The 66393-nt window shown below is 43.5% G+C and overlaps 3 protein-coding genes and 1 pseudogene across 3 annotated transcripts; 1 reads left to right on the forward strand and 3 right to left on the reverse strand.

Annotated features, from left to right (window-relative positions):
* Window positions 1–1116: 1116 nt before the first annotated feature.
* Window positions 1117–13787, reverse strand: LOC132582990 (vomeronasal type-2 receptor 26-like). The gene is made up of 6 exons (XM_060254655.1): window positions 13597–13787; window positions 10193–10484; window positions 8420–8698; window positions 7392–7619; window positions 3459–3585; window positions 1117–2018 (listed from the first exon to the last, which is right to left on the reverse strand). Exons 1-6 carry the CDS (start codon window positions 13785–13787, stop codon window positions 1117–1119), a joined length of 2019 nt encoding a protein of 672 aa, XP_060110638.1.
* A 3228-nt stretch (window positions 13788–17015) lies between these two features.
* Window positions 17016–31459, reverse strand: LOC132582991 (vomeronasal type-2 receptor 26-like). The gene is made up of 4 exons (XM_060254656.1): window positions 31269–31459; window positions 27980–28271; window positions 19040–19166; window positions 17016–17917 (listed from the first exon to the last, which is right to left on the reverse strand). Exons 1-4 carry the CDS (start codon window positions 31457–31459, stop codon window positions 17016–17018), a joined length of 1512 nt encoding a protein of 503 aa, XP_060110639.1.
* Window positions 31460–52394: 20935 nt separating this feature from the next.
* LOC132582992 (vomeronasal type-2 receptor 26-like) lies at window positions 52395–53225 on the reverse strand. The gene has a single exon (XM_060254657.1). The coding sequence runs from the start codon at window positions 53223–53225 to the stop codon at window positions 52395–52397; it is 831 nt and encodes a 276-aa protein (XP_060110640.1).
* A 1898-nt stretch (window positions 53226–55123) lies between these two features.
* Window positions 55124–55224, forward strand: LOC132584904 (U6 spliceosomal RNA; annotated as a pseudogene).
* The last annotated feature ends 11169 nt before the right edge of the window (window positions 55225–66393 follow it).

The following is a 66393-nucleotide window of genomic DNA, read 5'->3' on the forward strand; positions in this document are numbered from 1 at the left end:
GAGGCTATAAGTAGCCTCGGCCCCGCCTCTCCCCACGCAGTCCCGGGAGTTGTTTGGCCCGCCCACCCACCCTGCAGTAGTACAGGTTTTTTACCGGTCGCCTTATTAGGGGCCAGCTAGGAATTTTTTCGTATCACCTGATTGGCCGTTGGTGGTGTGTTTTTCGCCTACCTTGTACTGCGAATTGTGGTGTGGCTGTTAGGTAGGTAGGCAATTCGGTCACTTTGCGGAAGAAGCAAGGGGTTAAGACCTTGCCGGTGAGCACCCAAGCGTAAGCACCTGCGTTGGGTAGGCAATCCGTAGGAAGGCAGATGGGCTTCATGGCTCAATGTCATGAATATGGATCGGGTTTTCATGCCTCCCCTTAGTCGCCCCCTTCTGGTGATCGGGGTTGGGGTTAAGGGGAGGGCATGTGTGGTCTGCCGGCCCGGTTCTAGGCATTTCTGTATGGCTTGGACCGGGGGTTGGGTGGCTCGCCCTTTCGTGGGACTTGGCGAGGTCAGGCGTTGACCTCAGGGCTCGTTCCACTTTAGTTACCTTGCCATATTATGTTATGTTAATAAAGTGGCCCGTTTTCCCATACTTTGTGTATGCCTTTTTATTCCGTACTGAGGGTGCAATAGTGGCTGTGAGATAGGAGGGGTTTGTGGTAAAGCGATCATAAGTCTTTCCTGCAAAATCATCTTTTTTCATAATCAAATATAGTGGAGCTACTCAGATTCAGACAAGCAGTAAAAAATTAATATCGAAAGATCACAACTTGAAAGGCGGACATTTTAATAACCATACCAAACAGCTGTGATTCATTAATGGTTAATGTTTACCAGTAAATCTCTGGTAAATCTCCAGTAAATCTCTGAGCAAATGAACGAATAATCTCCTCTTTTTCAAGAGAAATACAGGACGGTTTACAAAATTTGACTACTCATGCTTATCACAAATACAAATATTTATCAAAGAATAATTGCTCATAATGAGCCATGCACAGAATTTCTGTCTCCATATTCAGTCATGTGAATTAGTCAAACTTGGTTTGTGTTTCTTTGAGTTCTATTATATAGTTGGGATTGAGCTGTACCCCAAGTTAAACTTCCTGAATTTATTATACTTGGAGGACTAAGTATTTCTCCTAATTAGCTGTTTCCTGTGATTCAGTTGAGGCCTTAGCAGAATAATGTAACATTTTGGGAAAAAGATAAAGCATAGTAAGCCACTGCTAGAGGCCAAGATGGAGAAGATCTCCACAGCTACCATGTATTTTCCTTTGGTGCTCAGGTAGGTTGGAACAAAAGACAACCAAACACTGAAAAATATCAGCATACTGAAGGTGATGAACTTGGCCTCATTGAAACTGTCTGGCAAATTCCTAGCAAGGAACGCCACGGTCAAACTGAGAATGGAAAGAAGTCCCATGTAGCTGAGGATCATGTAGAACATGGTGATAGACCCTGGATTGCATTGTATCACTATCTCTTCAGTCAAGGACTGTGCATCTAAATCTGGGAAAGGGGGGAAAGTTCCCAGCCACATCACGCAAATACCTGCTTGAATAAGTGAGGAGGATAGGACAATAGAATTGCTCAGTCTTCTCCCCACCCACTTTCTCACATCGGTCCCTGGTTTGGTGGCCATGAAAGCTGCAACCACAGTGATGGTTTTGGCCAACACACAAGAAACAGCCACTGAGAAGATGATGCCAAAAGCAGGTTGCTGGAGCCAGCAAGTTAACTTCCTTGGTCTTCCAAGGAAAAGCAAAGAGCAGAGGAAACAGAACAGAAGGGCGACCAGAAGTGTGTAGCTGAGATCTCGGTTGTTGGCTTTGACAATGGGGGTATCTTGGTACTTAATAAAAATTTCTAGAACCAACAGGGTGATTACAGATAAGGTCACAGCAATGGAAGTCAAAGAGATCCCTAAAGGTTCTTCATAAGATAGGAAGTTTGTCTTTTTGGGAATACATTGATCTTGATCCTTGCTTGGATGCTGATTTTCCTGACATAGAACGCAGTCATCCATATCTGAAAGAATAAGAAAGAAAGAGGGGTCATCCCAGTGTCCATTCACATGTAACTTAGAACCAGCTTCTCATAATCGTCTTCCAGGGGAGCACTGAGGGAGATCTTTATGCTTACTCATCAAGAGTGGTTCCTTATAAGGAGATGGCCATCTGAAGATGCAGATTTATATTCACTCACTGTTCCATGTTATTGTTATTATTGTTTGTTGCTGTCAGGGGTGGAATCCTAGCAGGAGCTCCTTTGCATAGGGCGTTTTCCCACTTACCTTTTACTGGCGCGACCATCCTCCTCACGCCGGCGGATCTGCAGGGATTTCGCACCAGAAGCGCCGGCGCAGCCAAAAGAGCTGGCAACTTCCGTCGCGGAGCCAGCTCAAACGTTTTCCTGCTTCTTGGCGGTTTCCGTTTGAGCTGGCTCCGCGACGGAAGTTGCCGGCTCTTTTGGCTGCGCCGGCGCTTCTGGTGCGAAATCACTGCAGATCCGCCGGCGTGAGGAGGATGGTCGCGCCAGTAAAAGGTAAGTGCGAAAATGCCCATATTAAGCCACATACCACAGATGTAGCCAATCCTCCAACAGATTACAACTCTCTTTTTTTTGTAAGCTCATGGAGGATTGGCTACCTTAGGGGTGTGTGGCCTAATATGCAAAGGAACTCCTGTAAGATTTCCACCCCCATTTGTTTTTCTTACAAGCAAATGGCCTGCAAAATTCCATTTCCCTCCTCCCCTGAAGGTTCCTGGACCTACTATGTGTGACACATCTAGGTGACCAGTGCTTGAAAGAAGGATATGAGGGGGGGCAGTCCTGGTAGGTGAGGTCTTCAGTGGCAGAACAGAGCTGAAAGCTGTTCCACATTCTGCCAGTGTTAATCTGCCATTGAAGTCACCATCATCCTGGCCCCATTGCACATTCTTCCCTCCCTGATTGCCTTGATTTAATCCTGCTTCCTCACGCTCCCCATTTCCTTCTCCATTCTACAGACTGCTCAGTTGACTATACACCCATGGTTACTGCAAGACATCATTCATTCATTCATTCACTCACTCACTCATTCATTCATTCATTCATTCATTCATTCATTCATTCATTCATTCATTGAAGTAGCACCAGTAGATTGTTAGGCATAGCAAGACACCAAGTGGAGGTTTTTTTCCATGGCCAAATCAAGACTACATTCTGCCACACATTTAGCAAAAGATATAATTTGAGACAGATAGGGCAGTCTTGAAGTGAATTGCTGAACGGGCAGTAAATAAAAACATTTGGACTCGGAAGACCTCTTTCCACATACTGCTGATCCTGAGCAGAAGTTTCCATTCCTATAAGCAGGATGGAAGAGATGGTGGCCTTTGGTGTTAGCTATATAAAAGGGTAACCATGCATCTAGCTAAATGGCTGGATCCGAATCAACGTAGAATGCTTGTGCTCTCTGTTACCTACCCACATGATTTGAAATCTCCCCTGGTGGACAAGGAACACAATCGTAGCAGCAGAATTTCTTCCCTTCCTTCTTCTTCTTGTGATAGCCAGGCGGGCAGTAATCATTGCACAAGGAAAGGGGCACCCCCTGCTCCACTCAAAAGACAGAAAGTTTGGGTAGAAATAAATAGGTTCTTGCTCATTAATTGATATGGAAATAAACAACTAGACAGCTGCATTAGAAGAATAGAAGATTTATTGCACCTTGCAAGTCCTTCCCTCAGCTGACCATATTTTTGCATGCTTATGTCCGGTTGAACAATAGTGCATGGAAGAAAAGAAACTTACTTCATCCCCCCCTGCTCCAACCTATAGCATAAACTGTATCTGGCTTTGCCATAAAAAAAGATGTTCTTTTTTTAAAAATGTATCCAAAGTAGGTGACTTGCAAAGAGGGCATCTGATCTCCCCTCCACCATAACTTCTTCCTTTGAAAGCATCCTCAGCCTTTCTCGTTTTCCTGCCTCCTACTTCCCTTTTCAATCTACCTTTATCTTCCTCCATCATGGTTTGTAGTTTTCCCTCCTTCCCTGTTTCCTTTGCAGCTGTCCAAGTTGTTACAGTGCCAACCACTGGACCCAATCCAGTAGTATGGCGAGGATATCCAAAGGACTTTCAGACAGCACGTATAATCCCTGGTATCACCGTTCCCACCCTATTTGCTTTTTTACCTCCTTCTGGCAAGCCCTATTCCCTCACCTTCTCCTGCTTCCTTTTCTCTTTCTGACCCACAAACTATTTCTATCTGCTCTCCTTCAGCTATATGTATTATTTATTTACTTCATATATGCTTCACTCCCCCCCACACACACACACACACAAACCCTGACTGGGAATCCAAAGCATCTAGCATCATTCTTCTCTTTGTCATTTAATCCTCACAAGAATCTGCTGTAGTAGGTTAGGCTCAATGTGTATGACTTGCCCAAGATCACAGAATGAATTTCCATGGCAGATTGGGGATTTCTTAGAACCTGGGTATCCCAGATTTAATCTGATACTCTGCTACACTACGCCGACATTCATGGGGTTGTTGCTATTGGACAGTGGCAGTGAGTCAGACCTGTAAATTGGGTGTTAGCAAATCATTCAGTGGTGGCTGCTAGGCCTAACCCAGAAAAGTCTTCCCTCAAAGCCCAAAATACCTCTGTAAATGGCCTTCCCCCAACCGTCTTTTATTGACACCCACTAAGTCTTAAACTGACAATAATGTTGTGGTTGCCTAGCAAAAGCAACAGATAATTTGTTTCTAAAAGACACAGCATCTGCTTCTATTATTTAAGAAAAGAGAAGCCATGTTGGATCAGGCAAATGGCCCCTCCGGTCCAACACTCTGTGTCACACAGTGGTCAGAAAACCCAAGTGCCATCAGGAGGTGCACCAGTGGGGCCAGGACAAGCCCTCCAACTGTGCCCCCCCCCAAGAACCAAGAATACAGAGCATCACTGCCCCAGATAGAGAGTTCTAATGATAAGATGTGGCTAATAGCCACTGATGGACCTCTGCTCTATATGCTTATTCAATCAACCATTGAAGCTGTCTACGCTTGTAGCCGCCACCACCTTTTGTGGCAGTGAATTCCATGTGTTAATCACCCTTTGGGTGAAGAAGTACTTCCTTTTATCCGTTCTAACCGGACTGCTCATGAATTTCATTAAATGTCCATGAGTTCTCATATTGTGAGAAAGGGAGAAAATTACTTTTTTCTTGACCTTCTCTGTCCCATGTATAATCTTGTAGACCTCTATCATGTCACCCCTCAGTCATTGTTTCTCCAAGCTAAAGAGCCCCAAGCGTTTTAACCTTTCTTCATAGGGAAAGTGTTCCAAACCTTTAATCATTCTAGTTGCCCTTTTCTGCACTTTTCCAATGCTATAATATCTTTTTTGACCAGAATTGAACACATTATTCCAAATGAAGCCGCACCATCGATTTATTTAGGGGCATTATGATACTGGCTGATTTGTTTTCAGTTCCCTTCCTAATAATTTCCAGCACAGCATTCACCTTTTTTTTTTTTGCAATCACACACCGTCTCGACATTTTCAGTGAGTTATCTACTGTGACCCCAAAATCTCTCTCTTGGTCAGTCTCTGCCAGTTCACACCTCACCAACTTTTATTTATAGTTAGGATTTTTGGCCCCAGTGTGCATTACTTTGCACTCGGCCACATTGAACCTCATTTGCCATGTTGACGCCCACTCGCCCAGCCTCTACAGATCCCTTTGGAGTGCCACACAATCCTCTTTGTGTCAGATACTGGAGAGCTTTACTGTTGTGATCTGATGTTATATGTAGAATGCATATAACCGACTCCATTTTAAAGTGTTTGCTACTAACCCTAAAACAGAGACCTTGTCTATCAAAATAGAAACGAAGATGTTGCTAACCCCTGCTGTGAATTCCTGTCTTTGGTACTAACAAATGCAACAACCCTTTGAAGATAAAATGCCTCAAGGAGAGCCAGCAGGGCTGTTCCGTGAAAACAAGAACCGCAATGAGATAAGGGAAGTCTAAGGTGTTAAATGTATCACTCTAGTGTGGGAATGCAGATTTGTTTAGAAAGCCTTTGGTGTACTTTTGGATAAAGCATCTATGCTCCCTTCAGAAAGTATCAGTTCCAATGTATCATTGTTCATAACTTTTGGATTATCAAATAAAGCCTTAACATTGTAACCAATGGAAGTCTGCTTACTTTGAAACTCCACTGACTGACACTCTGGTTCTCACTACCCTGAACAATTTAGTGTCATCTGCAAACTTGGCCACATCACTGCTTACTCTCAACTCTAGATCATTAATGAACAAGGTAAAGAGAAGACAATACTGACTTTGATGGCCCAAGTGTCTGATTCAGTATAAGGCAGCTTCATAAGAGCATGGGACCCATTATTGAGCCCTGCGGCACCCCACTGCTTACCGTCCTCCACTGCGAAGACTACCCATTTATACTCACTCTCTGCTTCCTATTAAGAGGATTTTGGTCCACAAAAGGACTTTTCTTTTTACCCCATGACTCTCGAGCTTACTAAGGAGCCTTTGATGAGGAACTTTATCAAAAGCTTTCTGAAAGTCAATGTAAACAGCATCAATTGGGTCCCCTTTATCCACATGTTTGTTCACTCCCTCAAAGAACTCTAACAGGTTAGTGAGACAAGATATTCCCTTACAGATCCCAAGCTGAGTCTTCCTCAATAACTTTTGTTCATTGATGTGCCTGCTAATTCTCTCTTTGATAATGGTTTCCACCAATTTTCCCAGTATTGAAGTCACACTATAATTTCCTGGATCTCCTCTGCAACCCTTTTTAAAGATGGGGGGACATTTGTTACCTTCCAGTCCTCAGGAACAGAGGCAGATTTCAATGAAAGATTACATATTTTGCTCAGGAGATCCAAAATTTCACCTTTGACTTCTTTCAGAACTCGTGGATGTATGCCATCTGAGCCTGGTGACTTATCACTTTTTAATTCATCTATCAATTGTAGGACCTACTATCTCGTCATCTTAGTCTGACTCAGGTCAGATTTGAGAGTTATACCCTTCAGTGTTTGGGTATTTTTTTTTGTGGGGGCAGGGGTTTAACCAGGATGTTTCTCAGGTTTGAGGAAAATTTCCTCTCATCTGTTTACTTTTCCAACTTCCATCTTTATGTATCCACAGAACTGACCACATTGAAGATTATAGCTATTGATGATATAAGAGAGAGAAGGAGAAATACTCTGAAGTTTAATGTTAGAACTCTTCTCATATTTTGTATCCCAGAGTTTTTAATGATACACATCAGAATCAAAGATAGACAGGGTCAAGATATGGAGCAAAGAAAACTTTCAGAGCCCACATCACCCATCTGAAGATTGGGGTTGCTCACTAAAATACAATTTAACCCATACTTGGCTCATATTCCTTGGCCATGAAATCATTTCCTTTTGAATGATGAATTCTTGTCCTACAAGAGCATTGGGATTCACTCTTCCAACTTTCACTCTAAGAAAGGACTTGTTTGGGAAGGTGATGAAGTTTGTTATGTCAAATCCAGTTCCCATTTCTCTCTTTGCATTAAAAGACATGGCTTCTCCTTCTGAGTTATTAAACAAAATGCCTTGAAGGACCGGATGGAGCTGGTTGAAACCAAGAGGAAGAATAAAGTCGTTTATAACTATTTCTATTCAGGCAGATCATTTTAAAGGAAATTCTTTTCTCCTTAATCCCCCTCCCCCCAATGCCAACATACATCTGGTTAACGGTGGTTCAGAATGGACCAAACTAGGTATTATCTCCCATCCACTGATGGAAATAGAGGTTTTTTTTAAAAAAAAAATGGTGGAGAGATTACCTGCCAAGGTCGTAGATCTGGAAATGCAATAATTTTCCTACCCGGAATTGCTCTGTAGATGGATCTGGATGAGTACACAGCATGCAATGCGTGTGCCACAGCATAGACTGCATTATAGATGCTATAGCTATGACCACTCATGTCCATTTCGAAAACTGCCCTAGGGAGATTCACTAGCCTCTCCTCCCCAGTACATGCATCAGGGATCTCCATTCCCTTCTGGGGACTCTGAAGTGTACAATCAAAGGCTTGTTCCCAAAAGATCTTTAGGAAACAATCTCCTTTCTTCCTGTAAGGGTGTACATTCTGAAGAAATGTCTGAAATCCAGCTACTTCATTTGAGTGAGCTGTGAAGGAAATTGCACCATCAAAGTATTGGAAGTCCCAGTGCTTTTGACTGCCTACTAATGCAAAATCAACCTGGCCTGTCAGAATCCACACCTTTCTGTAGGAGGCATTTTCTTTATATCCAGGATCTCCTAGGAGCATATGCGTGATAAATATCAGAAAGGTTCTTGATTCTCCATAGAAGATATATGCATTGGCTTTGCTCTCTGTGAAAGGTCGATATATATTTAATATTACATCATTCACAGCAATCAAGTTGTTCCAGCTGAGAGTATTTGGACATCTTTCAGTGGAGGCGGAACAGATTCCATGTTTGGAAAGCAGTGGCTCCAGGACTCTCAAGAAATGTTCTCCATTGTCGTTATCCACAGCAAACAGCCCGACCCACATCCAGCCAAAATGCTGAAGCAGCCAGATAATCCCCATGTACTGAAGTTCATCATTTGATACCATGCGGTAAAAGGAATGGAACAGTTTTGTATCCCTCTCCTCCAGGGCAAATGAACCATACGTGAGCTAAAAGGAAAGTTCAGATATTCTACAATTAATTGTATTGACTATTGGCATGCTTGAGCCTCTTTGTACAATGAATAGTTGTTGGAAGTAGTTGATGACTTCATCAACAATTGAGTTACACTGAGTGGAAATTCTAGCTGGAAACACAGTGCTCTTTTGGCCACTACCACCCTCTATCATCAAGTGAAGACACAAGATAACTACATATGCAATAAAACAAAATACATTAAAATGCAAAGTCTGCAAGATGAAACTATTTCATGAACTTTGAAGAACAGGTTGTATTAAGAAAGTCAATTCCAGCTTGGAGAAACCTTGGAGAGTTTGAAGAGGAGCTTGTTGAAGGATTGGGATGAGGACCAAAACAGGCTCAGCAGGAATGTGATGCTGTAGAGAACTCAAGGCCTCACCTGGAGTCAAGGAACCTAAACTGTAACAAAGGCACTTCATTGTCAGCATCTGGGGCAACGTCATCATGGTTCCTGATTTGGCTGGAATGACCACAAGCTTTGTTTATTCCAGCCTGAAACTCAAAAGTCTGCTGAGAAGTGTTATACCACAAACCAACTACCCCCATGCCATTCAAGAAAACAAAGGTAGAGGTGATGCTAGTCAAAACCAAGTGTGTCCCTTCCAGAACCCATTCTGTCAATCCAGCTAATGCTCCAGCTGTTTGTTATCTCTCTCTTCTTCACCAGAATTTAAAAAAAATAACAAAATAAATGTGAAATGAGTGTCCCTTCCAGAACCCATTTGTCAATCCAGCTAATGATTTAGAAACAGGCCTTCATGCATTGATGATTCAGAGTGTTGATTCTTTTGTTTTAGTGGAGGGACAGTGGCTCAGTGGTAGAACATCTGCTTGGGAAGCAGAAGGTCCCAGGTTCAATCCCTGGCATCTCCAAAAAAGGGTCCAGGCAAATAGGTGTGAAAAACTTCAGCTTGAGACCCTGGAGAGCCGCTGCCAGTCTGAGAAGACAATACTGACTTTGATGGACCAAGGGTCCTGTTCAGTATAAGGCAGCTTCATATGTTCATATGTTCAGTGTTCTCCAGTTATTCCTACTTGAGTTCTAGCCATTAACCAGTCAGATCCTGCAATTCCTATTTATGGCCTAACCAGTTGTCGAACTGGCACAGGAGTCCCAACCTCTTTGAGACTGTGGGCACAACATGAATTCTCTTCCATTGTCGGGACAACTGCTCAGTTCACTAGTGATTTCTCATGGCTCATCTGAAGCAGGGAATTTGGCTTCACTAAATTCATTAATGAGCCTATCAAAAATAGCTATGGGAAAGAAATATCCTAGAAGGACCTATCTTAACTCCTACTTCCTGATACGTCTTGGCTGTCTGATGTAACCTTCCTTTTTTGGTACTTTTGCAAATCACACAAACTTGATTTTGCTGTTTATTTTAACGCTCTCTTCTTCACCAGAATTAAAAAATAACAAAAGAAATGTGAAATTAAACACCACACAGTATACTTCCTACCTGTGGAATCTTATAAAGACCAAAGATGTCTGCCATTTGAAAGGAGGTATCAGAGGAAAGCCCGCCAATGACAGCCATCAGGTTTTTATGAGTGTCACACATATAATTTGGGAAGCTTCGATGTATCTTGAAGATAAGGTCAAAAGAGCTGCGATAGGTCACCCTTGCATCATAATAGCTATCAGAGATGTGGACGCCAAGTGTGATATTGGGTAGGATCTGGGTATTCGCATTGACCTCACTGATAGCGAATTCCAAGGCCAGGACATGCTGGTACAACTTAGTCACGACACTGTGGATAAACAAGGGTTATTTTATACGATAATTCTGTAATGCACCACATTTTATCATACTATTGATAATTTTGTCTCTGACTGAATTAATTCAATAAAAGGCTATTTTAATTATTTTACTGATTTTTTCTAAGATATTAAACATTTCTTTATTTACATGAAATAACATTTGGCTAATCTAGAATATACTGCTCTATGAATTTCTTTAGGAAATAAAAATAGGAGAAACTGTCTTTTGCCAGCTCAAAGCAGTGAACGATAAAAGAATGGAAGAAGCTAAACTGGTGGCAAAGAAGACCTTGGAAAAGCAGAACAGAAAACAGGTGCATGCAAACATTCTACAACAAAGGAAGCAGTTTCACTAAAGGACTCTTATTTCTAAGAGCCAGTTTGGTGTAGTGGTTAAGTGTGCGAACTCTTATCTGGGAGAACCGGGTTTGATTCTCCACTCTTCCACTTGCACCTGCTAGCACGGCCATGGGTCAGCCATAGCTGTGGCAGAGGTTGTCCTTGAAAGGGCAGCTGCTGTGAGAGCCCTCTCCAGCCCCACCCACCTCACAGGGTGTCTGTTGTGGGGGAGGAAGGGAAAGGAGATTGTGAGCCGCTCTGAGACTCTCTGGAGTGGAGGGCGGGATATAAATCCAATATCTTCATCTACCTCACAGGGTGTCTGTTGTGGGGGAGGAAGGTAAAGGAGATTGTGAGCCGCTCTGAGACTCTTCGGAGTGGAGGGCGGATTATAAATCCAATATCATCTTCTTCTTCTTCTTCTTCTTCTTCTTCTTCTTCTTCTTCTTCTTCGGCCTATTTTTAATTCAGTAAATAAATGGTTTTATTGCTTTCCAGGATGTTATAAATGACTGTCAATCCTAATAAACATTTATTCTATATTCCACCTCAAATCCCTAGCCTTGATTTTGGTCATTGGCAATATTGTTATTGTTGTTGGCCTTCAAGTCACAGCTGAATTATGGTGACACTATAGAATTTTCAAGACAAGAGACGTTCAGAGGGGGTTTGCTATCGCCTGCTTCCATGTCGTGACTCTGGTGTTCCTTGGTGGTCTCCTATCCTAACACTCATTAGGGTCAACCCTGCTTAGCATCCAGGGTCTGACAAGATAGGGCTAACTTGGGCTATCCAGGTAATGGTCATCAACAAAATGATAATCCAGATTTAGTGCTTACAAACTATAGGTACTGAAAGAACCTGTTTCCACAATATTGTGCTCATATCATTTTGTCACTAACAGATTCCTAATTAGATTTTGCATTCCTGGCTTTGATTGCTAGAAGTAAGGACTCAAAAGTGCATTGAAAAATGCCATCTAGAACGTTGAATACATTTTGCCAGTATTTCTTTTCACTACAGGGCAACATCATGTAACAGAATATTTCTTTCTTTTCCAGCTCAGATATTTTTGAGAAGTATTATTTTCTGGTTTTGCAATACTCTCTAGTGTAATAAGAGCCCCGTGGCGCAGAGTGGTAAAGCTGCAGTACTGCAGTTGGAGCACTTTGCTCATGACCGGAGTTCGATTTCAGCGGAAACTGGTTCAGGTAGTTGGCTCGAGGTTGACTCAGCCTTCCATCCTTCCGAGGTCGGTAAAAATGAGTACCCAGCTTGCTGAGGGAAAAGTGTAATGACCGGGGAAGGCAATGGCAAAGCACCCCATAAAAAGGTCTGCTGTGAAAACGTTGTGAAAGCTGCGTCACCCCAAAGTCGGAAACGACTGGGGCTTGCACAGGGGACCTTTCCTTTCATTTTCCTGGTGTAGTGTATCATATACATATTCTTTATATATTTCTCATTTTTATATCTTACATTTCTTAACATCTTTATGTAAAATGTACCATTTTTCTTTTAAATGCTAATCAATAGATCTTGCCTCCCAACCAGGGCTTTCATCTGCATGTGTTAATAAACTATGTTGACACACAGAGAGACTAGACAATAATTTTAACAGCTTTTCCAGTACATTAAGAAAGGTTTCCTTTTTAAAGACTAAAATAATTTAATGACTATAAACCTGCACATTTTGAGTTATTGACATTTCAGAAGACATATCCTGCTTGCTTTTTGTGTAGTTTCTCAGCCTTTGGACTAAGATCAAGTGTGTGTTTGGCAGCAATCTTTAGTCCTTATCTACGAGTCCAATTATTCTCAAATCCATCCAAGGATTAGACACTCCTAGTTCAAAGGCCTGCACAAATTATTTCCCTGGTAGGACCAGCATATATACTGTTTTTAATCTAAATTGCTTCCCACTTGAAAGCATAATAGTATTTTGCAATATTGGGTATGGGCATTTTGCGTTGTGGCCGAGATGTTTCTTTTATCCTCGTCTGAATGCTAAATTTCTTATTACTCGAAATAGACTTATTAAATAAAAAGAGTATGCTAGATAGCAAGGATTGGTTTACAAGTAATGAAAAATCCATAAATACAAATACAATTCTAGATTTAAAAAAAATAATAATTGTTTAGGTACCTACACTGTCTTAACCAAACTGGCATTTGAACAATCTCCCCCACTCTTTTTCAGTGAGTTTGGATTTCCCTTAGTTACACCATTCAAGTGGTAGCAAAGTATAGAAATATCACAAAAAGCGTATGTGGTTTTGGTGCTTCTAAAATATTCTTTATAACTAAGAAGGTTGCCAGCTTCCCCCCAACGAACGGTGAGGGATGGGGGGGTTGGTTTGCCAGATCCAAGCTGGAAATTTGGGGCTGCAGACTGGGGAGGACAGGGATCACAGTAGGGTGCAAAGACAAAGAGTCCACCCTCCAAAGCATCTATTTTCTCCAGGGAACTGATCACTGTAGTCATGGAGATGAGCCTTACTTCTGGGGGATTCCTAGGTTCCAACTGACAGCTGGCATCTTTCCTACCTGCCCTGGTCCTGCTTTCCAAAACAGAGATTCTGTTGTGGGGGAAGAAAGTCAGCATTCTTTGTAACAAACAATAGAGAACAATAGCCACAAAATGATTTGAAGGGTAGGGACGCATGTCTGGGAGCACTTTCTTCGAGCATCCTGCCTATTGTATATATAATTCACAGGTTTTGTAATCTGAGTTCATAGAAAGACCAAAGAGGTGTCATTCCTTACTTGGGAACCTCAAACAAGTCCGGTGAAGGGTTTTTCCTGAAGTTCAGGTCACAAAACACATAGCCGATCTGAGAAACAATCCCACCAAGGAGGAAGTTCCCTGGCTGGTACAACTCATGGAGGTCAGGAAGGGCATCTCTCAGAGGGCACTTGTCTGATTTGCTGGTTGTCGCGGTCCGTAGAAATGACATGATCAGGAATGCTACCATCTGATGGCAAAATTTCCCCACAGATACTGCTCCTCCTGGTCTCATCCTCAGTACTGGCTTAACCCAAACAGTATCTTGGCTTCATTAATACCCTTTGGACAAAGAAGCACATCCACATTCCTTGCAGCATCAACTGGATACCAGAGGCCACCTGAGTCTGCCAAAGCTTTGGTTTCTCTTCCACCTAATCAAAGCAAAATTGGAGAATTCAAACTGACAGAGCCCTGCCCCTGCTGAGCCTTTTCTCCAGCTGTTAATGGTGAAGGAGTTTTTAAACATCACAGTCTTGCTGGATTACTGCTTATTTTCCTAGTTTCTTTAGAAAATCCTCAGCTGTAGCTGCAGGAACAAATTACAGTGATTAAGATCATTCAAGGGGGGATAATTGCCACAGTGAGCATTGAGGTCTGAGAGGTGCCACAACTTGGTTTAATTGATTGTTCCAGATGTGGCCCCCAGTTTCTTGTGCTTCCTCAGCAGGACATCTGATTACCTGCCGTGATTTGGGAAATGTCATGAAGAATTGGGGGGGGGGGGTGATACTGTGGAGGCCAGGATTTGAGTAGCAGGAGGAACTCATCAAGGATATGAAGCCATTAAATCCACCCTCGAAAGTTGTTATTTTCTCTAGGGGAACAGGCTGGATAACAGCTACCAGTCAGGGAGAACTTCACCCCACATGTGGATCTTGTCAACCCCAACTGAGCAACAAATGGGAGATGATTTTGAGATATCTATGGTGTCCAAACACTACCCGGAAAGTTAAGCCCCAAAACCATTTTATACAGATGTTCCATTTTAATGTGCATACTACCAGAGAAGCTTCAGTCCTTGGAAGCTTAAAAGAAAACAGCAGGCCATTTTTAAACTGAATAGACACTTTTACTTAATCCATTCATACATACATTCCACGATAAGAATATGAAGGAGGTCTTGAATGATACTTTGAAACATGTCTTAAATAACTTTACCAAAATCAAAGTAGACATAGATTGTATATATACTCATACATAGATTTGGAAATGTAAGTTAATTTTGAGGTGGTATTTCTTTTTCCACATCAGCTTCTTGATTGGTCTCAAAACAGCAAGTTATATTTAGACTCTTGCAGACCATTGTGAAATGGGGATGTCTCACAAATTCTATGTGTTTGGTTCACCCATTATTTCCTGAGCATTCTCTCAAAAGCAACTCTAGGCTTATGTTTCCTTCCTTCCTTTCTTTCTTTCTTTCTTTCTTTCTTTCTTTCTTTCTTTCTTTCTTTCTTTCTTTCTTTCTTTCTTTCTTTCTTTCTTTCTTTCAAAATATTTTTATGCTGCCTTTCCACGTGCTCAGGGTCCTTAGGCCAGCAAACATTTAAAAAATCAACATATTTGACCATTGAAATGATTTTAAAAACTATCAAATATTTAATAAAAGAACATAAACAATCACCCCCAGCATCAGGATGGCAGACCAATAACCATTATTGGGGGGGGGGGGTACACAAAACAAACTGGAAAAATCTTCACCTGCTGGTGATAGACACTGACAAAAGGAGACTGGTTAATCTTCCTGGAGGGAGGGAGTTCCAAAGTATTTGTGCCATGATAGAGAAAACCCATCCAGTCTCAGATGGTCGGGGCTACCAAGGCTAGGCCTCCAAAGATGACTGGTGTGTATGGGTCATGGTGCACCGACCTCCATAATAAAGAGGAACTGAGGGGGGTGGATTATCAAGAATTGTTGTGGAGTGTATCCAGGGAACAAAGTGAATGCAGTCTTTTCGTGAGGAGAGAATTTGTGGTCCAGTATATATTTGTGCAGTTGACCTGTCCTTTATGAAATAAGCTGATGGCAACAGATACAGTCTGCCTTTCACTGCTTGATCTGTGCAACAACCCTGTGAGAGAAGTGAGGTTGATAGCAGATAAATGGCTCAAGGTAATCACGATGAAGGATTTGAACCGAGGGATGTCTTAGTTGTCGATCTCTAACCAGAACCCCCCCAGTGTCTTTGTATTCAATGTCTGAGTTTGGCTTCACACCTAGAACAAAGTATCACATTCCATGTTTCTTTATTGGCTTATATTTTGTGTCATCAGAGTAAGAGAGATGGTTTCCCAATTAAGCCATGAACGCCATTTTCCTATTGAAAACAGTTTCTCCAAGCTAATTTTTATGTCTTGGAATTATATCCCTTTTAGCTGCAAACATGTTTAACCCTGCATACCCTGAAAACCATTTTGGTGCCCAGACTCAAATCGAATTCTTCTACTGTGGACTAGCACAGATATCCTTTCTTAAATTCTGAGGGGCTTTGTGAAAAGTGGATGTGTGGACTCAGATCTTGAGAACTCATTAAACAAAAGAGTATAAAATGATGTCCCAATGAAGGACAGAGGTCAGCTAGCAATTCTTCCATTTTATTTTGGGAAGATTGTATGCATGTGAGCCTGTGTTTGTATGCACACCTGAAAGACATGGCAACCTCTGGTGTCTGACCAATTGGGGGCATGGAAGACATTCAGAGAAGAGGCTGGATAAAGCCTGCTCTCAACTCCTGACTTCTGGTATTCCAAGGAGGTCTCCCATTCAAGTACTTGCCAGAATCAGCCTGGCTTAAATTCCAAGGTCTGACAACATTGGGTTGCCTGGGCTATCCAGGTCAGGGTGTAATTCCTCCTTTGAACGGTGTTTTTTTTTTGCTATATAAACATTGGGGGTGGTAGAAAAATGTCTGTGAGATAGGAGGGGGTTTGTGGTAAAGTGATTATAAGTCTTTCCTACAAAATCATCTTTTTGCATAATCAAATATACTGGAGCCACTCAGATTTGGACAAGCTGTAAAAAATTCAGATCTAACGATCACAACTTAAAAGGCGGACATTTTAATTATCATCCCAAACAGCTGTGATTCATTAATGGTTAATGTTTACCAGTAAATCTCTAGTAAATCTCCAGTAAATCTCTGAGCAAATGAACCAATAATCTCCTCTTTTTCAAGAGAAATACAGGATGGTTTACCAAATTTGACAACTCACATTCATCACAAAAACAAATACTTAACAAAGAATAATTGCTCATAATCAGCCATGCACAGAATTTCTGTCTCCATATTCAGTCATGTGAATTAGTCAAACTTGGTTTGTGTTTCTTTGAGGTCTGCTATATAGTTGGAATTGAACTGTACCCCAAGTTAAACTTCTTTAATTCATTATACTTGGAGAACTAAGTATTTCTCCTAATTAGCTGTTTCCTGTGATTCAGTTGAGGTCTCAGCAGAATAATGTAACATTTTGGGAAAAAGATAAAGCATAGTAAGCCACTGCTAGAGGCCAAGATGGAGAAGATCTCCACAGCTACCATGTATTTTCCTTTGGTGCTCAGGTAGGTTGGAACAAAAGACAACCAAACACTGAAAAATATCAGCATACTGAAGGTGATGAACTTGGCCTCATTGAAACTGTCTGGCAAATTCCTAGCAAGGAACGCGACGGTCAAACTGAGAATGGACAGAAGTCCCATGTAGCTGAGGATCATGTAGAACATGGTGATAGACCCTGGATTGCATTGTATCACTATCTCTTCAGTCAAGGACTGTGCATCTAAATCTGGGAAAGGGGGGGAAGTTCCCAGCCACATCACGCAAATACCTGTTTGAATAAGAGAGCAGGAAAGGACAATAGAATTGCTCAGTCTTCTCCCCACCCACTTTCTCATGTCGGTCCCTGGTTTGGTGGCCATGAAAGCTGCAACCACAGTGATGGTTTTGGCCAACACACAAGAAACAGCCACTGAGAAGATGATGCCAAAAGCAGGTTGCTGGAGACAGCAAGTTAACTTCCTTGGTCTTCCAAGGAAAAGCAAAGAGCAGAGGAAACAGAACAGAAGGGCGACCAGAAGTGTGTAGCTGAGATCTCGGTTGTTGGCTTTGACGATGGGGGTATCTTGGTACTTAATAAAAATTCCTAGAACCAACAGGGTGATTATAGATAAGGTCACAGCAATAGAAATCAAAGAGATCCCTAAAAGTTCTTCATAAGATAGGAAGTTTGTCATTTTGAGAATACATTGATCTTGATCCTTGCTTGGATGCTGATTTTCCTGACATAGAACACAGTCATCCATATCTGAAAGAATAAGAAAGAAAGAGGGGTCATCACAGTGTCCATTCGCATGTAACTTAGAACCTGCTTCTCATAATTGTCTTCCAGGGGAGCACTGAGGGAGTACTTTAAGCTTACTCCTCAAAGCCGGTTCCTTATAAGGAGAAGGCCATCTGAAGATGCAGATTTATATTCATTCACTGTTTCATGTTGTTGTTATTATTGTTTGTTGCTGTCAGGGGTGGAATTCTAGCAGGAGCTCCTTTGCATATTAAGCCACGTACCACAGATGTAGCCAATCCTCCAATAGATTTCAAGTTTCTTTTTTGTAAGCTCTTGGAGGAGTGGCTACATTAGGGGTGGGTGGCCTAATATGCAAAGGAGCTTTTGCTAGAATTCCACCCCCAGTTGTTTTTCTTACAAGCAAATGTCCTGTAAAATTCCATTTCCCTCCTCCCCTGAAGGTTCCTGGACCTACTATGTGTGACACATCTAGGTGGCCAGTGCTTGAAAGAAGGATATGAGGGGGGCAGTGCTGGTAGGTGAGGTCTTCAGTGGCAAAAGAGAGCTGAAAGCTGTTCCACATTCTACCAGTGTTAATCTGCCATTGAAGTCACCATCATCCTGGCCCCATTGCACATTCTTCCCTCCCTGATTGCCCTGATCTCATCCTGCTTCCTCACGCTCCCCATTTCCTTCTCCATTCTACAGACTGCTCAGTTGACTATACACCCATGGTTACTGCAAGACATCATTCATTCATTCATTCATTCATTCACTCGCTCATTCATTCATTCATTCATTGAAGCAGCACCAGTAGATAGTTAGGCAATGCAAGACACCAAGTGGAGGTTCTTTCCATGATCAAATCAAGACTACATTCTGCCACACATTTAGTATAAGATATAATTTGAGACAGATAGGGCAGTCTTGAAGTGAATTGGTGAACGGGCAGTAAATAAAAACATTTGGACTTGGAAGACCTCTTTCCACATACTGCTGATCAAGAGCAGAAGTTTCCATTCCTATAAGCAGGATGGAAGAGATGGTGGCCTTTGGTGTTAGTTATATAGAAGGGTATCCATGCATCTAGCTAACCGGCTGGATCCGAATCAACGTAGAATGCTTGTGCTCTCTGTTACCTACCCACATGGTTTGAAATCTTGCCTTGTGGACAAGGAGCACAATCATAGCAGCAGAATTTCTTCCCTTCCTTCTTCTTCTTGTGATAGCCAGGCGGGCAGTAATCATTGCACAAGGAAAGGGGCACCCCCTGCTCCACTCAAAAGACAGAAAGTTTGGGTAGAAGTAAATAGGTTCTTGCTCATTAATTGATATGGAAATAAACAACTAGACAGCTGCATTAGAAGAATAGAAGATTTATTGTACCTTGCAAGTCCTTCCCTCATCTCAGCTGACAATATTTTTGCATGCTATTGTCCGGTTGAACAATAGTGAATGGAAGGAAAGAAACTTACTTCATTCCCCCCCTGCTCTAATGGATAGCATAAACTGTATCTGGCTGTGCCATAAAAAAAAAGATGGGTTTTTTTTTAAATGTATCCAAAGTAGGTGATTTGCAAAGAGGGCATCTGATCTCCCCTCCACCATAACTTCTTCCTTTGAAAGCGTCCTCAGCCTTTCTCTTTTTCCTGCCTCCTACTTCCCTTTCCAATCTACCTTTATCTTCCTCCATCATGGTCTGTAGTTTTCCCTCCTTCCCTGTTTCCTTTGCAGCTGTCCAAGTTGTTACAGTGCCAACCACTGGACCCAATCCCGTAGTATGGTGAGGATATCCAGCACTGCATAATCCCTTGTATCACCGTCCCCGCACTATTTTCTCTTTTACCTCCTTCTGGCAAACCCTATTCCCTCACCTTCTCCTGCTTCCTTTTCTCTTTCTGACCCACAAACTATTTCTATCTGCTCTCCTGCAGCTATATGTATTATTTATTTACTTCATATATGCTTCACTCCCCCCACCCCCCACGCCCTGACTGGGAATCCAAAGCATCTAGCATCATTCTTCTCTTTGTCATTTAATCCTCACAAGAATCTGGTGCAGTAGATTAGGCTCAATGTGTTTGACTTGCCCAAGATCACGGAATGAATTTCCATGGCAGATTGGGGATTTCTTTGAACCTGAGTATTCCAGATTTAATCTGATACTCTGCTACACTACGCCGACATTCATGGGGTTGTTGCTATTGGACAGTAGCAAACAGTCAGACCTGTAAATTGGGTGTTAGCAAATCATTCAGTGGTGGCTGCTAGGCCTAACCCAGGAAAGTCTTGCCTCAAAGCCCAAAACACCTCTGTAAATGGCCTTCCCCCAATCATCTTTTATTGACATCCACTAAGTCTTAAACTAACAATAATGTTGTAGTTGCCTAGCAAAAGCAACAGATAATTTGTTTCTAAAAGACACTATTTTTCTATTATTTAAGAACATAAGAGGAACCATGTTCAATCAGGCAAATGGCCCATCCGGTCCAACATTCTATGTCACACAGTGGCCAAAAAACCCAAGTGCCGTCAGGAGGTCCACCTGTGGTACCAGGACACTAGAAGCCCTCCCTCTGTGCCCCCCAAGCACCAAGAATACAGAGCATCACTGCCCCAGACAGAGAGTTCCAACAAGAAGCTGTGGCTAATAGCCACTGATGGACCTCTGCTCTATATGCTTATTCAATCCACCCTTGAAGCTGTCTATGCTTGTAGCCACTCCACCTTTTGTGGCAGCGATTCCATGTGTTAATCACCCTTTGAGTGAAGAAGTACTTCCTTTTATCCATTCTATCCTGACTGCTCAGGAATTTCATTAAATGACCATGGGTTCTTGTATTGTGAGAAAGGGAGAAAAGTACTTCTTTCTCGACCTTCTCTATCCCATGTATAATCTTGTAAACCTCTATCATGTCAATGCTCAGGCATTGTTTCTCCAAGCTAAAGAGCCCCAAGCATTTTAACCTTTCTTCATAGGGAAAGTGTTCCAACCCTTAATCATTCTAGTTGCCCTTTTCTGCACCTTTTCCAATGCTATAGTATCTTTTTTAAGGTACAGTGACCAGAATTGTACACAGTATTCCAAATGAGGCCGCACCATCAATTTATTCAGAGGCATTATGATATGGCTGATTTGTTTTAAATTCCCTTCCTAATCATTCCCAGCACAGCATTTGTCTTTTTTTTTTTTAATCACACACTGTCTCGACATTTTCAGTGAGTTATCTGCCAGGACCCCAAGATCTCTCCCTTGGTCAGTCTCTGCCAGTTCACACCCCACCAACTTCTATTTATAGTTAGGATTTTTGGCCCCAGTGTGCATTACTTTGCACTTGGCCACATTGAACCTCATTTGCCACGTTGACACCCACTCGCCCAGCCTCTACAGATCCCTTTGGAGTGCCGCACAATCCTCTCTGGTTCTCACCACTCTGAACAATTTAGTGTCATCTGCAAACTTAGCCACTTCACTGCTTACTCCCAACTCCAAATCATTAATGAACAAATTAAAAAGCATCAGACCCAATACTGAGCCCTGTGGCACTCCACTGTTTACCATCCTCCACTGAAAAAATTGCCCATTTATGCTCACTCACTGTTTCCTATCAATTAGGCAGTTTTTGATCCACAAGAGGACTTGTCCTTTTACCTTATGACTCTTGAACTTACTAAGGAGCCTTTTATGAGGAACTTTATCAAAAGCTTTCTGAAAGTCAACGTAAACAACATCAATTGGATCCTCTTTGTCCACATGTTTGTTCACCTCCTCAAAGAATTCCAACAAGTTAGTGAGACAAGATCTTCCCTTACAGATCCCAGATGCTAAGTCTTCCTCAATAACTTTTGTTCATCAATGTGCCTGCTAATTCTCTCTTTGATAATGGTTTCCACCAACTTGTCCGGTATTGAAGTCAGACTTACTGGTCTGTAATTTCCCGGATCTCCTCTGGAACCTTTTTTAAAGATGGGAGTGACATTTGCTACCTTCCACTCCTCAGGAACGGGGGCAGATTTGAATGAAAGTTTGCATATTTTTTGTCAGGAGATACACAATTTCACCTTTGAGTTCTTTCAAAACTCTTGGATGTATAATAATAATGATAATGATACATTTTATTTATATCCCACCCTCCCCGCCGAAGCAGGCTCAGGGCAGCTCACAACATATTAATCCAATATACAATAAAATAATACAATTCAATAGTTATTACATTATAAAACCAACATTTAAAACATTTCTATTTAAAATTAACATTTCTGGTGCTATATTGTAAATTTAATTATGATTGTAATGGCAGGAAACATCTACAGCGAGCTGTGCTGATTTAGGCAAAGTCTACAGACTTTTAAATGACACGTTAACTTTAATGGTTGCCAAATTTCTTCAACAGGCCATGGAAATCCGACAGAGATTGGCTCTGGAATGACCGTATCTTATTTTTTTTATTAATTTAATTTTGTTAAACTTGAAATTACATATATTTTACTCATTTTATGTACATTAGCTCCCCTGCGTACTCTATTATCCAGGATTTTATATTACTTATATTTTTATTTAAATCTGTTTTATGCCAATAAAGGCTTATTGTTGTTGTTGCTGAGTCTATCAATGGCTCAAGAATCAAGCGAAGGCCATCTTAAAAAGAATGGTCTTGCAGGCCCTGCAGAATTGTTCAAGACTTTGCAGGGCCTGCACTTCGTCCGGATGTCGATTCCACAGGTGTGGAGCTACAATGGAGAAGGCCTGTTCCCGTGTGTTCTTCAAAAAGGCCTCCTTCGGCCCAGGGATGTTCAGTTGGTTCTTTCCCGCTGACCTCAGTACTCTCTGGGGTTCAAATAGGGAGAGACGGTCCCTCAGGTAGGCAGGCCTTCGACCATATAGGGCTTTAAAGGTAATAACCAGCACTTTGTAACAAACCCTTTATGCAACTGGCAGCCACTGCAGTCCGTGCAGCCCCGGCTGTATGTGCTCCCACTTTGGGAGCCCTAGCAACAGCCTACCCGCCGCATTCTGCACCAGCTGCAGCTTCCAGGTTTGGCACAAAGGCAGCCCCATGTAGAGGGCATTACAGTAATCCAGTCACAAGGTGACCGTTGCATGGATCACTGTTGCTAGGTCCCGACGCTCTAGGAAGGGGGCCATCGGCCTCGCCTGCTATCTGGGCCTCAATTGACAATGAAGGCTCCAGTAGGACCCCCAAGCTCCTGACCCGGTGTGCCGCTTTCAGTGACACACCGTCAAAAACTGGGAGAGGAATTTCTCCTCCCAGAGCACCACAACCAACGCAAAGGTCCTCTGTCTTCGTTGGATTCAACTTCAACCTACTCAGCCTGAGCCAACCTACCACGACCTGCAATGCCAGGTCCAGATTTTTGGGGACGCGGCCAGGCTGGCCGTCCACTAGTAGATAGAGCTGGGTGTCATCTGCATATTGATGGCACCCAAGCCCATACCTCCAGGCAATCTGGGCAAGGGGGTGCATGTAGATGTTAAATAACCTCGGGGAGAGAACTGCACCCCACAATCTAGTGAGTGCCTCTGGGACAGCTCTCCTCCAATTGCCACCCTTTGTCCTCGTCCATCGAGAAAGGAGGAAAGCCATTGTAAGGCCAACCCCCTGACCCCTGCGTCGGCGAGCCAGCGGGTCAGTAACTGATGGTCGACTGTGTCGAACACAGCCAACAGATCTAACAACGTCAGCACCGCCACACCGCCTCAATGCCCCTGGAAGTCATCCACCAAGGTGACCAGCACTGTCTCCGTCCCATGGCCTGGACAAAAGCCGGACTGGTGAGGATCTAAGATGGAAGCGTCATCCCAAAAACACCACTGCCCTCTCATAATTTTACCTAAGAATGGTAAATTTGAGACCAGTCGATAATTCGCCAATTCAGCCAGATCTGCTGTACACTTTTTCAAGACAGGACAGACCATAGCCTCTTTTAGAGGTGTTGGAAAGCGCACCTCCAAGAAGGATCTATTTACGATGTCCCGTAAAGGACATCTGAGCTCCCTCTGGCAAGATTTAATCAGGCAAGAGGGGCATGGGTCCAGATCACAAGTTGTTGGGCGTACAGTAGAGAGAATTCTGTCAGCTTCCCCCAGGCTAAGTGTGTCAAAGTGATCCAGAACTAAACCAGAAGACAGGCATGGAGCCTCGAGTTCTTGTACTGTATCCATTGTGGCGGGCAAGTCCTGGAGGAGTGACGTGATTTTATCTGCAAAAAATTTCGCAAAAGTCTCACAGCCTATCTCTAATTCTCTCACATTTGGTCTGCCTTGAGGCAGTGTTGTAAAGCTTCCAATTATCCTAAATAATTGTAGGACCTCCTATCTCATCACCTCAATCTGACTCAGGTCAGATTTGGGGAGTTATACCCCTCAGTGTTTGGGGAATTTTTTGGGGGGTGAGGGTTGGGGTTTAACTGGGATGTTTCTCAGGTTTGTAGAAAATTTCCTCCTGTCTGTTTACTTTTCCAATTTCGATCTTTATGTGTCCACAGAACTGACCACATTGAAGATTACAGCTATTGATGATATGAGAGAGAGAAGGAGAGATATTCTGAACTTTAATAATCTTAGAACTCTTCTTAGATTTTGTATCCCAGAATTTTTAATGATACACATCAGAATCAAAGATAGGCAGGGTCAAGATATGGAGCAAAGAAAACTTTCAGACCCCACATCACCCATATGAGGATTGGAGTTGCCCACCAAATTCACTTTAAACCATACTTGGCTCATATTCCTTGGCCATGAAATCATTTCCTTTTGAATGATGAATTCTTGTCCTACAAGAGCATTGGGATTCACTCTTCCAACTTTCACTCTAAGAAAGGACTTGTTTGGGAAGGTGATGAAGTTTGTTATGTCAAATCCAGTTCCCATTTCTCTCTTTGCTTTAAAAGACATGGCTTCTCCTTCTGAGTTATTAAACACAATGCCTTGAAGGACTGGATGGAGCTGGTTGAGGAAGAATAAAGTCATCTATAACTATTTCTATTCGGGAAGAACATTTAAAAGGAAATTCTTTTCTCCTTACCGCCCCCCCCCCCGATGCCAACATACATCTGGTTAACGGTGGTTCAGAATGGATCAAACTAAGTATTAACTCCCATCCATTGATGGAATCAGAAGGGGTTTTTTATAAAAAAAATGGTGGAGAGATTACCTGCCAAGGTTGTAGATCTGGAAACTCAATAATTTTCCTACCCGGAATTGCTCTGTAGATGGATCTGGATGAGTACACAGCATACAATGCATGTGCCACAGCATAGACTGCATTATAGATGCTATAGCTTTGACCACTCATGTCCATTTCAAAAACTGACCTAGGGAGATTCACTAGCCTCTCCTCCCCAGTACATGCGTCGGGGATCTCCATTCCCTCCTGGGGACTCTGAAGAGTACAATCAAAGGCTTGTTCCCAAAAGGTCTCTAGAAAACAATCTACTTTTCCCCACTTAGGGTTTACATTCTGAAGAAATGTCTGAAATCCAGCTACCTCATTTGAGTGAGCTGTGAAGGAAATTGCACCATCAAAGTATTGGAAGTCCCAGTGCTTTTGACTGCCTACTAATGCAAAATCAACCTGGCCTGTCAGAATCCACACCTTTCTGTAGGAGGCATTTTCTTTATATCCAGGATCTCCTAGGAGCATATGCGTGATAAATATCAGAAAGGTTCTTGATTCTCCATAGAAGATATATGCATTGGCTTTGCTCTCTGTGAAAGGTCGATACATATTTGAGATTACTTCATTCTCAACAAACAAGTTGTTCCAGCTGAGAGTATTTGGACATCTTTCAGTGGAGGCTGAACAGATTCCATGTTTGGAAAGCAGTGGCTCCAGGACTTTCAAGAAATGTTCTCCATTGTCATTATCCACAGCAAAAAGCCCGACCCACATCCAGCCAAAATGCTGAAGCAGCCAGATAATCCCCATGTACTGAAGTTCATCATTTGATACCATGCGGTAAAAGGAATGGAACAGTTTCGTATCCCTCTCCTCTGGGGCAAATGAACCATAAGTGAGCTAAAAGGAAAGTTCAGATATTCTACAATTAATTGTATTGAGTATTGGCATGCTTGAGCCTCTTTGTACAATGAATAGTTGTTGGAAAAGTTGATGATTTCATCAACAATTGAGTTACACTGAGTGGAAATTGTAGCTGGAAACACAGTGCTATTTTGACCACTGCCACCCTCTTCCATCAAGTGAAGACACAAGATAACTACATATGCAATAAAACAAATAACATTAAAATGCAAAGTCTGAAACATGAAGCTATTTCATGAACTTTGAAGAACAGGTTGTATAAAGAAAGTCAATTCCAGCTTGGAGGAACCTTGGAGATTTTGAAAAGGAGCTTGTTGAAGGTGTGGGATGAGGACCAAAGCAGACTCAGCTGGAATGTGATGCTGTAGAGAACTCAAGGCCTCACCTGGAGGCAAGGAACCTAAACTGTAACTGTGAAGGAACCGGCCCGATTCTGCTTTTAGACCCGGTCCCGTCAACTCCCTATTGAGTCGCCAACTCTTGGAGGGAGCTATTTCTCCTCCAGCCACTTGGGCTCGCTGCCACCACCTGCTCATTCTAGGGGTTCAGATTGAGAGGAACAGGACTCCCAATCCCCCTCTCCAGCTATGAGGCCAGGCCTCAAGGCCCTCTGCCACCCAGTACTTGGGTATCACAGAGACCACAGCACTTCTTCGGGGAACCCCTGGAGGACTGACACCTTATCCAACTGCATGCCTTCCCCTTTCCCCGGGGCCCCCTTCTTAAAGCAGCGTGGTCTAAGGCGGTTGGGGATCCACGTGGTACAGAGTTTGACTGCCAGCATTCAAAACAGTAAAAATATTTAATTAAAAGAGGAAAAGAAAAGAAGAACAAAACAAAAACAGTTGCATGTAAAAGGTTAACACAGCACAGCACCCGCACAGCAAACAGCATGACAAAGAAAAGGTGGTTATAAACGCATCTTATTGTCCCTGGTCTAAACTTGCCCTGTCTTGTGGATGACTTACTTGGTCTGACTGCCTGGAGTCAGGAGCCCCCATGCTCCCAGCCTCCTCCTTTGAGCGCCAGTTGAGGACTGCTTTTCTTCCTGGTTAACTCAAATGCAAAGAACAAAAGAACTTCCTGCCGCTCTAGGAGGCTTTCCCCCTAGAGTTGCTGGTTTGGCTCTGGAAGGGAGGGGGTGTTGGAGGGAGGCTAGGCCAAAGCCTGCTTAGCAGTTTCATGTTCCCTCCCAACTAAGATGGCGTTTCTCCACACATAACAAAGGCACTTCATTGTCAGCATCTGGGGCAACATCACCATGGTTCCTGATTTATTCCAGCCTGAAACTGAAAGCTATGCTGAAAACTGTTATACCACATCCCAACTACCCCATGCCATTCAAGAAACCAAAGGTAGAGGTGATGCTAGTCAGAACCAAGGGTGTCCCTTCCAAAACCCATTCTGTCAATCCAGCTAATGATCCAGCTGTTTGTTATAACTCTCTCCTCTTCTTCACCAGAATTAAAAAAGAAAAAAGAAATGTGAAATGACTGTCCCTTCCTGAAACCATTTTGTCAATCCAGCTAATGATATAGAAACAGCCTTTCATGCATTGATGAGTCAGAGTGTTCTCCAATTATCCCTACTTGAGTTCTAGCCATTACCCAGTCAGGTCCTGCAATTCCTATTTATGGCCTAACCAGTTGTAGAACTGGGAGAGGAGTCCCAAACTCTTTGGGACTGTGGGCACAACATGAATTCTTTCCCATTGTTAGGACAACTGCTCAGTTCACTAGTGACTTCTCATGGCTCATTTGAAGCAGAGAATTTGGCTTCACTAGATTCATTAATGAACCTATCAGAAATAGCTATGGGAAAGAAATATACTAGAAGGACCTATCCTAACTCCTACTTCCTGATACTTCTTGCCTGTCTGATGTAACCTTCCTTTTTTTGGTACTTTTGCAAATCACACAAACTTGATTTTGCTGTTTGTTATAACTCTCTCTTCATCACCAGAATTAAAAAAAATAACAAAAGAAATGTGAAATTAAACACCTCACAGTATACATCCTACCTGTGGAATTTTATAAAGACCAAAGATGTCTGCCATTTGAAAGGAGGTATCAGAGGAAAGCCCGCCAATGACAGCCATCAGGTTTTTATGAGTGTCACACATATAATTGGGGAAGCTTCGATGTATCTTGAAGATAAGGTCAAAAGAGCTGCGATAGGTCACTCTTGCATCATAATAGCTGTCAGAGATGTGGACGCCAAGTGTGATATTGGGTAAGATCTGGGTATTCGCATTGACCTCACTGATAGCGAATTCCAAGGCCAGGACATGCTGGTACAACTTTGTCACGACACTGTGGATAGACAAGGGTTATTTTATATGATAATTCTGTAATGCACCACATTTTATCATACTATTGATCATTTTGTCTCTGACTGAATTAATTCAATAAAAGGCTATTTTAAATATTTTACTGATTTTTTTCTAAGATATTAAACATTTCTTTATTTACATGAAATAACATTTGGCTTATCTAGAATGTACTGCTCTATGAATTTGTTTAGGAAATAAAAATAGGAGAAACTGATTTTTTGCCAGCTCAAAGCAGTGAACGATAAAAGAATGGAAGAAGCTAAACTGGTGGGAAAGAAGACCTCGGAAAAGCAGAACAGAAAACAGGTGCATGCAAACATTCTACAGCAAAGGAAGCAGTTTCACTAAAGGACTCATTTCTAAGAGCCAGTTGGGTGTAGTGGTTAAGTGTGCGAACTCTTATCTGGGAGAACCGGGTTTGATTCCCCACTCTTCCACTTGCACCTGCTAGCATGGCCTTGGGTCAGCTGTAGCTCTGGCAGAGGTTGTCCTTGAAAGGGCAGCTGCTGTGAGAGCCCTCTCCAGCCCCACCCACCTCACAGGGTGTCTGTTGTGGGGAAGGAAGGTAAAGGAGATTGTGAGCCGCTCTGAGACTCTTCGGAGTGGAGGGCGGGTTATAAATCCAATATCTTTCTTCTTCTTCTAATACAGCCTATTTTTAATTCAGTAAATAAATGGTTTTATTGCTTTTCAGGATGTTATAAATGACTGGCAATCCTAATAAACATTTATTCTATATTCCACCTCAAATCCCATGCCTTGATTATGGTCATCGGCAATACTGTTATTGTTGTTGGCCTTCAAGTCACAGCTGAATTATGGTGACACTATAGAATTTTCAAGACAAGAGATGTTCAGAGGGGGTTTGCTATCGCCTGCTTCCATGTCATGACTCTGGTGTGCCTTGGTGGTCTCCTAGCCAAACATTCATCAGGGCCCACCCTGCTTAGCTTCCAAGGTCTGACAAGAAAGGGCTAACTTGGGCTATCCAGGTAATGGTCATCAACAAAATGATAATCCAGATTTAATGCTTACAAACTATAGGTACTGAAAGAATCGTTTCCCACAATATTGTGCTAATACCATTTTGGTTGTCACTAACAGATTCCTAATTAGACTTTGCATTTCTGGCTTCAGTTGCTAGAAATAAGGTCTCAAAAGTGCATTTGTTTAGAACGTTGAATACATTTTGCCTGCATTTCTTTTCACTACAGGGCAACATCACATAACAGAATATCTCTTACTTTTCCAGCTCAGATATTTTTGAGAAGTATTATTTTCTGGTTTTGCAATACTGTCTGGTGTAATGAGAGCCCTGTGGCGCAGAGTGGTAAAGCTGTAGTACTGCAGTCGGAGCCCTCTGCTCACGACCTGAGTTCGATTCCAGCAGAAGCTGGTTCAGGTAGCTGGCTAGAGTTTGACACAGCCTTACATCCTTCCGAGGTCAGTAAATTGTGTACCCAGCTTGCTGGTTGGAAAGTGTAGATGACTGGTGAAGGCAACAGCAAACCACCCCGTAAAAAGGTTTGCTGTGAAAACGTTGTGAAAGCTGCGTCACCCCAGAGTCGGAAACGACTGGTGCTTACACAGGGGACCTTTCCTTTCCTTTTCCTGGTGTAATGTGTCATCTACACATTCTTTATATATTTCTCATTTTTATATTTACCTACATTTCTTAATATCTTTAGGTAAAATGTACCATTTTTCATTGAAATGCTAATCAATAGATCTTCCCTCCCCACCAGGGCTTTCATCTGCATGTGTTAATAAACTATGTTGACACACAGAGATAGTAGACAATACTTTTAACAGCTTTTCCAGTACATTAAGGAAGGTTTCCTTTTTAAAGACTAAAATAATCTGATTTATGGCTATTTAATGATATAAACCCGCACATTTCAAGTCACTGACATTTCAGAAGACATATCTTGCTTGCTTTTTGTGCAGCTTCTCAGCCTTTTGGCGAAGATCAAGTGTGTGTTTGGCAGCAATCTTTAGTCCTTATATACGAGTCCAGTTATTCTCCAATCCATCCAAGGATTAGACACTCCTAGATCAAAGGCCTGCACAAATTATTTCCCTGGTAGGACCAGCATATATACTGTTTTTAATCTAAATGGCTTCCCACTTGGAAGCAAAATAGTATTTTTCAATATTGGGTATGGCCATTTTGCCTTGTGGCCGAGATTTTTCTTTTATCCTTGTCTGAATGGCAAGTTTCTTATTTCTCCAGATAGGGTTATTAAATAAAAAGAGTATGCGAGATAGCAAGGATTGCTTTATAAGTAATGAAAAAAAACCATAAATACAAATACAATTCTAGATTTTTTTTTTAAAAAAAATCATTGTTTAGGTACCTACACTGTCTTAACCAAACTGTCTCTTGAACAATCTCCCCCACTCTTTTTCAGTGAATATGGATTTCCCTTAGTTACACCATTCAAGTGGTAGCAATGTATAGAAATATCACAGAAACTGTATGTGGTTTTGGTGCTTCTAAAATATTCTTTATAACCAATAAGGTTGCCAGCTTCCCCCCAACGAACGGTGAGGGATGGGGGGTTTGGTATGCCAGATCCAAGCTGGAAATTTGGGGCTGCAGACTGGGGAGGACAGGGATCACAGTAGGGTGCAAAGACAAAGTGTCCACCCTCCAAAGCATCTATTTTCTCCAGGGAACTGATCACTGTAGTCATGGAGATGAGCCTTACTTGTGGGGGATTCCTAGGTTCCAACTGACAGCTGGCATCTTTCCTACCTGCCCTGTTCCTGCTTTCCAAAACAGAGATTCTGTTGTGGGAGAAGAAAGTCAGCATTCTTTGTAACAAACAATAGAGAACAATAGCCACAAAATGATTTGAAGGGTAGGGACGCAAGTCTGGGAGCACTTTCTTCGAGCATCCTGCCTATTGTATAAATAATTCACAGGTTTTGTAATCTGAGTTCATAGAAAGACCAGAGGGGTTTCATTCCTTACTTGGGAACCTCAAACAAGTCCGGTGAAGGGTTTTTCCTGAAGTCCAGGTCACAAAACACATAGCCGATCTGAGAAACAATCCCACCAAGGAGGAAGTTCCCTGGCTGGTACAACTCATGGAGGTCAGGGAGGGCATCTCTCAGAGGGCACTTGTCTGATTTGCTGGTTGTCGCAGTCGGTAGAAATGGCATGATCATGAATACTACCATCTGATGGTAAAATTTCCCCACAGATACCCCTCCTCCTGGTCTCATCCTCAGTACTGGCTCAACCCAAACAGTATCTTAGCTTCATTAATACCCTTTGGACAAAGAAGCACGTCCACATTCCTTGCAGCATCAACTGGACAACAGAGGCCACCTGAGTGAAAAGTGAGTCTGCCAAAGCTTTGGTTTCTCTTCCACCTAATCAAAGCAAAATTGGAGAATTCAAACTGACAGAGCCCTGCCCCTGCTGAGCCTTTTTTCCAGCTGTTAATGGTGAAGGAGTTTTTAAACATCACAGTCTTGCTGGATTACTGCTTATTTTCCTAGTTTCTTTAGAAAATCCTCAGCTGTGGCTGCAGGTACAAATTGCAGTTATTTAGATCATTTTAAGGGGAGTAATTGCTACAGTTAACTTAGAGGTCTGAGAGGTGCCACAACTTGGTTTAATTGATTGTTCCAGATGTGGCCTCACATTTCTTGTGCTTCCTTAGCCGGACATATGATTGTCTGCTGTGACTTGGGAAATGTCATGAAGAATTTTTTTTTTGGGGGGGGGGGTATTGTGGAGGCCAGGGTTTGAGTAGCAGAAGGAACTCAGCAAGGATATGAAGCCATTAAATCTACCCTGTAAATATACTATTTTCTCTAGGGAAATAGTCTGGATAACAGCTACAAGTCAGGGAGAACTTCACCGCATGTGTGGATCTTGTCAACCCCAATGGAGCAATGAGTGGGAGATGGTTTTGTGATATCTATGGTGACCAAACACCACCCCGAAAGTTAAGCCCCAAAACCATCTTTTACAGGTGTTCCAGTTTAATGTGCATACTACCAGAGAAGCTCCAATCCTCAGCAGCTTAAAAACAAAACAATACAGTAGGCCGTTTTTAAACTGAGTTGACACTTCCACTTATTCCATGCATACGTCCATTCCAGAATAAGAATATGAAGGGGTCTTGAAAGATACTCTAAATTATATCTTAAATAACTTCCTCAAAATCAAAGTATTAAAAAATAGACATATTTCATATTCACTCATACATTGATTGGGAGATGTATTTTTGAATTAATTGGGGGGGGGGTATTTTTTTCAAGATCAGCTTCTTGATTGGTCTCAAAACAGCAACATATTTAGACTCTTGCAGACAGTTGCATGGAGGGGACATCTCATGAACTCTATGTGTTTGATTCACCCAGTATTTCCTGAGCATTCTTTCAAAACCAACTCTAGTTTCCTGCTGTGTATCATCCATCCATCGAAAACATTTTTATACTGCTTTTCCACCTGATCAGGGTCTCCAGCTTCTCATAATCGTCTTCCAGGGGAGCACTGAGGGAGATCTTTATGCTCAAGAGTGGTTCTTTATAAGGAGATGGCCATCTGAAGATGCAAATTTATATTTACTCACTGTTCCATGTTGTTGTTATTATTGTTTGTTGCTGTCAGGGGTGGAATCCTAGCAGGAGCTCCTTTGCATATTAAGCCACGTAACACAGATATAGCCAATCCTCCAACAGATTTCAAGTTTCTTTTTTGTAAGCTCTTGGAGGATTGGCTACATTAGGGGTGTGTGGCCTAATACGCAAAGGAGCTCCTGCTAGAATTCCCTCCCTGATTGCCCTGATTTCATCCTGCTTCCTCCCGCTCCCCATTTCCTTCTCCATTCTACAGACTGCTCAGTTGAATATACACCCATGGTTATGCAAGACATCATTCATTCATTCATTCATTCATTCACTCGCTCGCTCGCTCATTCATTCATTCATTGAAGTAGCACCAGTAGTTAGTTAGGCAATGTAAGACACCAGGTGGAGGTTTTTTCCATGGCCAAATCAAGACTACATTCTGCCACCCATTTAGCATAAGATATATTTTGAGACAGATAGGGCAGTCTTGAAGTGAATTGGTGAACGGGCAGTAAATAAAAACATTTGGACTTGGAAGAACTCTCTCCACATACTGCTGATCCTGAGCAGAAGTTTCCATTCCTATAAGCAGGATTGTTGCTATTGGACAGTGGCAGTCAGTCAGACCTGTAAATTTGGTGTTAGCAAATCATTCAGTGGTGGCTGCTAGGCCTAACCCAGAAAAGTCTTCCCTCAAAGTCCAAAACATCTCTGTAAATGGCCTTCCCCCAACCGTCTTTTATTGACACCCACTAAGTCTTAAACTGACAATAATGTTGTAGTTGCCTAGCAAAAGCAACAGATAATTTGTTTCTATAAGACACAGGATCTGCTTCTATTATTTAAGAACATAAGAGAAGCCATGTTGGATCAGGCAAATGGCCCATCCGGTCCAACACTCTGTGTCACATAAGAACATAAGAGAAGTCATGTTGGATCAGGCAAATGGCCCATCCGGTCCAACACTCTGTGTCACACAGTGGTCAGAAAACCCAAGTGCCATCAGGAGGTGCACCAGTGGGGCCAGGACAAGCCCTTCCACTGTGCCCCCCCCCAAGCACCAAGAATACAGAGCATCACTGCCCCAGATAGAGAGTTCCAATGATAAGCTGTGGCTAATAGCCACTGATGGACCTCTGCTCTATATGCTTATTCAATCAACCATTGAAGCAGTCTATGCTTGTAGCAGCCACCACCTTTTGTGGCAGTGAATTCCATGTGTTAATCAGCCTTTGGGTGAAGAAGTACTTCCTTTTATCCGTTCTAACCGGACTGCTCATGAATTTCATTAAATGTCCATGAGTTCTCATATTGTGAGAAAGGGAGAAAATTACTTCTTTCTCGACATTCTCGGTCCCATGTATAATTTTGTAGACCTCTATCATGTCACCCCTCAGTCATTTTTTCTCCAAGCTAAAGAGCCCCAAGCGTTTTAACCTTTGCACCCCCAGGAGGAATAAAGAGGCAGACACATGACTTTTGGGAAATGGGCCACTTTATTGATTAAACACAAACTGGCAAGGTGAACGGGAGGACGAGCCCTGGGGTCACCCATGACCCCGCCAAGTCCTACACGGGCGAGGCACCCAACCCCCGGTCCTAGCCATGCCACTGTGGCTATATCCGGGCGGCAGACCAACATGCCTTCCCCTTACCCCCGCCCCGATCACCAGAAAGGGGGGGGGAGAACCAAGGGGAGACATGACCCGATCCGTATTCCAGGACAGTGAGCCGTTAAGCCCATCTGTCTTTCCTACGTATCGAATGCACAACAGGTGCCCAGGCCAGGGTGCTCACCAGCAAGGTCAGAATTCCTTGAAAATTCCGCAAAGTGGCCGAATTAACTACCTAACAAAACCACACCGCTACTGGCAGTACAAGGTAGGCGAAAAACACACCACCAAAGGCCAATTAGGTGATGTGAAAAAATTCCTACCTGGCCCCTAATAAGGCGACCGGCAAAATCCTGTACTGCTGCAGGGTGGGCGGGCGGGCAAACGACTCCGGGAACTGCGTACAGGAGGGAGGGGCCGAGGCTTCTTAAAGCCTCAGTCCCCACCCCGCCCAAGTCCCCGGATGCCCGGGAAAGCTGCCTCCATCCACCCAGGGCTGCAAAAGACGGCCCCGCGGCGCGCAGCCGCGTTGCGGCGCGGCCAGGGCGGGGCCGAATTGCACCCCCAGGAGGAATAAAGAGGCAGACACATGACTTTTGGGAAATGGGCCACTTTATTGATTAAACACAAACTGGCAAGGTGAACGGGAGGACGAGCCCTGGGGTCACCCATGACCCCGCCAAGTCCTACACGGGCGAGGCACCCAACCCCCGGTCCTAGCCATGCCACTGTGGCTATATCCGGGCGGCAGACCAACATGCCTTCCCCTTACCCCCGCCCCGATCACCAGAAAGGGGGGGGGAGAACCAAGGGGAGACATGACCCGATCCGTATTCCAGGACAGTGAGCCGTTAAGCCCATCTGTCTTTCCTACGTATCGAATGCACAACAGGTGCCCAGGCCAGGGTGCTCACCAGCAAGGTCAGAATTCCTTGAAAATTCCGCCACCGCAATGCCAAGCCTCTGCTTAGGCATTCGCGACCCCCGGGAGGCCCAAGGCCTCCCGAAGACCTTGCCGTAACTCGGACAGAAAGGCCCAATTTCCCTCATCGGACAGATGCACGCCATCTGGCCGATACAGCTCCGCCCTATGAAAACTAATACCAGGATGCGGGAGGAAGGTACCCAGACCTCCCTCGAGGGCCAACCTCAGGGCCCGGTTTGCCTTTCTCCTGGCTCGCTCAATCCCCGCAGGATTCCAAGCGGCGCGCCAGTTCCTGCGAGGCAACATTGCAGACCAAATGATCCGGACCCCAGGCCATCTCCTCGCAATGACCCGCAAGTCCGCGATCGCCTGCAAAGAAAGGGCCTTCCCCTGTAAAAGGCCCAAGTCATTCCCACCAAGGTGAATGACTAAAACATTGGGCGGGGGACCAGACCTATCAACCAGTAACAACGGTAACAGCCCAGACCATCTGAGCCCTCGGCGCCCAAGCCAGTCGATCGTAGCCCACTCGCTCAGTCCGAGTTGAGACCCGAGTGGCGATCTTCTCGCAAAATGGGCCGCCCAGAAAATCATGCTGTGCCCGCATATGAGGATCCTCAGCCTCCCATGACGAGCCACAGCACCTGAAACAAAAGAACATGGTTAGAACAGAAACAACCGAAACTCCCGCCTCAGGGGAGCAACAACGGGCGCACGTAAGAACGGTAGGCCGCGGACCTCCACCGCCCCACCCTCTGGATAATCGGTCCAGGGTAGCCCATGGCTGCGGCCGTCGACGCCGCCCCAATCCGAAAGGAATGGGTGCCGAACCTGAAACCACCTAGTCCCAGCCTGCCCAGGGCCCGGGAGGTGACTGCCCAGAACTGATACTTTGTCAACGGGGCCCCGCACTCGTGCTGAAAAAAGGGGCCCCTGGCGGTCCCACGGACTCTAACATACTCCTGGAGGGCCTGCACTGGACACAGCCCGGGTTCCGAACAAGGGCCGAGCTTGATTGTCGTGCCCTTCTGGAGCTGATCCGTTTTGGACCGACGGACACGAAGTCGGACCTGCTCCCCCTTGAATGACACGTCGCTGCTCTGCAAGGCGGTGTCCGTGGTGTCCCTTCGGGAAGCCTGAACTAGCTCGCTCACGCGTAATGCACCAAAGAAGGCCGTGAGCGCAGCAGCATGAAACAAGGTTGCCTCATAGCTGGAGCTGCATACTGACGGCCAGACGCTACCCAGGCCTCGGAGGATAGCGGGGGATATAGGCTGCCGGGTGTCAACACCGGACGCTTGCTCCCGGGACCAACCTTCCAGCATTTTCTTAATTCTAAAATCATCCCCTGTGGCTGGGAAGCCCTGGGCTTTACTAAGAAACGCCAGGGCCGCCAACTGCCCTCTGATAGTCTTAACTTTCATACCTCTGGACTTCTGTGATACGCAAAACTGCATCAGGTGGGACACCGGGATGGGCCATACCTCTCCCGACCCCGAGGCCTGGCGGAATGCCTTGAACTGCGCCGCCGCACGTTCGTAAGCCCGTCGCGTGCTTGGGGCCAGGGCTAGAAGGATTGCTCTCCCAGCCTCGGCCTGCCAAGCTGCCATAGATGGGGGGGCATCTGTGCCGGGTGGGAATCTGCCTCCGGGGCGAGAAGACGGAACCGGTCCATCTGTCGACGAGACAGGGCGTCCGCTACCCCGTTATTCACTCCCGGCACGTGCTTGGCCACAAACACAATGTTTAGCTGAAGGCAGCGCAACACGAACGCCCGCACAAGCGCCATAACAGGCCTGGACTTTGAGGTCAATGTGTTGACCACGTGGACCACCGACAGGTTGTCGCACCAAAAATGCACGACCCTGTCGGCCAACTGCTCGCCCCACACGAAAACCGCCACCACTATCGGGAAAAGCTCCAAGAAGGTCAAATTTCTGCAAATCTCGGAACGGCGCCAATCCTCTGGCCAGGGCTCCGCACACCACTGCCCTCTGAAGAAGGCGCCGAAACCGAAGGCACCGGCGGCGTCGGATGAAATCTGGAGGTCAGCCTCGACCTTGAGGTCCTCCCTCCAGAAGGACGCCCCGTTGTATGCGTCTAGGAACCGCTCCCACACCTCCAGGTCCCTGCGCATGCTCTCGGTTATCCTGGCCCTGTGGTGGGGGAGTCGCAGGTGCGCCATGGCGTCGCACAGGCGGCGGACAAATGCCCTGCCTGGGGCGACGACGCGGCAAGCGAAGTTCAAGTATCCCACAAGCTGCTGCAGTTCAAGGAGTGACACCTTGCGCTTCGTTTTTAGTGCAGCTAGCCTGGCCCTGAGCTGGTGTATTTTGTCATCCGGCAAGCGAGATATTTGCCGGCTAGTATCCAACTCGATGCCCAGATACGTGATGCGTGTTGCAGGGCCCTCAGTTTTTTCATGGGCGAGTGGGACGCCCAACTCCCCCGCTAACCTAGAAAACAAGGCAAGAAGCCTGGCGCAACTTCCCGTCCCAGGGGCGCCGGCGAACAGAAAATCGTCCAGATAGTGCACCACCTCCTGGCGGCCCGACCTGTGCTTGACCAGCCACTCCAAAAAGGAGCTGAAACGCTCAAAGGCTGCACAAGACACAGAGCATCCCATAGGCAGCGCTCTGTCGACGTAAAAACTGCCCTCAAAATGAAAACCCAACAACTCAAAATCATCCGGGTGGACCGGCAACAGCCGAAATGCCGACTTAATGTCGCATTTTGCCATTTCAGCACCGGTCCCACAACCCCGAACGACCTTAACAGCTTGATCAAAAGTCGTGTAACGAACCGAACAGAGGTGGTCAGGGATACCATCATTGACCGATCCCCCAGCGGGGTAGGACAAATGATGAATCAGCCGGAACTCTCCCGCGGCTTTTTTTGGGACTACACCTAACGGTGAAACCCTCAAATTGGGGACAGGGGGCGTTGTGAAAGGGCCGATCACCCGCCCCTCCGCGCACTCCTTTGCAATTTTCTCCCTCACCACATGTTCCAAACCCACAATGGAACGCAAATTGGAAGCCGAACAGGGGACCCTAGGCCCCCTGTACGGGATCCTAAAACCAAACATAAACCCATTCAACAAATACAACTTGTCCGCAGTCCTTGGGTAATTAGCAATGAACTGCTCAAGGACCCTCAGCCGGATGGGGCTGGGACCCTTTACCCAATCCTTGTGCCCCGCCCCCACCGCCGGGGCGCTTGGGCCCGCCCTTTGGCTTTGTTTTGCTGCAAGCCGAGAAGGCGTGTGCACCTCCACACAATGGGCACTCGTGCTTAAATTTGCACGCTTTCCTAGAGCAAACTCCTTGAGAAGTATACTCCCAACACAGCAGCCGGGGTTGAACCGGCTGACCCGCCGTAGGGCGGGCTGTTGGGTTACTTGCCTGCTTGTGGACCAAGTGCCCACTGTCCGCCCTATCACCAAAATTTGGTTTAGCTGGGGCCATCAATTGCAACCATAACTGTTGGTTGATTTGATCCCAGGGCAGTAAAGGGTTGATGGCCGCCCGCATGCGAAATGTTTCGTCATACTGCAGCCAGGCTGACCCCGCAAAATCGGAATAAGCCCGGTAAATGATGTCGCAGTATTGAAACAATGCTGCTGCTCTCCCTGGCTGTGCCCTAGCGATTACCCCGGCGTAGATAAGGAAACCTGGCAGCCAATTGGCCCAGGTCCTATCCACCCTCCGTCTCCTGAGTTTCTCTTTCTCTTTCTCGTCCAACTCATCTTTACTCTTTTTCTCTAACTCCCTATACAGGAGGCTGAAAATATCAATGTACTCCCCCCTGAGAATCTTGTCCCTTGTGGCTGGGGTCAAATGATCTCCCAGCGGCATTGCAGGGTCCCCAAATGGGATGGATAACATTGGCACCGAACCATAAGGGTTCTGCTGGAAACCCCAAGGAGCACAAGGCACAGCAGGCCAATCATAAGAATAGGCTCCCCGCGCGTGGCCCCCCCAAGGTAAAACTCCTGAGACCGGTACGGGTGCGGCAGACCCAGTGGTGGTTGGCGCCCCGCCGACCACGTGCAGATAATGACCCCAAGGCACCATAGGGAACAGAGCCCGCCCCGGTGCGGCACCGCCCACTGCCCAGGAGGGCCCAGGAACCGCTGGGGGCAACCCCTGAGCGCCATCAGGAGGGGCGGGGGCGTGGCCAGGAACCTCCGGCTGTAGTGGGGCGGGGGGGGCAAACCCCCCAGGGCCAGTGCATTTGCTGAGGAGGCAATGTGACCCTACCTTCACCCGCCGTGGGGTTCACTGCCACAGCCACCGGTGGCTCAGCTGGTTGTTGCTCCTCCGCCTCTTCGCGGCACATGCCCTCGCCCACTGGCACAGCAGCTTGGCCCGGGTCTGAATCCTGTGGGAGCTCCCCTCTGGGCCTGGCTACCATATTCTCCTGTAAAAAAGAAAGCCTGGCAAGCAATTCACGCTCAAAGGTAAGCGTCCCAGATCTACCCGTGGCACTGTGGCGCCCGGGCCACACAGCCTGGACGCCAGATGCCACTTGCTCCTCCTCCATCACATGAACCCTGTCCAGAATAGCCTGGCGAATCACAGAGCTGTCAAGGTCCTCAGAAGGGGGATCAGTATTCCTCCTTTTAGCAGCTGCCTTAGCAGGCTGCTTGCCCTTGGAAGGGCCCTGTCCTTTCTTGGGTGCCATATCCTAAGCCTACAGGCAGACCTATATACTTGGAGCTGCTGAAGGCAGGAATAAAATCCCAGCCTCCAAGAAAGCCAAAACAGTGCAAAGACAAAAACTGCAGGCAATGGCACAATCCAATCAAGAGGGGTGGTGGGTGATGGTGAAAACCACGTGGCAGACAAGCCAAGAAACTACAGCCCACGCCTAGCCCTGGCACTCCAGCACTGAAGGCCTAGAGCCCACAAGCCCCTCTGAACCAGCTACAGGGGGGGGGGTTAGCAACCACAGCTCCCAGCTCCTCCCACACCCGTGGGCCCCAGCGACGTAGTGATACAGAACACCCGGTGGCGAACTTGAGGGGGGGGGGCGCCTAAGCCGCCCGCTCCGCGGGCCCGCAGGCCGGCCGCGCCGTCAATCCCCACCCAAGTAACCTACAGGAAGGAACCGCCAATCCAATGGGCCGCAAAGAGGGGCACTCCCGAGCCCCAGGAACACTTCCCTCGCCCACAATCCATTGGCTCTCCCCCCAAACCGCTCCACCAAACCGCACAGAAAAGCCGCGCCTCCGCCGCTGTAGAAAGCACCGCCGATCAGCTGTTGCCTCCGACGCCCGGCCTCTTCGCGCCTGATGAAGCCCGGTAAGTAGGCCAGTCCTGACGCAGTACCCAGCACCAGTCAGCAGCACGCTGCTGCTCAAGGCAAACGACTCCGGGAACTGCGTACAGGAGGGAGGGGCCGAGGCTTCTTAAAGCCTCAGTCCCCACCCCGCCCAAGTCCCCGGATGCCCGGGAAAGCTGCCTCCATCCACCCAGGGCTGCAAAAGACGGCCCCGCGGCGCGCAGCCGCGTTGCGGCGCGGCCAGGGCGGGGCCGAATTCTTCATAGGGAAAGTGTTCCAAACCTTTAATCATTCTAGTTGCCCTTTTCTGCACTTTTTCCAATGCTGTAATATCTTTTTTGAGGTGCAGTGACCAGAATTGTACACAGTATTCCAAATGAAGCCACACCATCGATTTATTTAGGGGCATTATGATACTGGCTGATTTGTTTTCAGTTCCCTTCCTAATAATTTCCAGCACAGCATTCGCCTTTTTTTTTTTTTTTGCAATCACACACTGTCTCGACATTTTCAGTGAGTTATCTACCGTGACCCCAAAATCTCTCTCTTGGTCAGTCTCTGCCAGTTCACACCTCACCAACTTCTATTTATAGTTAGGATTTTTGGACCCAGTGTGCATTACTTTGCACTCGGCCACATTGAACCTCATTTGCCATGTTGATGCCCACTCACCCAGCCTCTACAGATCCCTTTGGAGTGCCACACAATCCTCTTTGTGTCAGATACTGGAGAGCTTTACTGTTGTGATCTGATGTTATATGTAGAATGCATATAACCGACTCCATTTTAGAACGTTTGCTACTAACCCTAACCCCCTTGTCTATCAAAGTAGAAACGAAGATGTTGCTAACCGCTGCTGTGAATTCCTGTCTTTGGTACTAACAAATGCAACAACCCTTTGAAGATAAAATGCCTCAAGGAGAGCCAGCAGGGCTGTTCCGTGAAAACAAGAACCACAATGAGATAAAGGAAGTCTAAGGTGTTAAATGTATCACTCTAGTGTGGGAATGCAGATTTGTTTAGAAAGCCTTTGATGTACTTTTGGATAAAGCATCTATGCTCCCTTCAGAAAGTATCAGTTCCAATGTATCATTGTTCATAACTTTTGGATTATCAAATAAAGCCTTAACATTGTAACCAATGGAAGTCTGCTTACTTTGAAACTCCACTGTCTGACACTCTGGTTCTCACTACCCTGAACAATTTAGTGTCATCTGCAAACTTGGCCACTTCACTGCTTACTCTCAACTCTAGATCATTAATGAACAAGGTAAAGAGCATGGGACCCATTATTGAGCCCTGCGGCACCCCACTGCTTACCGTCCTCCACAGCGAAGACTACCCATTTATACTAACTCTCTTCTTCCTATTAAGAGGATTTTGGACCACAAAAGGACTTTTCTTTTTACCCCATGACTCTCGAACTTACTAAGGAGCCTTTGATGAGGAACTTTATCAAAAGCTTTCTGAAAGTCAATGTAAATAACATCAATTGGGTCCCCTTTGTCCACATGTTTATTCACTCCCTCAAAGAACTCTAACAGGTGAGTGAGACAAGATATTCCCTTACAGATCCCATGCTGAGTCTTCCTCAATAACTTTTGTTCATTGATGTGCCTGCTAATTCTCTCTTTGATAATGGTTTTCACCAATTTTCCCAGTATTGAAGTCACACTGACTGTCCTATAATTTCCTGGATCTCCTCTGCAACCCTTTTTAAAGATGGGGTGACATTTGTTACCTTCCAGTCCTCAGGAACAGAGGCAGATTTCAATGAAAGATTACATATTTTGCTCAGGAGATCCACAATTTCACCTTTGACTTCTTTTAGAACTCATGGATGTATGCCATCTGGGCCTGGTGACTTGTCACTTTTTAATTCATCTATCAATTGTAAGACCTACTATCTCGTCACCTCAGTCTGACTCAGGTCAGATTTGAAAGTTATACCCTTCAGTGTTTGGGTATTTTTTTTTTTTGTGGGGGCGGGGGTTTAACCAGGATGTTTCTCAGGTTTGTAGAAAATTTCCTCTCATTTGTTTACTTTTCCAATTCCCATCTTTATGTATCCACAGAACTGACCACATTGAAGATTATAGCTATTCATGATATAAGGGAGAGAAGGAGAAATACTCTGAAGTTTAATGTTAGAACTCTTCTCATATTTTGTATCCCAGAGTTTTTAACGATACACATCAGAATCAAAGATAGACAGGGTCAAGATATGGAGCAAAGAAAACTTTCAGAGCCCACATCACCCATCTGAAGATTGGGGTTGCTCACTAAAATACAACTTAACCCATACTTGGCTCATATTCCTTGGCCATGAAATCATTTCCTTTTGAATGATGAATTCTTGTCCTACAAGAGTATTGGGATTCACTCTTCCAACTTTCACTCTAAGAAAGGACTTGTTTGGGAAGGTGATGAAGTTTGTTATGTCAAATCCAGTTCCCATTTCTCTCTTTGCATTAAAAGACATGGCTTCTCCTTCTGAGTTATTAAACAAAATGCCTTGAAGGACCGGATGGAGCTGGTTGAAACCAAGAGGAAGAATAAAGTCGTTTATAACTATTTCTATTCAGGCAGATCATTTTAAAGGAAATTCTTTTCTTCTTAATCCCCCTCCCCCCAATGCCAACATACATCTGGTTAACGGTGGTTCAGAATGGACCAAACTAGGTATTATCTCCCATCCACTGATGGAAATAGAGGTTTTTAAAAAAAAATGGTGGAGAGATTACCTGCCAAGGTTGTAGATCTGGAAATTCAATAATTTTCCTACTCGGAATTGCTCTGTAGATGGATCTGGATGAGTACACAGCATGCAATGCGTGTACCACAGCATAGACTGCATTATAGATGCTATAGCTATGACCACTCATGTCCATTTCAAAAACTGCCCTAGGGAGATTCACTAGCCTCTCCTCCCCAGTACATGCATCCGGGATCTCCATTCCCTTTTGGGGACTCTGAAGTGTACAATCAAAGGCTTGTTCCCAAAAGATCTTTAGGAAACAATCTCCTTTCTTCCTGTAAGGGTGTACATTCTGAAGAAATGTCTGAAATCCAGCTACTTCATTTGAGTGAGCTGTGAAGGAAATTGCACCATCAAAGTATTGGAAGTCCCAGTGCTTTTGACTGCCTACTAATGCAAAATCAACCTGGCCTGTCAGAATCCACACCTTTCTGTAGGAGGCATTTTCTTTATATCCAGGATCTCCTAGGAGCATATGCGTGATAAATATCAGAAAGGTTCTTGATTCTCCATAGAAGATATATGCATTGGCTTTGCTCTCTGTGAAAGGTCGATATATATTTAATATTACATCATTCACAGCAATCAAGTTGTTCCAGCTGAGAGTATTTGGACATCTTTCAGTGGAGGCTGAACAGATTCCATGTTTGGAAAGCAGTGGCTCCAGGACTCTCAAGAAATGTTCTCCATTGTCGTTATCCACAGCAAACAGCCCGACCCACATCCAGCCAAAATGCTGAAGCAGCCAGATAATCCCCATGTACTGAAGTTCATCATTTGATACCATGTGGTAAAAGGAATCGAACAGTTTCGTATCCCTCTCCTCTGGGGCAAATGAACCATACGTGAGCTAAAAGGAAAGTTCAGATACTCTACAATTAATTGTATTGAGTGTTGGCATGCTTGAGCCTCTTTGTACAATGAATAGTTGTTGAAAGTAGTTGATGACTTCATCAACAATTGAGTTACACTGAGTGGAAATTCTAGCTGGAAACACAGTGCTCTTTTGACGACTGCCACCCTCTTGCATCAAGTGAAGATACAAGATAACTACATATGCAACAAAACTAATTACATTAAAATGGCAAGTCAGTAACATGAAGCTATTTCATGAACTTTGAAGAACAGGTTATATTAAGAACGTCAATTGCAGCTTGGAGAAACCTTGGAGATTTTGAAGAGGAGTTTGTTGAAGGATTGGGATGAGGACCAAAGCAGGCTCAGCAGGAATGTGATGCTGTAGAGAACTCAAGGCCTCACCTGGAGTCAAGGAACCTAAACTGTAACAAAGGCACTTCATTGTCAGCATCTGGGGCAACTTCATCATGGTTCCTGATTTGGCTGGAATGACCACAAGCTTTGTTTATTCCAGCCTGAAACTCAAAACTCTGCTAAGAAGTGTTATACCACAAACCAACTACCCCCATGCCATTCAAGAAAACAAAGGTAGAGGTGATGCTAGTCAGAACCAAGTGTGTCCCTTGCAGAACCCATTCTAATGATTTAGAAACAGCCCTTCATGCATTGATGAGTCAGAGTGTTCTCCAATTATCCCTACTCGAGTTCTACCCATTACACAATCAGGTCCTGCAATTCCTATTTATGGCCTAACCAGTTGTAGAACTGGGACAGGAGTCCCAACTTCTTTGAGACTGTGGGCACAACATGAATTCTTTTCCATTGTCGGGACAACTGCTCAGTTCACTAGGGATTTCTCATGGCTCATCTGAAGCAGGGAATTTGGCTTCACTAAATTCATTAATGAGCCTATCAAAAATAGCTATGGGAAAGAAATATCCTAGAAGGACCTATCCTAACTCCTACTTCCTGATACTTCTTGGCTGTCTGAAGTAACCTTCTTTTTTTGGTACTTTTGCAAATCACACAAACTTGATTTTGCTGTTTATTATAACGCTCTCTTCTTCACCAGAATTAAAAAATAACAAAAGAAATGTGAAATTTCACACTGCAAATTATACATCCTACCTGTGGAATCTTATAAAGACCAAAGATTTCTGCCATTTGAAAGGAGGTATCAGAGGAAAGCCCGCCAATGACAGCCATCAGGTTTTTATGAGTGTCACACATATAATTGGGGAAGCTTCGATGTATCTTGAAGATAAGGTCAAAAGAGCTGCGATAGGTCACCCTTGCATCATAATAGCTATCAGAGATGTGGACGCCAAGTGTGATATTGGGTAGGATCTGGGTATTCGCATTGACCTCACTGATAGTGAATTCCAAGGCCAGGACATGCTGGTACAACTTAGTCACGACACTGTGGATAGACAAGGGTTATTTTAAACGATAATTCTGCAATGCACCACATTTTATCATACTATTGATCATTTTGTCTCTGACTGAATTAATTCAATTAAAGGCTATTTTAAATATTTTACTGATTTTTTCTAAGATATTAAACATTTCTTTATTTACATGAAATAACATTTGGCTTATCTAGAATATACTGCTCTATGAATTTCTTTAGGAAATAAAAATAGGAGAAACTGTCTTTTGCCAACTCAAAGCAGTGAACGATAAAACAATGGAAGAAGCTAAACTGGTGGGAAAGAAGACCTCGGAAAAGCAGAACAGAAAACAGGTGCATGCAAACATTCTACAACAAAGGAAGCAGTTTCACTAAAGGACTCTTATTTCTAAGAGCCACTTTGGTGTAGTGGTTAAGTGTGCGAACTCTTATCTGGGAGAACCGGGTTTGATTCTCCACTCTTCCACTTGCACCTGCTAGCATGGCCTCGGGTCAGCTGTAGCTCTGGCAGAGGTTGTCCTTGAAAGGGCAGCTGCTGTGAGAGCCCTCTCCAGCCCCACCCACCTCACAGGGTGTCTGTTGTGGGGGAGGAAGGTAAAGGAGATTGTGAGCCGCTCTGAGACTCTTCGGAGTGGAGGGCGGATTATAAATCCAAAATCTTCTTCTTCTTCTTCTAATACGGCCTATTTTTGAATTCAGTAAAGAAATGGTTTTATTGCTTTCCAGGATGTATAAATGACTGGCAATCCTAATAAACATTTATTCTATATTCTATATTCCACCTCAGATCCCTAGCCTTGATTTTGGTCATCGGCAATATTGTTATAGAATTTTGAAGACAAGAGACGTTCAGAGAGGTTTGCTATCACCTGCTTCCATGTCGTGACTCTGGTGTTCCTTGGTGGTCTCCTATCCTAACACTCATCAGGGCCCACCCTGCTTAGCTTCCAAGGTCTGACAAGAAAGGGCTAACTTGGGCTATCCAGGTAATGGTCAGAAACAAAATGATAATCCAGATTTAGTGTTTACAAACTATAGGTACTGAAAGAACCTGTTTCCACAATATTGTGCTCATATCATTTTGTCACTAACAGATTCCTAATTAGATTTTGCATTCCTGGCTTCAATTGCTAGAAATAAGGACTCAAAAGTGCATTGAAAAATTCCGTCTAGAACGTTGAATACATTTTGCCAGTATTTCTTTTCACTACAGGGCAACATCACGTAACAGAATATTTCTTTCTTTTCCAGCTCAGATTTTTTCGAGAAGTATTTTCTGGTTTTGCAATACTGTCTGGTGTAAGAAGAGCCCCGTAACGCAGAGTGGTAAAGCTGCAGTACTGCAGTCGGAGCCCTCTGCTCACGACCTGAGTTCGATTCCAGCAGAAGCTGGTTCAGGTAGCTGGCTCGAGGTTGACTCAGCCTTCCATCCTCCCGAGGTCGATAAAAATGAGTACACAGCTTGCTGAGGGAAAAGTGTAATGACGGGGGAAGGCAATGGCAATGCACCCCATAAACGTTGTGAAAGCTGCGTCACCCCAAAGTCGGAAACGACTGGTGCTTGCACAGGGGACCTTTCCTTTCATTTTCCTGGTGTAATGTATCATCTACATATTCTTTATATATTTCTTATTTTTATTTCTTACATCTTTATGTAAAATGTAGCATTTTTCTTTGAAATGCTAATCAATAGATCTTCCCTCCCAACCAGGGCTTTCATCTGCATGTATTAATAAACTATGTTGACACACAGAGAGAGTAGACAATAATTTTAACAGCTTTTCCAGTACATTAAGAAAGGTTTCCTTTTTAAAGACTAAAATAATTTGATTTATGGCTATTTAATGACTATAAACCTGCGCATTTCGAGTTATTGACATTTCAGAAGACATATCCTACTTGCTTTTTGTGTAGCTTCTCAGCCTTTTGACTAAGATCAAGTGTGTGTTTGGCAGCAATCTTTAGTCCTTATCTACGAGTCCAATTAATCTCAAATCTATCCAAGGATGAGATACTCCTAGATCAAAGGCCTGCACAAATTATTTCCCTGGTAGGACCAGCATATATACTGTTTTTAATCTAAATGGCTTCCCACTTGGAAGCATAATAGTATTTTGCAATATTGGGTATGACCATTTAGCCTTGTGGCCGAGATTTTTCTTTTATCCTTGTCTGAATGCTAAGTTTCTTATTACTCGAAATAGACTTATTAAATAAAAAGAGTATGCTAGATAGCAAGGATTGGTTTACAAGTAATGAAAAGTTCATAAATACAAATACAATTCTAGGTAAAAAAAAAATCATTGTTTAGGAACCTACACTGTCTTAACCAAACTGGCTTTTGAACAATCTCCCCCACTCTTTTTCAGTGACTATGGATTTCCCTTAGTTACACCATTCAAGTGGTAGCAATGTATAGAAATATCACAAAAACTGTATGTGGTTTTGGTGCTTCTAAAATATTCTTTATAACTAAGAAGGTTGCCAGCTTCCCCCCAATGAACAGTGAGGGATGGGGGGTTTGGTTTGCCAGATCCAAGCTGGAAATTTGGGGATGCAGACTGGGGAGGACAGGGATCACAGTAGGGTGCAAAGACAAAGAGTCCACCCTCCAAAGCATCTATTTTCTCCAGGGAACTGGTCACTGTAGTCATGCAGATGAGCCTTACTTCTGGGGGATTCCTAGGTTCCAACTGACAGCTGGCATCTTTCCTACCTGCCCTGGTCCTGCTTTCCAATACAGAGATTCTGTTGTGGGAGAAGAAAGTCAGCATTCTTTGTAACAAACAATAGCGAACAGTAGCCACAAAATGATTTGAAGGGTAGGGACGCAAGTCTGGGAGCACTTTCTTCGAGCATCCTGCCTATTGTATATATAATTCACAGGTTTTGTAATCTGATTTCATACAAAGACCAAAGGGGTGTCATTCCTTACTTGGGAAACCTCAAACAAATCCGGTGAAGGGTTTTTCCTGAAGTTCAGGTGACAAAACACATAGCCGATCTGAGAAACAATCCCACCAAGGAGGAAGTTTCCTGGCTGGTACAACTCATGGAGGTCAGGGAGGGCATCTCTCAGAGGGCACTTGTCTGATTTGCTGGTTGTCGCGGTCCGTAGAAATGACATGATCATGAATGCTACCATCTGATGGCAAAATTTCCCCACAGATACTGCTCCTCCTGGTCTCATCCTCAGTACTGGCTCAACCCAAACAGTATCTTGGCTTCATTAATACTCTTTGGACAAAGAAGCAGATCCACATTCCTTGCAGCATCAACTGGATAACAGAGGCCACCTGAGTCTGCCAAAGCTTTGGTTTCTCTTCCACCTTATCAAAGCAAAATTGGAGAATTCAAACTGACAGAGCCCTGCCCCTGCTGAGCCTTTTCTCCAGCTGTTAATGGTGAAGGAGTTTTTAAACATCACAGTCTTGCTGGATTACTGCTTATTTTCCTAGTTTCTTTAAAAAAATCCTCAACTGTGGCTGCAGGAACAGATTACCGTGATTTAGATCATTCAAGGGGGGATAATTGCCGCAGTGAGCATTGCGGTCTGAGAGGTGCCACAACTTGGTTTAATTGATTGTTCCAGATGTGGCCCCAAGTTTCTTGTGATTTGGGAAATGTCATGAAGAATTGGGGGGGGTGAAACTGTGGGGGCCAGGGTTTGAGTAGCAGAAAAAACTCAGCAAGGATATGAAGCCATTACATCCACCCTCGAAAGTTGTTATTTTCTCTAGGGGAACAGGCTGGATAACAGCTACCAGTCAGGGAGAACTTCACCCCACATGTGGATCTTGTCAACGCCAACTGAGCAACAAATGGGAGATGATTTTGAGAGATCTATGGTGTCCAAACACTACCCGGAAAGTTAAGCCCCAAAACCATTTTATACAGATGTTCCATTTTAATGTGCATACTACCAGAGAAGCTTCAGTCCTTGGAAGCTTAAAAGAAAACAGCAGGCCATTTTTAAACTGCATAGAAACTTTTACTTAATCCATTCATACATACATTCCACAATAAGAATATGAAGGAGGTCTTGAATGATATCAAAGATTTCAGGTTTTCACGGCTGGTAACATCATTAGGGTTTGTAGAATCTTTCGGGATCAAGTGCCGTGTTCTACTGGAGAAAGTTTTCCTTCCAGACGTTTCGTTCTCAGCTGCGGAGAACATCCTCAGTGGTGTTGCAGCCGGAGCAGGCGCTCTGACCTTCTTGGCTGCTGTGCATTGAGTGGGGCCAGGGCTGCTGGAGAGCTGCTATTTCTAGGCTGGAGGGGGTGTGATGAAAGGGCAATTGGTTTGTGGATGTGCCCATTGTTTGGTGGGGCTTCCTGGAAGGGTAGTGATAAGGAAACTGGCTGTTGGATGTGACCATTGTTCTGTGTTAATTGCTGGGAGGGTTAATTGCTGCACAGCAGCCAAGAAGGTCTGAGCGCCTGTTCCGGTTGCAACGCCACTGAGGATGTTCTCCACAGCGGAGAACGAAACGTCTGGAAGAAAAACTTTCTCCAGTAGAACACGGCACTTGATCCCGAAAGATTCTACAAACCCTAATCGTGAATGATACTTTGAAACATATCTTAAATAACTTTACCAAAATCAAAGTAGACATACATTGTATATATACTCATGCATTGATTTGGAAATGTAAATTAATTTCGAGGTGGTATTTCTTTTTCCACATCAGCTTCTTGATTGGTCTCTCTTTCTCTCTCTCTCTCTTTCTTTCTTTCTTTCTCTCTCTCTTTCTCTCTCTCTTTCTTCCAAAATATTTTTATGCTGCCTTTCTACCTGCTCAGGGTCCCTAGGCCAGCAAACATTTTTTAAAAACTAACACATTTGAACCATTGAGATGCTTTTAAAAACTATCAAATATTTAATAAAAGAACATAAACAATCACCCCCAGTATCAGGATGGCAGGCCAATAACCATCATTGGGGGGGGGGGGGGACACAAAACAAAGTGGAAAAATCTTTACCTGCTGGTGATAGATACTGACAAAGACTGGTTAATCTACCTGGAGGGAGGGAGTTCCAAAGTTTTTGTGCCATGATTGGGAAAACCCATCCAGTCTCAGATGGTCAGGGCTACCAAGGCGAGGCCTCCAAAGATGACTGGTGTGTATGGGTCATGGTGCACCGACCTCCATAATAAAGAGGAACTGAGGGGGGTGGATTATCAAGAATTGTTGTGGAGTGTAGCCAGGGAAAAAAGTGAATGCAGTCTTGTTCGTGAGGAGAGAATTTGTGGTCCAGTATATATTTGTGCAGTTGACCTGTCTTTTATAACAGATACAGTCGGCCTTTCACTGCTTGATCTGTACAACAACCCTGTGAGAGAAGTGAGGTTGATAGCAGATAAATGGCTCGAAGTAATCAAGATGAAGGATTTGAACCGGGGGCTGCCTTAGTTGTTGATCTCTAACCAGAACCCCTCCAGTGTCTTTGTACTCGATGTTTGAGTTTGGCTTCACACCTAGAACAAAGTATCACATTCCATGCTTCTTTATTGGCTTATATTTTGTGTCATCAGAGTAAGAGAGATGGTTTCCTAACTAAGCCATGAACGCCATTTTCCTATTGAAAACAGTTTCTCCAAGCTGATTTTTATGTCTTGGAATTATATCCCTTTTAGCTGCAAACATGTTTAATCCTGCATATCCTGAAAACCATTTTGGTGCCCAGACTCAAATCGAGTTCTTCTACTGTGGGCTAGCACAGATATCCTTTCATAAATTCTGTGAGGCTTTGTGAAAAGTGGATGTGTGGATTCAGTTCTTGAGAACTCATTAAACAAGAGACTATAAAATGATGTCCCAATGAAGGACAGAGGTCAGCTAGAAATTCTTCCATTTTATTTTGGGAAGATTGTATGCCTGTGAGCTTGTGTGTGTATGTGCACCTAAAAGACATGTCAACCTCTGGTGTCTGACCAATTGGGGGCATGGAAGACATTCAGAGAAGTGGCTGGATACAGCCTGCCCTCAACTCCTGACTGCTGGTATTCCAAGGAGGATTCCCATTCAAGTACTTGCCAGAGTCAGCCTGGCTTAATTTCCAAGGTCTGACAACATCGGGTTGTTTGGTCTATCCAGGTCAGGGTGTAATTCCTCCTTTGAACGGTGTTTTTTTGCTATATAAATATTGGAGTTTGTAGAAAAAGGTCTGTGAGATAGGAGGGGGTTTGTGGTAAAGTGCTCATAAGTCTTTCCTACAAAACCATCTTTTTGCATAATCAAATATACTGGAGCCACTCAGATTCGGACAAGCGGTAAAAAATTCATATGTAAAGATCACAACTTGAAAGGCGGACATTTTAATTATCATCCCAAACAGCTGTGATTCATTAATGGTTAATGTCTACCAGTAAATCTCTGGTAAATCTCCAGTAAATCTCTGAGCAAATGAACCAATAATCTCCTCTTTTTCAAGAGAAATACAGGATGGTTTACCAAATTTGACAACTCACATTCATCACAAAAACAAATACTTAACAAAGAATAATTGCTCATAATGAGCCATGCACAGAATTTCTGTCTCCATATTCAGTCATGTGAATTAGTCAAACTTGGTTTGTGTTTCTTTGAGGTCTGCTATATAGTTGGAATTGAACTGTACCCCAAGTTAAACTTCTTTAATTCATTATACTTGGAGGACTAAGTATTTCTCCTAATAAGCTGTTTCCTGTGATTCAGTTGAGGTCTCAGCAGAATAATGTAACATTTTGGGAAAAAGATGAAGCATAGTAAGCCACTGCTAGAGGCCAAGATGGAGAAGATCTCCACAGCTACCATGTATTTTCCTTTGGTGCTCAGGTAGGTTGGAACAAAAGACAACCAAACACTGAAAAATATCAGCATACTGAAGGTGATGAACTTGGCCTCATTGAAACTGTCTGGCAAATTCCTAGCAAGGAACGCCACGGTCAAACTGAGAATGGACAGAAGTCCCATGTAGCTGAGGATCATGTAGAACATGGTGATAGACCCTGGATTGCATTGTATCACTATCTCTTCAGTCAAGGACTGTGCATCTAAATCTGGGAAAGGGGGGAAAGTTCCCAGCCACATCACGCAAATACCTGCTTGAATAAGAGAGGAGGATAGGACAATAGAATTGCTCACTCTTCTCCCCACCCACTTTCTCACATCGGTCCCTGGTTTGGTGGCCATGAAAGCTGCAACCACAGTGATGGTTTTGGCCAACACACAAGAAACAGCCACTGAGAAGATGATGCCAAAAGCAGGTTGCTGGAGCCAGCAAGTTAACTTCCTTGGTCTTCCAAGGAAAAGCAAAGAGCAGAGGAAACAGAACAGAAGGGCAACCAGAAGTGTGTAGCTGAGATCTCGGTTGTTGGCTTTGACGATGGGGGTATCTTGGTACTTAATAAAAATTCCTAGAACCAACAGGGTAATTACAGATAAGGTCACAGCAATGGAAGTCAAAGAGATCCCTAAAGGTTCTTCATAAGATAGGAAGTTTGTCATTTTGGGAATACATTGATCTTGATCTTTGCTTGGATGCTGATTTTCCTGACATAGAACACAGTCATCCATATCTGAAAGAATAAGAGAGAAAGAGGGGTCATCACAGTGTCCATTCACATGTAACTTAGCACCAGCTTCTCATAATCGTCTTCCAGGGGAGCACTGAGGGAGTTCTTTAAGCTTACTCCTCAAAGCCGGTTCGTTATAAGGAGATGGCCATCTGAAGATGCAGATTTATATTCACTCACTGTTTCATGTTGTTGTTATTATTGTTTGTTGCTGTCGGGGGTGGAATCCTAGCAGGAGCTCCTTTGCATATTAAGCCATGTACCACAGATTTTTTTTTAATTTTTTTAAAAAATTATTTTATATTCCAACACCACTCCACCTCTGTGAGAGTCCCAGGCCATAGATACATTATAATATTCCATAAATTTATAACTATTAACATTTTATCCAAATACAACTCCATCACTCTATTTAAACATCTTGTCCATTCATTTTCTTATTAACCAACCAATCGTCTTAAATTGTTTAAACTTTTCCAAATATCTCACCATCTTCCTAAACCACCCCTCCTCCTGTTCCCTAACCTTTAATCCGTTCATTCTTCATATCTTCATTGTTAAATACTCCAAAATAATTATAGTATTCATTTTATCCCTCCAATGATTAATTGACAATTCCTCAGCTTCTTTCCAATTCCTTGCTATCACTTGTCTTGCTGCCACTAACATCAAATTAATCCATTTACTATCCTCTTTTGATCTTAATCCCACACCATCCAAATTAATAATTGCCATTGCTTTAGATATACTTATTTTCCATCCCACAATCTTTGTCATCTCTATTCCAACCTGCAACCAGAATTTTTTCACTAAGGGACAATCCCACCACATGTGACTGAAAGTTCCAATTTCTCCACATTTCCTCCAACAATGTTTACTCCCTGATTTAGAAATATAATACATTTTAATGGGTGTATAATACCATTTCTGTATCATCTTCAATCCCTGCTCCTGCACTAACCTAGATGTTGTAACAAAGGGAGGTAATCTAAACATCCTCTCCCAATCTTCATCTAAAATTTTATCTCCAATATCTGTTTCCCAATGTTCCTTCAAAAATTCTCTCGGGGATTTCCCTGTATCTAATAAAATCTTATACAATTTTGAAACTATTTTTGACTTATCTTCTCTATACACTTTCACCAATTTTTCAAAGGGAGTATTAATTCTTTTACCAATATTATTAAGTTCTTCCTCCTTCAGCAATGAGGAGATTTGACTTTTTAACAGCCAATTAATATTATTCAAAATATTATACTCCTCTTTCTTCACCCCATCAGTACCCCAAACCTCTTTCAATTCTCGAATCGTAATCCTCTTCAGTTTATCTCCTACTTCCTTTGACAGTGATCCCCTTAATGGAGAAAATTTATCATAGTACCACATTTTAGTAATAGATGACATCTCCGGAGCGAGTTCTTTTTTCCACTTCTCCCATACCCTACTGGGCCCCATAAAGGTTGATAATTTATCACCTATCTTCTTCCTCCTTTTCGTTCTATCAAATAAACTTTCCTTTCCTCCTACTACCTCTAAATTTTCCTTTTCTATCCCGTTCAACTCTTCTCCTAACTCTCCCTCCAACCAAATCATTAAGTGCCTTAGTTGATATGCATCATAATAGTAAATTATATTGGGAATCCCCCATCCCCCATCTTTAATACCATAATATCTATAGCTACTAGCTGTCCTTGGTTTCTTTGATGCAAAAACAAATCTATCTATATCTCCTTGCCATCTCTTCAATACGTGTTCTGGTATATGCCAAGGCAATACATAAAATAAATAAGTCAACCTAGGAACTAGAAACATTTTAACCATAGCATTCCTTCGCTTCGGCAGCACATATATTACATTTGGAACGATACAGAGAAGATTAGCATGGCCCCTGCACCACGTACCACAGATATAGCCAATCCTCCAACAGATTTCAAGTTTCTTTTTTGTAAGCTCTTGGAGGATTGGCTACATTAGGGGTGTGTGGCCTAATACGCAAAGGAGCTCCTGCTAGAATTCCACCCCCAGTTGTTTTTATTACAAGCAAATGTCCTGTAAAATTCTATTTCCCTCCTCACCTGAAGGTTCCTGGACCTACTATGTGTGACACATCTAGGTGACCAGTGCTTGAAAGAAGGATATGAGGGGGGCAGTCCTAGTAGGTGAGGTCTTCAGTGGCAAAAGAGAGCTGAAAGCTGTCCCACATTCTGCCAGTGTTAATCTGCCATTGAAGTCACCATCATCCTGGCCCCATTGCACATTCTTCCCTCCCTGATTGCCCTGATTTCATCCTGCTTCCTCACGCTCCCCATTTCCTTCTCCATTCTACAGACTGCTCAGTTGACTATACACCCATGGTTACTGCAAGACATCATTCATTCATTCATTCATTCATTCATTCATTCATTCATTCATTCATTCACTCACTGGCTCGCTCGCTCATTCATTCATTCATTCATTGAAGTAGCACCAGTAGATAGTTAGGCATAGCAAGACACCAAGTGGAGTTTTTTTCCATGACCAAATCAAGACTACATTCTGCCACACATTTAGTATAAGATATAATTTGAGACAGATAGGGCAGTTGAATGGTGAACGGGCAGTAAATAAAACATTTTGACTCGGAAGACCTCTTTCCACATACTGCTGATCCAGAGCAGAAGTTTCCATTCCTATAAGCAGGATGGAAGAGATGGTGGCCTTTGGTGTTAGTTATATAGAAGAGTAACCATGCATCTAGCTAAATGGCTGGATCTGAATCAACGTAGAATGCTTGTGTACTCTTTTACCTACCCACATGATTTGAAATCTTTCCTTGAGGACATGGAGCACAATCATAGCAGCAGAATTTCTTCCCTTCCTTCTTCTTCTTGTGATAGCCAGGCGGGCAGTAATCATTGCACAAGGAAAAGGGCACCCCCTGCTCCACTCAAAAGACAGAAAGTTTGGGTAGAAATAAATAGGTTCTTGCTCATTAATTGATAGGGAAATAAACAACTAGACAGCTGCATTAGAAGAATAAAAGATTTATTGCACCTTGCAAGTCCTTCCCTCATCTCAGCTGACAATATTTTTGCATGCTATTGTCCGGTTGAACAATAGTGAATGGAAGGAAAGAAACTTACTTCATTCCCCCCCTGCTCCAATGGATAGCATAAACTATATCTGGCTGTGCCATAAAAAAAGATGTTCTTTTTAAAATGTATCCAAAGTAGGTGACTTGCAAAGAGGGCATCTGATCTCCCCTCCGCCATAACTTCTTCCTTTGAAAGCATCCTCAGCCTTTCTCTTTTTCCTGCCTCCTACTTCCCTTTCCAATCTACCTTTATCTTCCTCCATCATGGTCTGTAGTTTTCCCTCCTTCCTTGTTTCCTTTGCAGCTGTCCAAGTAGTTACAGTGCCAACCACTGGACCCAATCCCATAGTATGGTGAGGATATCCAGCACTGCATAATCCCTTTATCACCGTCCCCGCACTATTTTCTCTTTTACCTCCTTCTGGCAAACCCTATTCCCTCACCTTCTCCTGCTTCCTTTTCTCTTTCTGACCCACAAACTATTTCTATCTGCTCTCCTTCAGCTATATGTATTATTTATTTACTTCATATATGCTTCACTCCCCTTACCCCCTGACTGGGAATCCAAAGCATCTAGCATCATTCATCTCTTTGTCATTTAATCCTCACAAGATTCTGGTGCAGTAGATTAGGCTCAATGTGTTTGCCCAAGATCACAGAATGAATTTCCATGGCAGATTGGGGATTTCTTAGAACCTGAGTATCCCAGATTTAATCTGATACTCTGCTACACTACGCCGACATTCATGGGGTTGTTGTTATTGGACAGTAGCAAACAGTCACACCTATAAATTTGGTGTTAGCAAATCATTCAGTGGTGGCTGCTAGGCCTAACCCAGAAAAGTCTTGCCTCAAAGCCCAAAACACCTCTGTAAATGGCCTTCCCCCAATCATCTTTTATTGACACCCACTAAGTCTTAAACTGACAATAATGTTGTAGTTGCCTAGCAAAAGCAACAGATAATTTGTTTCTAAAAGACACAGGATCTGCTTCTATTATTTAAGAACATAAGAGGAGCCATGTTGGATGAGGCAAAAGGCCCAGCTGGTCCAACATTCTGTGTTACACAGTGGCCAAAAAACCCAAGTGCCATCAGGAGGTCCACCAGTTGGGCCAGGACACTAGAAGCCCACCCTTTGTGCCCCCCAAGCACCAAGAATACAGAGTATCACTGCCCCAGACAGAGAGTTCCAATTAAAAGCTGTGGCTAATAGCCACTGATGGACCTCTGCTCTATATGCTTATTCAATCCACCCTTGAAGCTGTCTATGCTTGTAGCCGCTCCACCTTTTGTGGCAGCGATTCCATGTGTTAATCACCCTTTGAGTGAAGAAGTACTTCCTTTTATCCATTCTAACCTGACTGCTCAGGAATTTCATTAAATGACCATGAGTTCTTGTATTGTGAGAAAGGGAGAAAAGTACTTCTTTCTCGACCTTCTCTATCCCATGTATAATCTTGTAAACCTCTATCATGTCAATGCTCAGGCATTCTTTCTCCAAGCTAAAGAGCCCCAAGCATTTTAACCTTTCTTCATAGGGAAAGTGTTCCAACCCTTAATCATTCTAGTTGCCCTTTTCTGCACCTTTTCCAATGCTATAGTATCTTTTTTAAGGTACAGTGACCAGAATTGTACACAGTATTCCAAATGAGGCCGCACCATCAATTTATTCAGGGGCATTATGATACTGGCTGATTTGTTTTCAATTCCCTTCCTAATCATTCCCAGCACAGCATTCGTCTTTTTTTTTTTTAATCACACACTGTCTCGACATTTTCAGTGAGTTATCTGCCATGACCCCAAGATCTCTCTCTTGGTCAGTCTCTGCCAGTTCACACCCCATCAACTTGTATTTGTAGCTGGGATTCTTGGCCCCAATGTGCATTACTTTGCACTTGGCCACATTAAACCTCATCTGCCACGTTGATGCCCACTCACCCAGCCTCAACAGATCCCTTTGGAGTGCCTCACAATCCTCTCTGGCTCTCACCACACTAAACAATTTAGTGTCATCTGCAAACTTGGCCACTTCACTGCTTACTCCCAACTCCAAATCATTAATGAACAAATTAAAAAGCATCAGACCCAATACTGAGCCCTGTGGCACCCCACTGCTTACCATCCTCCACTGAAAAAATTGCCCATTTATGCTCACTCTGTGTTTCCTATCAATTAGGCAGTTTTTGATCCACAAGAGGACTTGTCCTTTTACCTCATGACTCTTGAGCTTACTAAGGAGCCTTTGATGAGGAACTTTATCAAAAGCTTTCTGAAAGTCAACGTAAACAACATCAATTGGATCCCCTTTGTCCACATGTTTGTTCACCCCCTCAAAGAATTCCAACCAGTTAATGAGACAAGATCTTCCCTTACAGATCCCAGATGCTGAGTCTTCCTCAATAACTTTTGTTCATCAATGTGCCTGCTAATTCTCTCTTTGATAATGGTTTCCACCAACTTGTCTGGTATCGAAGTCAGACTTACTGGTCTGTAATTTCCCGGATCTCCTCTGGAACCCTTTTTAAAGATGGGAGTGACATTTGCTACCTTCCAGTCCTCAGGAACGGAGGCAGATTTGAATGAAAGTTTGCATATTTTTTGTCAGGAGATCCACAATTTCACCTTTGAGTTCTTTCAAAACTCTTGGATGTATAATAATAGTGATAATGATACATTTTATTTATATCCCGCACTCCCCGCCGGAGCAGGCTCAGGGCAGCTCACAACATATTAATCCAATATACAATAAAATAGTACAATTCAATAGTTATTACATTATAAAACCAACATTTAAAACATTTCTATTTAAAATTAACATTTCTGGTGCTATATTGTAAATTTAATTATGATTGTAATGGCAGGAAACATCTACAGCGAGCTGTGCTGATTCAGGTAAAGTCTACAGACTTTTAAATGACACCTGCTCTGAGTTAACTTTAACAGTTGCCAAATTTCTTCAACAGGCCATGGAAAACCGACAGAGACTGGATCTGGAATGACCATATCTTATTTGTTTTATTCATTTAATATTGTTAAACTTGAAATTGCATATATTTTACTCATTTTATATACATTAGCTCCCCTGCATACTCTATTATCCAGGATTTTATATTACTTATATTGATATTTGTACTGCTAAATCTGTTTTATGTCAATAAAGGCTTGTTGTTGTTGTTGAGTCTATCAATGGCTCAATAATCAAGCGAAGGCCATCTTAAAAAGAATGGTCTTGCAGGCCCCGCAGAATTGTTCAAGACTTTGCAGGGCCCGCACTTCGTCCGGATGTCGATTCCACAGGTGTGGAGCTACAATGGAGAAGGCCTGTTCCTGTGAGTTCTTCAATTAGACCTCCTTCGGCCCAGGGATGTTCAGTTGGTTCTTTCCCGCTGACCTCAGTACTCTCTGGGGTTCATATAGGGAGAGACGGTCCCTCAGGTAGGCAGGCCCTAGACCATATAGGGCTTTAAAGGTAATAACCAGCACTTTGTAATGAACCCTTTATGCAACTGGCAGCCAGTGCAGTCCGCGCAGCCCCGGCTGTATGTGCTCCCACTTTGGGAGCCCTAGCAACAGCCTACCCGCTGCGTTCTGCACCAGCTGCAGCTTCCGGGTTCGGCACAAAGGTAGCCCCATGTAGAGGGCATTACAGTAATCCAGTCTCAAGGTGACCGTTGCATGGATCACTGTTGCTAGGTCCCGACGCTCTAGGAAGGGGGCCATCGGCCTCGCCTGCTTAAGATGAAAAAATGCGGACTTGGAAGTGGCCGCTATCTGGGCCTCAATTGACAATGAAGGCTGCAGTAGGACCCCCAAGCTCCTGACCCGGTGCGCCGCTTTCAGTGACACACCATCAAAAACTGGGAGAGGAATTTTTCTTCCCAGAGCACCACAACCCACGCAAAGGTCCTCTGTCTTCATTGGATTCAACTTCAACCTACTCAGCCTGAGCCAACCTACCACGACCTGCAATGCCAGGTCCAGATTTTTGGGGACGCAGCCAGGCCGGCTGTCCATTAGTAGATAGAGCTGGGTGTCATCTGCATATTGATGGCACCCAAGCCCATACCTCCAGGCAATCTGGGCAAGAGTGTGCATGTAGATGTTAAATAACCTCGGGGAGAGAACTGCACCCCACAATCTAGTGAGTGTCTCTGGGACAGCTCTCCTCCAATTGCCACCCTTTGTCCCCGTCCATCGAGGAAGGAGGAAAGCCATTGTAAGGCCAACCCCCTGACCCGTGCGTCGGCGAACCAGCGGGTCAGTAACTGATGGTCAACTGCCGATACATCTAACAACATCAGCACTGCCACGCCACCTCAATGCCGCTGGAGGTCATCCACCAAAGCAACCAGCACTGTCTCTGTCCCATGGCCTGGACGAAAGCTGGACTGGTGAGAATCTAAGATGGAAGCGTCATCCCAAAAACCCTGCAACTGTAACTCCACTTCCCTCTCAATAATTTTACCTAAGAATGGTAAATTTGAGACCAGTCGATAATTCGCCAATTCGGCTGGATCTGCTGCACTCTTTTTCAAGAGAGGACAGACCATAGCCTCTTTCAGAGGTGTTGGAAAGCGCCCCTCCGAGAAGGATCTATTTACGATGTCCCGTAAAGGACATCTGAGCTCCCTCTGGCAAGATTTAATCAGGCAAGAGGGGCATGGGTCCAGATCACAAGTTGTTGGGCGTACAATAGAGAGAATTCTGTCAGCTTCCCCCAGGCTAAGTGTGTCAAAGTGATCCAGAACTAAACCAGAAGACAGGCATGGAGCCTCGAGTTCTTGTACTGTATCCAATGTGGCAGGCAAGTCCTGGAGGAGTGACGTGATTTTATCTGCAAAAAATTTCGCAAAAGTCTCACAGCCTATCTCTAAGTCTCTTACATTTGGTCTGCCTTGAGGCAGTGTTGTAAGGTTTCCAATTATCCTAAATAATTGTAGGACCTCCTATCTCATCACCTCAATCTGACTCAGGTCAGATTTGGGGAGTTATACCCCTCAGTGTTTGGGGAATTTTTTGGGGGGTGAGGGTGGGGGTTTAACTGGGATGTTTCTCAGGTTTGTAGAAAATTTCCTCCTGTCTGTTTACTTTTCCAATTTCGATCTTTATGTGTCCACAGAACTGACCACATTGAAGATTATAGCTATTGATGATATGAGAGAGAGGAGAGATATTCTGAACTTTAATAATCTTAGAACTCTTCTTAGATTTTGTATTCCAGAATTTTTAATGATACACATTAGAATCAAAGATAGACAGGATCCAGATATGGAGCAAAGAAAACTTTCAAACCCCACATCACCCATATGAGGATTGGAGTTGCCCACCAAATCCACTTTAAACCATACTTGGCTCATATTCCTTGGCCATGAAATCATTTCCTTTTGAATGATGAATTCTTGTCCTACAAGAGCATTGGGATTCACTCTTCCAACTTTCACTCTAAGAAAGGACTTGTTTGGGAAGGTGATGAAGTTTGTTATGTCAAATCCAGTTCCCATTTCTCTCTTTGCTTTAAAAGACATGGCTTCTCCTTCTGAGTTATTAAACACAATGCCTTGAAGGATTGGATGAAGCTGGTTGAGGAAGAATAAAGTCATCTATAACTATTTTCTATTTGGGCAGAACATTTAAAAGGAAATTCTTTTCTCCTTACCCCCCCCCCTTCCGATGCCAACATACATCTGGGTAATGGTCGTTCAGAATGGACCAAACTAAGTATTAACTCCCATCCATTGATGGAAACAGAAGGTTTTTTTAAAAAATGGTGGAGAAATTACCTGCCAAGGTTGTAGATCTGGAAACTCAATAATTTTCCTACCCGGAATTGCTCTGTAGATGGATCTGGATGAGTACACAGCATACAATGCATGTGCCACAGCATAGACTGCATTATAGATGCTATAGCTTTGACCACTCATGTCCATTTCAAAAACTGCCCTAGGGAGATTCACTAGCCTCTCCTCCCCAGTACATGCATCGGGGATCTCCATTCCCTTCTGCGGACTCTGAAGAGTACAATCAAAGGCTTGTTCCCAAAAGGTCTCTAGAAAACAATCTATTTTTTCCCACTTAGGGTTTACATTCTGAAGAAATGTCTGAAATCCAGCTACTTCATTTGAGTGAGCTGTGAAGGAAATTGCACCATCAAAGTATTGGAAGTCCCAGTGCTTTTGACTGCCTACTAATGCAAAATCAACCTGGCCTGTCAGAATCCACACCTTTCTGTAGGAGGCATTTTCTTTGAATGCAGGATCTCCTAGTAACATGTGAGTGATAAATATCAGAAAGGTCATTGATTCTCCATAGAAGATATATGCATTGGCTTTGCTCTCTGTGAAAGGTCGATATATATTTGAGATTACATCATTCTCAGCAAACAAGTTGTTCCAGCTGAGAGTATTTGGACATCTTTCAGTGGAGGCAGAACAGATTCCATGTTTGGAAAGCAGTGGCTCCAGGACTTTCAAGAAATGTTCTCCATTGTCGTTATCCACAGCAAACAGCCCGACCCACATCCAGCCAAAATGCTGAAGCAGCCAGATAATCCCCATGTACTGAACTTCATCATTTGATACCATGCGGTAAAAGGAATGGAACAGTTTCGTATCCCTCTCCTCTGGGGCAAATGAACCATACGTGAGCTAAAAGGAAAGTTCAGATATTCTACAATTAATTGTATTGAGTATTGGCATGCTTGAGCCTCTTTGTACAATGAATAGTTGTTGGAAAAGTTGATGAATTCATCAACAATTGAGTTACACTGAGTGGAAATTGTAGCTGGAAACACAGTGCTCTTTTGACCACTGCCACACTCTTGCATCAAGTGAAGACACAAGATAACTACATATGCAATAAAACAAATAACATTAAAATGCAAAGTCTGTAACATGAAGCTATTTCATGAACTTTGAAGAACAGGTTGTATTAAGAAAGTCAATTCCAGCTTGGAGAAACCTTGGAGATTTTGAAAAGGAGCTTGTTGAAGGTGTGGGATGAGGACCAAAGCAGACTCAGCTGGAATGAGATGCTGTAGAAAACTCAAGGCCTCACCTGGAGTCAAGGAACCTAAACTGTAACAAAGGCACTTCATTGTCAGCATCTGGGGCAACTTCATCATGGTTCCTGATTTGGCTGGAATGACCACAAGCTTTGTTTATTCCAGCCTGAAACTGAAAGCTCTGCTGAGAAGTGTTATACCACATCCCAATTACCCCATGCCATTCAAGAAAACAAAGATAGAGGTGATGCTAGTTAGAACCAAGGATGTCCCTTCCAGAACCCATTCTGTCAATCCAGCTAATGATCCAGCTGTTTGTTATAACTCTCTCCTCTTCTTCACCAGAATTAAAAAAGAAAAAAGAAATGTGAAATGACTGTCCCTTCCGGAACCCATTTTGTCAATCCAGCTAATGATTTAGAAACAGCCTTTCATGCATTGATGAGTCACAGTGTTCTCCAATTATCCCTACTTGAGTTCTAGCCATTACCCAGTCAGGTCCTGCAATTCCTATTTATGGCCTAACCAGTTGTAGAACTGGGACAGGAGTCCCAACCTCTTTGAGACTGTGGGCACAACATGAAGTCTTTCCCATTCTTGGGACAACTGCTCAGTTCACTAGTGAATTCTCGTGGTTCATTTGAAGCAGGGAATTTGGCTTCTCTAGATTCATTAAGGAGCCTATCAGAAATAGTTATGGGAAAGAAATATACTAGAAGGACGTATCCTAACTCCAACTTCCTGATACTTTTTGGCTGTCTGATGTAACCTTCCTTTTTTTTGGTACTTTTGCAAATCACACAAGCTTGATTTTGCTGTTTGTTATAACTCTCTCTTCATCACCAGAATGAAAAAAAAAATAAAAGAAATGTGAAATTAAACACCTCACAGTATACATCCTACCTGTGGAATTTTATAAAGACCAAAGATGTCTGCCATTTGAAAGGAGGTATCAGAGGAAAGCCCGCCAATGACAGCCATCAGGTTTTTATGAGTGTCACACATATAATTGGGGAAGCTTCGATGTATCTTGAAGATAAGGTCAAAAGAGCTGCGATAGGTCACTCTTGCATCATAATAGCTGTCGGAGATGTGGACGCCAAGTGTGATATTGGGTAAGATCTGAATATTCGCATTGACCTCACTGATAGCGAATTCCAAGGCCAGGACATGCTGGTACAACTTAGTCACGACACTGTGGATAGACAAGGGTTATTTTATACGATAATTCTGTAATGCACCACATTTTATCATACTATTGATCATTTTGTCTCTGACTGAATTAATTCGATAAAAGGCTGTTTTAAATATTTTACTGATTTTTTTTCTAAGGTATTAAACATTTCTTTATTTACATGAAATAACATTTGGCTTATCTAGAATGTACTAATCTATGAATTTCTTTAGGAAATAAAAATAGGAGAAACTGTCTTTTGCCAGCTCAAAGCAGTGAACGATAAAAGAATGGAATAAGCTAAACTGGTGGGAAGAAGACCTCGGAAAAGCAGAACAGAAAACAGGTGCATGCAAACATTCTACAACAAAGGAAGCAGTTTCACTAAAGGACTCTTATTTCTAAGAGCCGGTTTGGTGTAGTGGTTAAGTGTGTCTACTCTTATCTGGGAGAACCAGGTTTGATTCCCCACCCTTCCACTTGCACCTGCTAGCATGGCCTTGGCTCAGCCATAGCTCTGGCAGAGGTTGTCCAGCCCCACCCACCTCACAGGGTGTCTGTTGTGGGGGAGGAAGGTAAAGGAGATTGTGAGCCGCTCTGAGACTCTTCGGAGTGGAAGGCGGGTTATAAATCCAATATCTTCTTCTTCTAATATGGCCTATTTTGAATTCAGTAAAGAAATGGTTTTATTGCTTTCCAGGATGAATGACTGGCAATCCTAATAAACATTTAATTTATATTCCACCTCAAATCCCATGCCTTGATTTTGGTCATCGGCAATATTGTTATTGTTGTTGGCCTTCAAGTCACAGCTGAATTATGGTGACACTATAGAATTTTCAAGACGAGAGATGTTCAGAGGGGGTTTGCTATCGCCTGCTTCCATGTCGTGACTCTGGTGTGCCTTGGTGGTGAAAACGCTGTGAAAGCTGCGTCACCCCAGAGTCGGAAACGACTGGTGATTGCACAGGGGACTTTCCTTTCCTTTTCCTGGTGTAATGTATCATCTACACATTCTTTATATATTTCTCATTTTTATATTTACCTACATTTCTTAATATCTTTAGGTAAAATGTACCATTTTTCTTTGAAATGCTAATCAATAGATCTTCCCTCCCCACCTGGGCTTTCATCTGCATGTGTTAATAAACTATGTTGACACATAGAGATAGTAGACAACACTTTTAACAGCTTTTCCAGTACATTAAGAAAGGTTTCCTTTTTAAAGACTAAAATAATTTGATTTATGGCTATTTAATGATATAAACCTGCACATTTCAAGTCACTGACATTTCAGAAGACATATCCTGCTTGATTTTTGTGCAGCTTCTCAGCCTTTTGACTAAGATCAAGTGTGTGTTTGGTAGCAATCTTTAGTCCTTATCTACGAGTCCAATTATTCTCAAATCCATCCAAGGATTAGACACTTCTAGATCAAAGGCCTGCACATATTATTTCCCTGGTCGGACCAGCATATGTACTGTTTTTAATCTAAATTGCTTCCCACCTGAAAGCATAATACTATTTTGCAGTATTGGGTATGGCCATTTTGCCTTTTGGCCAAGTTTTTTTCTTTTATCCTTGTCTGAATGCCAAGTTTCTTATTACTCCAAATAGACTTATTAAATAAGAAGAGTATGCTAGATAACAAGGATTGGTTTACAAATAATGAAAAGTTTATATTGTTAAATTTAAAGGCTTTTATCCATTATTGTATGTTTCCATAAAATGTTGTTAGACGCCCTGAGCCTGCCGAGGTGGGGAGGGCGGGATAGAAATAAAATTTATTATTATTATTATTATTATTATTATTATTATTATTATTATTATTATTATTATTATTATTATTAT

The sequence above is a fragment of the Heteronotia binoei genome, chromosome 15 (genome assembly GCF_032191835.1).
Source record: "Heteronotia binoei isolate CCM8104 ecotype False Entrance Well chromosome 15, APGP_CSIRO_Hbin_v1, whole genome shotgun sequence".
In the NCBI taxonomy this organism is placed as follows: domain Eukaryota; kingdom Metazoa; phylum Chordata; class Lepidosauria; order Squamata; family Gekkonidae; genus Heteronotia; species Heteronotia binoei.

Coding starts and splice junctions, on each gene's coding strand:
- LOC132582990 (XM_060254655.1), bottom strand. CDS start 13,787: ATGTCATTTCTACGGACCGCGACAACCAGCAAATCAGACAAGTGCCCT. Junction 7,620..8,419: donor ACTTGATTGCTGTGAATGAT/GTAATATTAAAT, acceptor GGTTTCAACCAG/CTCCATCCGGTCCTTCAAGG. Junction 3,586..7,391: donor GGCCAAGGAATATGAGCCAA/GTATGGGTTAAA, acceptor TGAGTGGAGCAG/GGGGTGCCCCTTTCCTTGTG.
- LOC132582991 (XM_060254656.1), bottom strand. CDS start 31,459: ATGCCATTTCTACCGACTGCGACAACCAGCAAATCAGACAAGTGCCCT. Junction 28,272..31,268: donor GACTTGTTTGAGGTTCCCAA/GTAAGGAATGAA, acceptor GTCTATCCACAG/TGTCGTGACAAAGTTGTACC. Junction 17,918..19,039: donor CAAGATTTCAAACCATGTGG/GTAGGTAACAGA, acceptor TTATTCTTTCAG/ATATGGATGACTGTGTTCTA.
- LOC132582992 (XM_060254657.1), bottom strand. CDS start 53,225: ATGACAAACTTCCTATCTTATGAAGAACCTTTAGGGATCTCTTTGACT.